Source organism: Somniosus microcephalus, unplaced genomic scaffold, assembly GCF_052327205.1.
Source record: "Somniosus microcephalus isolate GS21.2 unplaced genomic scaffold, FLI_Smic_1.0 unresolved_chr6, whole genome shotgun sequence".
Lineage (NCBI taxonomy): Eukaryota > Metazoa > Chordata > Chondrichthyes > Squaliformes > Somniosidae > Somniosus > Somniosus microcephalus.
The window spans coordinates 3,643,722-3,715,810 of NW_028225184.1; the positions used below are offsets into that span (position 1 = coordinate 3,643,722).

Here is a 72,089-nt window from a genome sequence, read left to right on the forward strand (position 1 = left end):
CTCTCTCTATCACAGCACAGAGTTACACACCTTTCTCTCTCGCTCCTAGTCTCTCTCTATCACAGCACAGAGTTACACACCTTTCTCTCTCGTTCCTAGTCTCTCTCTATCACTGCACAGATTAACACACCTTTCTCTCTGGCTCCTAGTCTCTCTCTATCACAGCACAGAGTTACACAGCTTTCTCTCTTGCTCCTAGTCTCTCTCTATCACAGCACAGTGTTACACACCTTTCTCACTCCTAGTCTCTCTCAATCACAGCACAGAGTTACACACATTTCTCTCTCGCTCCTAGTCTCTCTCTATCACAGCACAGAGTTACACAACTTTCTCTCTCACTCTTGGTCTCTCTCTGTCACAGCACAGATTTAAACACCTTTCTCTCTCGCTCCTAGTCTCTCTCTATCACAGCACAGAGTTACACAACTTTCTCTCTCGCTCCTAGTCTCTCTCTATCACAGCACAGAGTTACACACCTTTCTCTCTCGATCTTAGTCTCTCTCTATCACAGCACAGAGTTACACACCTTTCTCTCTCGTTCCTGGTCTGTCTCTATCACAGAACAGAGTTACACACCTCTCTCTCTCGCTCCTAGTCTCTATCACAGCACAGAGATACAAACCTTTCTCTCTCGCTCCTAGTCTCTCTATTGCAGCACAGAGTTACACACCTTTCTCTCTCGCTCCTAGTCTCTCTATCACAGCACAGAGTTACATACCTTTCTCTCTCGCTCCTAGTCTCTCTCTATCACAGCACAGAGTTACACACCTTTCTCTCTCTCTCCTAGTCTCTCTCTGTCACAGCACAGAGTTACACACCTTTCTCTCTCGCTCCTAGTCTCTCTCTATCACAGCACAGAGTTACACAACTTTGTCTGACGCACTCGCTCCTAGTCTCTTTCTATCACAGCAGAGTTACACACATTTCTCTCTTGCTCCTAGTCTCTATCGATCACAGCACAGAGTTACACACCTTTCTCTCTCGCTCCTTGTCTCTCTCTATCACTGCACAGAGTTACACACCTTTTTCTCTCCCTCCTAGTCTCTATCACTGCTCAGAGTGGTGTGGAGATGCCGGAGTTGGACTGGGGTGGACAAATGTAAGAAGTCACACAACACCAGGTTATAGTCCAACAGCTTTATTTGAAATCACAAGCTTTCGGAGCGCTGCTCCTTCTTCAGATGAAGTGGAGAAATGCATAAAGACACATCTGACATGGTTCTCTGACTATATAAGCTGTGTCTTTAAGCATTTCTCCACTTCACCTGAAGAATGAGCAGCGCTCAAAGAGCTTGTGATTTCAAATAAAGCTGTTGGACTATAACCTGGTGTTGTGTGACTTCTTACAACTGCTCAGAGTTACACACCTTTCTCTCTCGCTCCTTGTCTCTCTCTATCACAGCACAGAGTTACACACCTTTCTCTCCCGCTCCTAGTCTCTCTCTATCAGAGCACAGAGTTATACACCTTTCTCTCTCGCTCCTAGTCTCTATCACTGCACAGAGTTACACACCTTTCTCTCTCGCTCCTAGTCTCTCTCTATCACTGCATAGAGTTAAACACCTTTCTCTCTCGCTCCTAGTCTCTATCACTGCACAGAGCTACACAGCTTTCTCTCTCACTCCTTGTCTCTCTCTATCACAGCACAGAGTTACACACCTTTCTCTCTCCCTCCGAGTCTCTCTCGATCACTGCACAGAGTTACACACCTTTCTCTCTCGCTCCTGGTCTCTCTCTATCACTGCATAGAGTTAAACACCTTTCTCTCTCGCTCGTAGTCTCTATCACTGCACAGAGTTACACAGCTTTCACTCTCGCTCCTTGTCTCTCTCTATCACAGCACAGAGTTACACACCTTTCTCTCTCGCTCCTAGTCTCTCTCTATCACAGCACAGAGTTACACACCTTTCTCTCTCGTTCCTAGTCTCTCTCTATCACTGCACAGATTAACACACCTTTCTCTCTGGCTCCTAGTCTCTCTCTATCACAGCACAGAGTTACACAGCTTTCTCTCTTGCTCCTAGTCTCTCTCTATCACAGCACAGTGTTACACACCTTTCTCACTCCTAGTCTCTCTCAATCACAGCACAGAGTTACACACATTTCTCTCTCGCTCCTAGTCTCTCTCTATCACAGCACAGAGTTACACAACTTTCTCTCTCACTCTTGGTCTCTCTCTGTCACAGCACAGATTTAAACACCTTTCTCTCTCGCTCCTAGTCTCTCTCTATCACAGCACAGAGTTACACAACTTTCTCTCTCGCTCCTAGTCTCTCTCTATCACAGCACAGAGTTACACACCTTTCTCTCTCGCTCCTAGTCCAATTCCAATTCCAATTCCAATTAAAATGCTTTATTGGCATGAAAGTTTACAGAGAACCATATTGCCAAAGCTTACATAGCAAAAAGGTACAGTTTTCCAACATTCTGTAGGTGTCAATCGATTTGACATTTGTTGGGTACATACAATATTACTTTTAAACAATATTAATTTTAAACAGTCTTTGTACTTCATTTGGTACGTTCAATATTAATTTTAAACAGTCTTAATTTTAAACAGTCCTCAGGTTGTGACATGTTGTTACATATTTGGCCCCAAGGTATGGTCTGTCTCCTTCTCCTAGGACTAATCTCAATTTTGACAGATCATCCAATTCCTTGAAATCTGGGGTTGTTTGGCTTAGCTTGTTGAATAATATGTTTCTTGATGTGTTGAATTTTTCGCATTTTAGGAGGAAATGCATTTCTGTTTCAACCTCGCCAGCCAGACATTGATCGCATATTCTATTCTCTCTAGGCTGCCAGGATTTCTTGTATCTGCCTTTTTCAATTTCCAGTTTGTGGTCGCTTAGTCTGTACCTGGTGAGGGTCTGTCTCTGTTTTGTGTCTCTGATGGTCGTGAGGTAGTCTGCCAGTTTATATTCTCTTTTTAGGGCCCGGTAACATTCTAATCTGCTTTGGCTTTCGGTTATTTTGTTCCAATGTTCCAGGTAGGTTTCTTTGCATTTTTTAATGATTTGGTTCACTCGGATTGGTGTTTGGGCGGCTGTGTTGGTCTGGGGCTGGTCAGGGTCCGGCTGAGTACTTAGTTTCCGTAGCAGCTGATTCAGGGGACTCTTTTCTGGGTTTAGCTCTTGGGTCTGAAAGGCTTTGAAATGAAGGGTGTCTGGGGAGCTAGATTTGAGGTGATTTAGGAAGTTTAGTGCTCGTTTTTGGATGTTTATTATCAGTGGGTATCTGCCTAGTTCGGCTCTGCATGCATTTGTTGGCGTTTTCCTTTGGGTGCGAAGGATGCTTCGGCAGAATTCTGCATGTAGGGCTTCTATTGTATGTTTTTCCCATTTAGTGTAGCTTTGGTGATTTAGCGGGCCCCATACTTCACTACCGTACAGTGCAATGGGCAGGATTATGCTGTCAAATATTTTGAGCCAGATTTTGATTGGGATTTGGATGTTGTAGAATTTTCTTTTTATTGCATATAGGGCTCTTCGGGCTTTTTCTTTTAGTGCATTCACTGCTATGCTGAAGCTCCCTGATGCTGTAATAGTTAGACCAAGGTAGGTGTAGCTCATAGTGTGTCCTATAGTGATATCACTGAGGGTAAACTGGTATTTGTTTTCCTGACATCTGGGCCTTTTTTGAAAAATCATGATGTTGGTTTTCTTTAGATTTACTGTTAGAGCCCAATTTTGGCAGTATTTGTCGAGTAGGTCTAGTTGTTGCTGTAATCCCTGTTCTGTGGGAGACAGCAGAACCAGGTCGTCCGCATAGAACAGGGATTTCACTTCTCCATCTAGGAGACGGAGACCTGGTGACTCGCTTTGCTCCAGCATGTCTGCTAATTCATTTATGTATATGTTGAACAGGGTCGGGCTCAAATTGCAGCCCTGCCGGACGCCTCTTCTCTGGGTGAAGAAATCGGTGCGTTTGTCTCTCTCTATCACAGCACAGTGTTACAAACCTTTCTCTCTCGCTCCTAGTCTCTCTCTATCACAGCACAGAGTTACACACCTTTCTCTCGCGCCTAATCTCTCTCTATCACAGCACATAGTTAAACACATTTCTCTCTCGCTACTAGTCAATTCAATTCAATTCAAATGCTTTATTGGCATGAAAGTTTACAGCGAACCATATTGCCAAAGCTTACATAGCAAAAAGGTACAGTTTTCCAACATTCTGTAGGTGTCAATCGATTTGACATTTGTTGGGTACATACAATATTACTTTTAAACAATATTAATTTTAAACAGTCTTTGTACTTCATTTGGTACGTTCAATATTAATTTTAAACAGTCTTAATTTTAAACAGTCCTCAGGTTGTGACATGTTGTTACATATTTGGCCCCAAGGTATGGTCTGTCTCCTTCTCCCAGGACTAATCTCAATTTTGACAGGTCATCCAATTCCTTGAAATCTGGGGTTGTTTGGCTTAGCTTGTTGAATAATATGTTTCTTGATGTGTTGAATTTTTCGCATTTTAGGAGGAAATGCATTTCTGTTTCAACCTCGCCGGCCAGACATTGATCGCATATTCTATTCTCTCTAGGCTGCCAGGATTTCTTGTATCTGCCTTTTTCAATTTCCAGTTGGTGGTCACTTAGCCTGTACCTGGTGAGGGTCTGTCTCTGTTTTGTGTCTCTGATGGTCGTGAGGTAGTCTGCCAGTTTATATTCTCTTTTTAGGGCCCGGTAACATTCTAATCTGCTTTGGCTTTCGGTTATTTTGTTCCAATGTTCCAGGTAGGTTTCTTTGCATTGTTTAATGATTTGGTTCACTCAGATTGGTGTTTGGACGGCTGTGTTGGTCTGGGGCTGGTCAGGGTCCGGCTGAGTACTTAGTTTCAGTAGCAGCTGACTCAGGGGACTCTTTTCTGGGTTTAGCTCTTGGGTCTGAAAGGCTTTGAAATGAAGGGTGTCTGGGGAGCTAGATTTGAGGTGATTTAGGAAGTTTAGTGCTCGTTTCTGGATGTTTATTATCAGTGGGTATCTGCCTAGTTCGGCTCTGCATGCATTTGTTGGCGTTTTTCTTGGGATGCGAAGGATGCTTCGGCAGAATTCTGCATGTAGGGCTTCTATTGTGTGTTTTTCCCATTTAGTGTAGCTTTGGTGATTTAGCGGGCCCCATACTTCACTACCGTACAGTGCAATGGGCAGGATTATGCTGTCAAATATTTTGAGCCAGATTTTGATTGGGATTTGGATGTTGTAGAATTTTCTTTTTATTGCATATAGGGCTCTTCGGGCTTTTTCTTTTAGTGCATTCACTGCTATGCTGAAGCTCCCTGATGCTGTAATAGTTAGGCCAAGGTAGGTGTAGCTCATAGTGTGTCCTATAGTGGTATCACTGAGGGTAAACTGGTATTTGTTTTCCCGACATCTGGGCCTTTTATGAAAAATCATGATGTTGGTTTTCTTTAGATTTACTGTTCGAGCCCAATTTTGGCAGTATTTGTCGAGTAGGTCTAGTTGTTGCTGTAATCCCTGTTCTGTGGGAGACAGCAGAACCAGGCCGTCCGCATAGAACAGGGATTTCACTTCTCCATCCAGGAGACGGAGACCTGGTGACTCGCTTTGCTCCAGCATGTCTGCTAATTCATTTATGTATATGTTGAACAGGGTCGGGCTCAAATTGCAGCCCTGCCGGACGCCTCTTCTCTGGGTGAAGAAATCGGTGCGTTTGTCTCCAATTTTGACCCCGCATTTGTTTTTCAGATACATTGATTTAATAAGGTCATAGACTTTGCCCCCTATTCCACACTGAAGAAGTTTATAATAGAGCCCTTCGTGCCATATAGAGTCAAAGGCTTTCTTGAAGTCGATGAAACAGGCGAATATTTTCCCATTTTTTGTTTGGTGTATATGTTTTTCAATGAGGGTGTGAAGGGTATAGATATGGTCGGCGGTGCGGTGTTTTGGAAGAAAGCCTATTTGGTTTTTTCTGAGGATATTATGTTTGTTAAGAAAATCAAGTAATCTACTATTTAGAATACTGCAGAATAACTTCCCTAGACAACTGTTGACACAGATGCCGCGGTAATTATTTGGGTCTGATTTGTTTCCACTTTTATATATGGGGGAGATTAGTCCTTGGCACCAGATATCGGGAAAACAGCCTGAACGTAATATGATGTTGAATAATTTGAGTACCGCACCCTGCATCTCCATATTGCTGAACTTGAGCATTTCATTTTTGATGTTGTCTGGGCCACAGGCTTTCTTTAGGTGGAGAGATTTTGTTTTTGTGGCCAATTCTTTCCATGTGATTGGGGAGTCTAGAGGGTTTTGGTTGTCTTTAATCTCTCTCTATCACTGCACAGAGTTACACAACTTTCTCCCTCGCTCCTAGTCTCTCTCTATCACTGTACAGAGTTACACACCTTTCTCTCTCGTTGCTAGTCTCTATCACTGCACAGAGTTACACACCTTTCTCTCCCGCTCCTAGTCTCTTTCTATCACTGCACAGAGTTACACACATTTCTCTCTCGCTCCCTCTGCTGGTGTCTCTCTATCACAGCACAGAGTTACACACCTTTCTCTCTCGCTTCTAGTCTCTCTCTATCACAGCACAGAGTTACACACCTTTCTCTCTCGCTCCGTGTCTCTCTCTATCACAGCACAGAGTTACACACCTTTGTCTGACGCACTCGCTCCTAGTCCCTCACTAACACTGCACAGAGTTACACACTTTTCTCTCTCGCTCCTAGTCGCTCTCTATCGCTGCACAGAGTTACACACCTTTCTCTCTCGCTCCAAGTCGCTCTCTATCGCTGCACAGAGTTACACACCTTTCTCTCTCGCTCCAAGTCTCTCTCTATCACAGCACAGAGTTACACACCTTTCTCTCTCGCTCCTGGTCTCTCTCTATCACTGCACAGAGATACAAAACTTTCTCTCTCGCTCCTAGTCTCTCTCTATCACAGCACAGAGTTACACACCTTTCTCTCTCGCTCCTAGTCTCTCTCTGTCACAGCACAGAGCTACACACCTTTCTCTCTCACTCCTAGTCTCTCTCTATCACAGCACAGAGTTACACACCTTTCTCTCTCGCTCCTGGTCTCTCTCAATCACAGCACAGAGTTACACACCTTTCTCTCTCGCTCCTAGTCTCTATCACAGCACAGAGTTACACACCTTTCTCTCTTGTTCCTAGTCTCTCTCTATCACAGCACAGAGTTACACACCTTTATCTCTCTGTCACTGCAAAGAGTTACACACCTTTCTCTCTCGATCCTAGTCTCTATCACTGCACAAAGTTACACAACCTTCTCTCTCGCTCCTAGTCTCTCTCTATCACAGCACAGAGTTACACACCTTTCTCTCTCACTCCTAGTCTCTCTCGATCAGTGCGCAGAGTTACACTCCTTTCTCTCTCGCTCCTTGTCTCTCTCTATCAAAGCACAGAGTTACACACCTTTCTCTCTCGCTCCTAGTCTCTCTCTATCACTGCACAGAGTTACACACCTTTCTCTCTCGCTCCTAGTCTCTATCACAGCAGAGAGATACACACCTTTCTCTCTCGCTCCTAGTCTCTATCACTGCACAGAGTTACACACCTTTCTCTCTCGCTCCTTGTCTCACTCTTTCACCGCAGAGTTACACACCTTTCTCTCTCGCTCCTAGTCTCTCTCTATCACTGCACAGTTACACACCTTTCTCTCTCGCTCCAAGTCTCTCTCTATCACAGCACAGATTTACATACCTTTCTCTCTCACTCCTAGTCTCTCTCTATCACTGCACAGAGTTACACACCTTTCTTTCTCGCTCCTTGTCTCTCTCTATCACAGCACAGATTTAGACACCTTTCTCTCTCACTCCTAGTCTCTCTCTATCACAGCACAGAGTTACACACTGTCTCTCTCGCTCCTAGTCTCTATCACAGCACAGAGTTACACACCTTTCTCTCTCGCTCCTATTCTCTATCACAGCACAGAGTTACACACCTTTCTCTCTCGCTCCTGGTCTCTCTCTATCACTGCACAGAGTTACACACCTTTCTCTCTCACTCCTAGTCTCTCTCTATCACAGCACAGAGTTACAAACCTTTCCCTCCCGCTCCTAGTCTCTCTCTATCACAGCACAGAGTTACAAACCTTTCCCTCTCGCTCCTGGTCTCTCTCTATCACTGCACAGAGTTACACACCTTTCTCTCTCGCTCCTAGTCTCTCTCTATCACAGCACAGAGTTACAAACCTTTCCCTCTCGCTCCTAGTCTCTCTCTATCACAGCACAGAGTTACACACCTTTCTCTCTCGCTCCTAGTCTCTCTCTATCACAGCACAGAGAGATTAGCGTGTAAGATTAAGGCACATGGGATTGGGGGTAATGTATTGAGTTGAATAGAGAACTGGTTGGCAGACAGATAGCAAAGAGTTGGAATAAATGGGTCCATTTCCGAGTGGCAGGCAGTGACTAGTGGGGTACAGCAGGGGTTCATCCTTGGACCCCGGCTATTCACAATACATATTGATGATCTAGACAAGGGAACTAGATGTAATATCTCCAAATTTGCAGATGACACAAAGCTGGGTGGGCTTGTGTGCTTTGAGAAGGCTGTTGAGAAACTCCAGGATGATTTGGACATGTTGGGTGATTGGGCAGAAACATGGCAAATGCAATATAACGTGGATAAATGTGAGGTGGTCCACTTTGGTGGTAAAAACAGGAAGGCAGATTATTATCTAAATGGCAATAGATTGGGAGAAGGTGAAGTGCAACGAGACCTGGGTGTCCTTGTGCACCAGTCACTGAAGGTAAGCATGCAGGTGCAGCAGGCGGTTAAGAAGGCAAATGGTATGTTGGCCTTCGTAGCGAGAGGAACAAAGATGTCTTGCTGCAGTTGTACAGGGACTTGGTGAGACCACATCTTGAGTATTGTGTGCAGTTTTGTTCACCTTATCTGAGGAAGGATGTTCTTGCCATGGAAGGAGTTCAGCGAAGATTCACCAGGTTGACACCTGGGATGGCAGGAATGACGTATGAGGAGAGATTGGGTCGATTGGACATGTTTAGAAGAATGAGAGGTGATCTCATTGAAACTTATAAAATTCTGACAGGAATGGACAGACTAGATGCAGGAAGGATGTTCCGATAGTCGGGGAGTCCAGAACCAGGGGACACAGTCTAAGGATAAAGGGTAGGCCATTTAGGACAGAAATGAGGAGGAATTTCTTCACCCAGAGAGTGGTGAACCTCTACCACAGAAGGGGGTGGAGGCCAGTTCATTAAATATATTCAAGAAGGTGTAGGATATATTTCTTAAGTCTAAAGGGATCAAAGAGTAAGGGGAGAAAGCAGGGACCGGGTACTGAATTTGGATGATCAGCCTTCATCGCATTGAATGGTGGAGCAGACTCGATGGACCGAATGGCCTACTCCTGCTCCTATTTTCTATGTTTCAAGTCCCCGATCACCAACCCCACGGGAGGGCAGCATGGGTGAGAGCGGCTCACTACAATATCAACCCCAGTGAGCCCAGTGTAGACAGTGTGTGAGTGAGTTTGTGAATGACCCCGATCACGAGCCGCGTGGAGGCCTGAGGGCGTGTGGCTAACCAGAATATCAGGCCCAGGGAGCCCAGTGTAGACAGTGCGTGAGTGAGTGTATGAATGTCCCAGATCACTGGCCCCGAGGCCTGGGGGAGATCGGCTCACAACAAGATCAGACCCAGGGAGCCCAATGTGGACAGTGTCTGAGTGAGTGTGTGAATGTCCCCGATCACTGGTCCCACAGCCTGGGGGAGAGCCGATCGCCACAATATCAGACCCAGGGAGCCCAGTGTAGGCAGTGTGAGTGAGTGTGTGTGAATGTCCCCGACCGCTGGCCCCGCAGCCTGGGGGAGAGCGGCTCACCACAATATCAGACCTAGGGAGCCCAGTGTAGACAGTGTGTGAGTGAGTGTGTGAATGTCTCCGATCACTGGCCCCGCGGCCTGGGGGAGAGCGGCTCACCACAATAACAGGCCCAGGGAGCCCACTGTATACAGTGTGTGAGTGAGTGAGTGTGTGAATGTCCCCGATCACTGGCCCCACGGCCCGGGGGAGAGCGGGTCACCACAATATCAGGCCCATGGAGCCTAGTGTAGACAGTATGTGAGTGAGTGCGTGAATGTCCCCAATCACCAGCCCCACAGCCCGGGGGAGAGCGGCTCACCACAATATCAGACCTAGGGAGCCCAGTGTAGACAGTGTGTGAGTGAGTGTGTGAATGTTCCCGATCACTGGCCCCGCGGCCTGTGGAAGAGCTGCTCACTACAATATCAGGCCCATGGAGCTCCGTGTAGACAGTGTGTGAGTGAGTGTGTGAATGTCCCCGATCACTCTCCCCACGGCCTGGGGGAGAGCGGCTCACCACAATATCAGACCCAGGGAGCCCAGTGTAGACAGTGTGTGAGTGAGTGTGTGAATGTTCCCGATCACTGGCCCCACGGCCTGTGGAAGAGCTGCTCACCACAATATCAGACCCAGGGAGCCCAGTGTAGACAGTGTGTGAGTGAGTGTGTGAATGTCCCCGATCACTGGCCCCGCGGCCCAGGGGAGAGCGGCTCACCACAATATCAGACCCAGGGAACCCAGTGTAGACAGTGTGTGAGTGAGTGTGTGAATGTCTCCGATCACCGGCCCCACGGTCTGGGGGAGAGCGGCTCACCACAATATCAGGCCCATGGAGCTCCGTGTAGACAGTGTGTGAGTGAGTGTGTGAATGTCTCCGATCACCGGCCCCATGGGACGGTGGCATGCGTGAGCGTGGCTCACCACAATATCATCCCCAGGGAGCCCAGTGTAGGCAGGTTGTGAGTGAGCATGTGAATATCCCCAATTACCGGTCCCGTGGCGGCCCGGGAGCGAGTGGCTCACCAGAATATCAGACCCAGGGAGCTCTCAGGCTGCAAAGTCCCCGATTCTTCTCATCCTTTAATGAATTTTACAAACCGAGTAAAGGGATATTTCCCCACATTTTTCAACTGCTCTCTGAATTTAGTCTGGGTCACGGCATAAATCCCAGTGTTTGTGCAGCAACTCAGCAGCTGCAGCCCGAATCCCACTTCCCTTACATAATATGGTAGATATACGGAGCCATACCCCAAATACCTCATCCGGTACCATATAAAATAAACCATAAACACTGCCCATAAAAGGATGAAATTGCCCGAGATAACAAATAGTAAAATGATCGATTTCCTGCGGCTCTCCATCTCTGGGTCTCTGGGACTCTCCCCACTGCTGGGACCTCGGAGTCTCCTGCGGGCTCTGCTGGCCACTAAAATGTGTCTGACCGTGACAGCATTGAGCAGCAGAATTAGAACAAATGGGACCCCCGGGGTGAGAACATAATGAAGGAACTCGATTACTGCCCAGATCCGAGATTGCAAAACACCCAGTGTTACAGCACAAAACCAGGGGAGATTCGCAAGGTAATATTGATCTGTGAACATAAAATACCAGAAAATGTTCTTTAAACCGCTCAGCACAGTCACTGTTCCCAGAACCACAGCCGTCGTTTTCTCGGTGCAATATTTAGTTTTCAGCTTCTGCCAACAAATGGCCACAAATCGATCGAAGGTGAAAGTGACGGTGAACCAGACAGAACAGTCTGTGGCTGCATAAAGCAGAACGGCGTGGATATTACACACGGGGATGGACCGCACAAAATCAAAGTGTACCCAATAAACAATCGGAATGTGCCTCAATATCAGGTCCAATATAATGACCAGTAGATCCACTGCTGCCATGGCCACCAAGTAGCGAGTGACACATTTGGAGAGACCGCACTTTCCCCGAGACAGGATCACAATCGTCACTAGGTTCACTGTGAGCAAGGGAAATAACAGGGAAATTATACATCAGGCTGGGGAAAAAATTGCAATTTGATGGAATTCGGGGTGAAATATGCAATTCATTGGCGAAATTCAATGATATATTCTAATTCTTTTACATGTAGAGCTGAGTACAGGGTTCATTGTAAGAATAATCGGAATACATTGTGGAATCAATAAATGAAATGGGAATAAATATATCATTAAATTAAAAGATGTTTGATCAATGAGTGATTAAATGATCGATCTATATTTAGACAAGCAGACAAAAGCACCGTCCGAGGTATCGGACACAACGGAACAGAACCTCTCAGGATGCCTTCGTGCCCCGGGATCAGTCAGCATTTGGACCGGGGAAATTAACTTCTGTGCCCCTGTGTTAGGGAGGGGGGAAATCCCGCTTGTACTCCTGCTCCTGGTTAGAATATCCATTATATCTAGAACTGAAAATGAATGCAACAGCAAAACCCAGAAACTGCAACGATGGCAATAATTACAGTCAATTGTATTTAAAATGTACGGGTGTAATAGGACAATGCTAAAATATTAAATACAAGTGCACTGCAGTTATAAAGATAACTGGGCTTTCAGAAGTGTTTTGAAAATTGAGTTTTCTTCTTTTTTGTTGAAACACATAAATTGTACCTCATTGAAATGAATATTGGCCAAGTAACATTGCAAATAATGGACGCTGAATTAAAGTAAATAGCTATCCATCACCAGGTAATGTCCCACTAAATGCATTTATCAGCATCAGAATTAGATGACTGATCCCACAGGCAAAGTGCCGCCAAAAGCTTTTGTAAATTACCTGAACACAAATGGAAGAGATTTATCCTTGTACTTTTTCAACTGTTGGTTTCCAACTTGTGCAGAAAATATTAGACAAAAAGATATCAAAGGATTTTGTATCCTCAGTACTTCAGTCACAATCAGCTGGGATTAATTATCCTGAAGTACAGCAGGGGGCTGGGTCTCACTGAGAGATCCACTGAACTGTGACAGACGGGTATGGGATACAATTGTAAAGTCAGAACCAAGATTGGAAATAAATGTATTGAATCTGTCTGAATGAGCATTTTGTGAGAATGTAAATTAGCCTTGTATTCCTACTTCAACCACCAGCAGCAGCGCCACTAATGCAGAACTGCAGATGGTGGGAAACTGGCTGGAACTGAATGATTAGCGGATATTTCAGGCATTTAATGATGTGTTTATGATCTGCCAGGATTTGTTCCTGTGATTCTGTAAGTAACCATAACGAGCATTAGGTGAAAACAAAAGCAAAATACTGTGGATACTGGAAATCTGAAATGAGAACAGTAAATGTCGGAAATATTCAGCGGGTCAGGTATCGTCTGTGGAGAGAAAAAGAGAGTTAACGTTTCAGGTCGATGAACATTCGCCATTCGGTGAAGTGTCTCCTAAACCAAGACAACATTCTTCTGATCTGTTACAAATATTCAGGGTAGATACTAGACTGAATATCGTTAAATAAAGAGTCACGGACAATAAATTTGCTTGAGTTGAATATAAAAGATTAGAATCTTGGTAACACGATATCACCTTCAGAATCAATAGCTGACCGAAGCGGGGATGGGATGGGATGGCGAATGACAAAGAGAGAAATACAGTTAAACATGATCTACAGAATTAATAGCTGGATAATGAGCAAATGCGCAATATCTCACCCGCCCATAAACAAAAACCATAAGAATTAAGAGCATAGAAGGCCACACGGCCCTTCGAGCTTGCTCGGCCAATCAATAAGATCATGGCTAATCTTCGGCATGAAATCTAAATGTCACCCCACCCGCTCCACATCACCATATCCCATGATTCCTGTAGAGTCCAAAAATACGGATGATAGAACAGGGAGAACGGAGTTTCTCTCCCTGGATTGATCTAAATCTATGAATAAAAGGCGAGAAAGTGACCGAAAAAGGAAAATATAAAACATGGAATCATAGAATGGTTACAGCACAGAAAGAAGCCATCATCCCATAGATCCCGTGCTGTTGAATGCCTTTTGGAAGTCCATGTACACAACATCACTCGCATTACCCTCATCAACCCTCTCTGTTACCTCCTCCAAAAAATCCATCAATCTGGTTGTCAGGGTCCCAGCTACACTTTCCTCTGCTGGCCACCAGAGGGCGGTTTAGGATGCCTCAGTACACTGCTGCCATGTCTCTGGAGCTCTCTCGTCACCTGTGTCTCATTAGAGTAATTGTCTCATTAAAGTAATCAGGCCTGTTTTTTAAGCTGACTATTTCAAGCCGCTGTCACTCAGTCTTGAGTTCTCATGCCTGCAAGTCACAGGTTAGTTTATCATCCTTGCCCTGTGTTTGGTATACTCGCTTTTGTTCCTTTGAATTGTTACTTTGATCTTTTGTTTGAAGAATCCTCTGTACGTCCTATATTTGAAGAGCCTTCTAGTAAAGCATCTTTTGAGTTTTACTCCATCTCAAGTCTCTGGCTGTCTGTCTGCATTTGGGTCCACTACCGCACCCGTAACAGCAAGACTGAGTCATCAACATGGACCCAGCAGAAACCAGCAAACCAAGGGAGGACATTAATCAACTGCACTCTGCCCTGATGAGCCAGGGAGCCATGGTCAGGAGGCATGACCAACTGCTGCAGGAGATTCGTGACAGCCTGCATTCCCTAACCGAGGCTGTCAGGCACGGCCAGCAGTCGGGTTCCGCACAACCATCAGCATCTAATCCTCACAAGACAAGGATCCAGACCTTCCAGCTCCCGAACGATACAACAGTCACCCGGGCAAGTGCCGCGTCTTCCTCATACAGTGTTCACTGCCATTCGAGCTCCAGCCTTCCAGATTCCCCTTCGATCATTCTAGGGTCACGTACATCATCTCCCTGCTCACTGGGAGAGCCCTCGCTTGGGCCACGGTCATGTGGGAGCGACAAACCCCTGCCTGCTCCAACTGTCGGATGTTCACCAAGGAGATGAGGCGAGTCTTCAACCATCCAGTTAGCGGGCGAGAGGCGGCCAATAGACTGCTCCATCTCCATCAGGAGAATCATTGTTTATCGGACTACGCCATAGAATTCCGTACTCTCGCCACTTAAAGTCTTTCGAATATGGAGGCATTCATCGCCACTTTTTTTCACGGACTTTCGGAGGAGGTCAAAGATGAACTGGCCTCTCACAGATCTATCAATGATTTCGAGGCTCTTATCGATGTGGCCATTCGGATTGACAATCGACTCCGCGGGCAGCGAAGAGAACGCCGCCGTCCGTTTCTCTCACCCCCAGACCCAAATGCAGCACCCCCGAGCCCAACGCCACCTACCGCCGTGGAGGAGCCCATGCAGCTGGGCAGAACTCGACTCTCCCAATCTGAACGGGAGCGATGAATGTGCGAGAGTCACTGCCTTTACTGTGGGGAATTCGGGCACTTCCGCGATTCCTGTCCCAAGTTGGCGGGAAAAGCCAGGACTTGTCCAGCAGTGGGAGAACTGTGATGAGTCAAAACACTACTCCCGAATCTGCTTCTTCTGGTCTCCATCTCTACTCTTTCCTCTCCTGGGGTAATCAGCAACACACCCTCCGTGCTTTCTTGGGTTCCAGAGCGGTAGGGAATTTCATGGAACTCAACTTCGCTAGACAGCTCAAGATCCCGACGGTCGACCTCGACCATCCTCTTACAATTACTGCCCTTGATGGTAGACCCCTTGGCTCGGGTAACGTCCACCGAATTACCGACCCGCTGTGGCTATTTGTGGAGAAGCACCACCAAGAGACAATCCAGCTCCACCTCATTCATTCTCCCGAGTTTCCTCTGGTCCTGGGCTTTCCCAGGTTGTCTCTCCATAATCCACATATCAACTGGTTTACCGGGGTGCTCATGGAATGGGGTCCTACCTGCCATGCCACCTGCCTGTTCTCAATGCCACTTCTTGATTCTCCCGAGCTTTCAGTTTCCCCGATCCTTCTCGAGTCCCAGCTGCCTTTACCGACCTTGTAGAGGTCTTCAGTACGAGACAGGCCATCTCCCTTCCTCCTCACCGCCCGTATGACTGTGCCATCGACTTGCTACCCGGCACTTGTCCTCCTCCGGGTCGCCTCTTTTCTCTCTCCGCTCCTGAGACCGCTGCCATGGAGGAGTATATCCGTGACGCCCTCACCACTGGTGCTATCCATCCTTCCACCTCTCCTGCCGGGGCACAGAATCACAGAATCACAGAAACCACACAGTGCAGATAGAGGCCATTTCGGCCCATCGAGCCTGCACCGACACATATCCCACCCGATCCCCGTAACCCCTACACCAACACATATCCCACCCTATCCCCGTAACCCCACGTATTTAATCCCCCTAACACTAAGGGTCAATTTATCATAGCCAATCAACCTAACCCGCACATCTTTGGACTGTGGGAGGAAACCGGAGCACCCGGAGTAAACCCACGCAAACACGGGGAGAATGTGCAAACTCCACACAGACAGTCGCCCGAGGCTGGATTCGAACCCGGGTCCCTGGCGCTGTGAGGCAACAGTGCTAACCACTATGCCACCGTGCTGCCTTCTTTTTTGCAGTAAAAAAGGATGGGGGTCTCCACTCATACATTGATTACCGCGGCCTCAACTGGGTCACTGTGAAGAACCGCTATCCCCTTCCTCTTACGTCCACGGTGTTCGAGCTCATGCAGTGGGCCAAACCTTTACCAAGCTGGATCTTCGCAATGCCTACAATCTGGTCCGCATAAGGGAGGGAGACGAGTGGAAACAGCTTTCAACACCCCTACTGGCCATTATGAGTACTTAGTAATGCCATTCGGTCTGGCCAATGCACCCGCGGTCATTCAAGCCCTGATTAACGACGTTCTCCGTGATCTGCTTAACCGGTTCATCTTTGTCTACCTCAACGACATTCTCATCTTTTCGAGCTCCCCCCAAGAACATGTTCAGCATGTCCGAGAGGTACTGCACCGGCTTCTTAAAAACCACCTTTATGTCAAGCTCGAAAAATGTGAGTTCCATGTCCCCACTGTCTCCTTCCTGGGCTTCGCCATCACCAACGGCAGCATCCAGATGGACCCAGACAAGACCCAGGCCGTCCGTGAGTGGCCAACACCCACTTCAGTCAAACAGGTCCAACGCTTCCTCGGCTTCGCCAACTTCTACAGAAGGTTCATCAGAAACTTCAGCTCCATAGCGGCACCCCTCTCGGCTTTAACCAAGACAACATCCACCCTTTTTCACTGGTCACCCGTGGAGGAGAAAGCATTCAAAGAACTCCACCGGCGCTTCACGACGGCTCCCGTTCTGGCCCTCCCCGATGCATCTATTCCCTTCAGGGTCGAGGTGGATGCCTCTGTAATTGGAGTGGGGGCCGTCCTGTCCCTACGTTCTGTCACAGACCAGAAACTCCACCCGTGTGCCTTCTTCTCCAGGCGGCTCTTGCCTGCTGAGCACAACTATGACATCGGGACCAGAGAACTGCTTGCTGTCAAGTTGGCGTTGGAGGAATGGAGGCACTGGCTAGAGCGGGCCAAACACCCATTCGTGGTCTGGACCGACCACAAGAACCTCGCCTACTTCCAGGACGCCAAACGCCTCAATTCTCGCCAGGCCCGGTGGGTGCTCTTCTTCACTCGGATCAACTTCATCCTCTCTTACCGCCCCGGGTCCAAAAACCTGAAAGCTGACACGGTCTCCCGGCAATTCGACCCCCCGGATATAAGCGAAACACTGACACCCATCCTTCCGAGCTCCAGGATTTTGGCTCCGGTTCGCTGGGGCATCGACACAACCATTCGAGAGGCACAACGGCGGGAGGCCGATCCAGGCGGCGGACCCCTGAATCGACTGTTTGTTCCCACAACAGTCCAATCCCATGTCCTGCAGTGGGGACATTCGTCCCGGCTGACTGGGCATCCAGGGGTCGCCCGGACGCTCCAGTTTATCCACAGTAGATTCTGGTGGCCGTCAATCGAGAGGGATGTCCGGTCATTTGTCTTAGCTTGCAGCACCTGTGCCCAGCAGAAGAACCCCAGGACACGACCACATGGCCTCCTTCACCCACTCCCCATTCCAAACCATCCTTGGTCCCACCTTTCCCTGGACTTTGTCACCAATCTGCCACCGTCCCAGGGTAACATTGCCATCCTAGTTGTTGTCGACCGGTTCTCCAAAGCCTGCCAGTTCATCCCCCTGCCCAGGCTCCCTTCCGCCCGAGAAACTGCAGAACTCATGGTGCAGCATGTCTTCCACCTACATGGCCACCCCCTAGACATAGCGTCAGACCATTGTCCCCAGTTCACCTCCCGGTTCTGGAAGGCTTCCTGTCGTCTCCTGGGTGCGGCGGTCAGCCTCTCCTTGGGTTATCATCCCCAGTCCAATGGGCAGACCGAGAGGATGAATCAGGACCTGGAGATGACTCTGCGCTGCCTTGCCTCCTCCAACCCCTCTACTTGGAGCAAACACCTCATTTGGGTGGAATATGCTCACAACACATTACAGAACTCCTCCATTGGGATGTCACCATTCGAGTGTCAGTTCAGTTACCGACCTCTGTTGTTCCCCGAGCAGGAACCTGAGGTGGGGGTACCGTCGGCAGAGTCGTTCGTCCGGTGCTGCCGGTGGACCTGGAGAAAGGCCCATCCTGCGCTGCAACTGGCATCAAGTCGACAGAGGATCCAGGCCAACCGATGATGCAATCCTGCCCCTTTGCTCCGGCCCGGGCCGATGGTTTGGCTCTCCACCCGGGACCTTACCCTGCGGGTCGAGTCCTGCAAACTGGCTCCTCGCTTCGTCAGTCCATTCAAGATACTCCGGAAGATAAACCCAGTTACCTACCCTCTCCTGTTGCCTCGATCCATGAGGATCCATCCATCCTTCCATGTCTCCTGTCTCAAACCTGTGCAGACCAGTCCCCTATCCCCAGCCACCAGACCACCTCCAGCCCCTCGACTAGTAAGGGACCAGCCCGCCTACACTGTCAGCCATCACCTTCGCTCCCGCCTGGTCTGCGGAGTCTCCAGTATTTGGTGGACTAGGAGGGTTACAGTCCAGAGGAGCGCTCCTGGGTTCCGGCTCGTGACATCCTGGATCCTGGGCTTATCTGGGAGTTCCACCGGCGCCAGCCAGAGGCTACTGCGGGTACATCAGGTGCCGTCCCTAGGGCGGGGGGGGGGGTTCTGTCAGGGTCCCAGCTACACGTTCCTCTGCTGGACGCCAGAGGGCTGTTAGGATGCCTCAGTACACTACTGCCATGTCTCTGTACCTCTCTCCTCACCTGTGTCTCATTAGAGTAATTTACTCATCAGAGTAATCAGGCCTGTTATTTAAGCTGACTATTTCCAGCCCCAGTCACACAGTCTTGAGTTCTCATGCCTGCAAGTCACAGGTTAGTTCATAGTCCTTGCTCTGCGTTTGGTATACTCGCTTTTGTTTCTTTGAATTGTTACTTTGATCTTTTGTTTGAAGAATTCTTTGTATGTCCTGCATTTGAAGAGCCGTCTAGTAAAGCATCTTTTGAGTTTTACTCCATCTCAAATCTCTGGCTGTCTGTCTGCATTTGGGTCCACTACCGCACCCAAAACAGTAGTTAAGCACGATTTGCCTTTGACAGATCCATGCAAGCTTTCCTTAATTAATCTAAACTTAACCAAGTGACTGCTAATTTTATCCTTGATCATCGTTTCTAAAAGCAACCCCGCCACCAAAGTTGCTGGATTTATCCTTGCGCCCGTTTTTGAACTAGGGTGTAACATTTGCAGCTCTCCAGTTCTCTAGCACCACACCGTATCTAAGGAGAGCTGGAAGATTATGGCCAGTACCTGCGCAATTTATACCCTTACCTCCCTCAGCATCCTAGGATGCATCCCATCCGCTCCTAGTGACTGATCTACTTTCAGTACAGCAGGACTTTATGTTCCTCGCGTTTATCAATTTTTAGCCCATCCAATATCTAAACTACCTCCTCTTTCACTATGGCTTTGGCAGCAGCTTCTTCCTTGTTGAAGACAGATGCAAAGTATTAATGTAATATCTCAGCCAGGCCCTCTGCTTCCACTCCTAGTTCTCCTGTTTGGTCCCTTTTCGGCCCCACCCCTCCTTTTCCTACCCATTTACTATTTATATGCATATAGAAGACTTTTAGATTCCATTTTCTGTTAGCTGCCAATCCATCCTCAAACTCTCGCTTTGCCGCTCTTATTTCCTTTTTGACTTCATCTCTGAACTTTCTATGTTCAGCCTGTTTCTCACTTGTATTCTCAACCAGACATCTGTCATACTCCCCCTTTGTCTGTGTCATCTTACTCACTATCTTTTTCGTCATCCGGGGTGCTCCGGCTTTGTTTGCCCTACCTTTCCCCCTCGTGGGAATGTACCTCGATTGTACCCGAATCATCGCTTCTATAAAGGCAGCCCATTGTTCAATTACAGTTTTTCCTGTTAATCTTTGTTTCCAATTTACCAGCTCCGTTCTCAACCCACTGAAACTGGCACTCCTCCATTTAAGTATTTTTTACTATAGATTGTTCCCTGTCCTTTTCCATAGCTAATCTAAAGCTAATGATGCTCTGATCGCTGTTCCCTAAATGTTCCCTTACTGAAACTTACTCGACCTGACACACCTCATTCCCCAGAACCAGATCCAGCAATGCGTCCTTCCTCTTTGGACCAGAAATGCACCAATCTCGAAAATCCTCTTGAACTCACTTCAGAAAGTCTTCCCCTTGTCTGCCCTTTATACTTTTACTAACCCAGTCTATATTAGGTTAATTGAAGTCCAGCATTATTACTACTCTATATTTCTTCCACCTCCCTGTAATTTCCCTGCACATTTTCTCCTTTGTATTCTTCCCACTAGTTGGTGGCCTACAGAATAAACTAGTCGTGTAATGGCACCTCTATTGTTTCTTAACTCTAACCAAATAGATTCTGTCCTTGACCCTTCTAGACATCCTTACTCTCTAGCTCTGTAATTTGCTCCTTAATCAGTACTGCTACCCAATCTTCTTTCTTTCCTGCACTATCTTTCTCGAACATCGTATATCCAGGAATATTTAGTACCCAATCCTGCCCTTTTTAGAGCCAGGTCTCTGTTATCGCCATGACATAATTTTCCTAGGGGAACGAGTGACCAACAGGCAGAGTAATAGGTGCAGGCAGTTAGTGCAGTGGACCCTGTGGCCATCCCCCTCTCCAACAGGTACACCACTTTGAGTACTGTAGGGGGGGATTGCTTATCAGAGGAAGGCAAGAGCAGCCAACTTCCTAGCACCAGGGGTGGCTCTGCTGCACAGCACGGGAGGAAAAAGGGGTAGAGCTATAGTAATAGGGGATTCTATTGCAAGGGGAATAGATAGGCATTTCTGCGGCTGCAAACGAGACTCCAGGATGGTGTGTTGCCTCCCTGGTGCAAGGGTCAAGGATGTTTCCGAACGGCTGCAGAACATCTTGGAAGGGGAGGGTGAACAGCCAGTTGTCGTGGTGCATATAGGCACCAACGATATAGGTAAAAAGCGGGATGAGGCCCTAAAAGTGGAATATAGGGAGTTAGGAGATAAATTATAAAACAGGACCTCAAAGGTAGTAATCTCAGGATTGCTACCAGTGCCACATGCTAGTCAGTGTAGAAATAGAAGGATACTTCAGATGAATACATGGCTCGAGGAATGGTGCCAGGGGAAGGGATTCAAGTTCCTGGGACATTGGAACCGGTTCTGTGGGAGGTGGGACCAGTTCAAACCGGATGGTTTGCACCTGGGCAGGGCTGGATGATGTCCTAGGCGGAGTGTTTGCTAGTGCTGTGGGGGAGGGTTTAAACTAAAATGGCAGGGGGTTGGGAACCTGAGCAGGGAGGCAGAGGAAAGGGAAACAAGGATAAAAGCAAAAGATAGGAAGGAGAAAAACAAAAGTGGCAGTCAGAGAAATCAACGGTTTAAATCAAACGTGGCCACAGTAAATAATAATTCTAATAGGTCTAAGAGCGTAAAAAAAACAAGCCTGAATTGTTTGTGTCTTAATGCGAGGAGCACTTGTAATAAGGTGGATGAATTGGCTGTGCAAAAAGAGGTCAACGAATATGATTTGGTTGGGATTACAGAAACGTGCCTCAAGGATGGCCAAGACTGGGAACTCAACTTCCAGGGGTATTCGATATTCAGGAAAGATAGGCAAAAAGGTAAGGGAGGTGGTGTAGCATTACTGGTTAAAGAAGGGATTAACACAATTGTAATGAAGGATATTAGCTCTGATGATGTGGAATCTGTATGGGTAGAATTGAGAAATACTAAGGGGAAAAAACGTTAGTGGGGGTGGTATATAGACCTCCAAACAGTAAGGCGGAGGTTGGGGATGGCATTAAAAGGGAAATTAAAGAAGCGTGCAATAAGGGCTCAGGAGTCATCATGGGTGACTTTAATCTGCATATAGATTGGGCCAACCAAATTAGTTACAATAATGTGGAGGAGGAATTCCTGGAGTGTTTACGGGATGGTTTCCTAGACCAATATGTCGAGGAACCAACCAGAAATCAGGCCATCTTAGATTGGGTATTATGTAACGAGAAAGGATTATTTAGCAATCTTGTTGTACGAGGCCCCTTGGGTCAGAGCGATCATAATATGACCGAATTCTTCATTAAGATGGAGAATGAAGTAGTTGACTCAGAGACTAGGGTCCTGAAGTTAAATAAAGGAAACTACGATGGTCTGAGGACAGAGTTGGGTAGGATTGATTGTGGAATGGCACTCAAAGGGTTGACGGAGGATAGGCAATGGCAAACATTCAAAGATCGAATGGATGAGCTACAGAATTTGTTCATCCCAGTTTGGCATTAAAATAAAACAAAAAAGGTGACTCAACCGTGGCTAACAAGGGAAATTAGGGCTAGCACAAGATCCAAGGAGAGGACATATAAATTGGCCAGAAAAAGCAATAATCCTGAGGATTGGGAGCAGTTTAGAATTCAACAAAGGAGGACAAAGGTATTAATTAAGAAAGGGAAAATAGAATATGAGAGTAAGCTTGCAGGGAACTTAAAAACTGACTGTAAAAGCTTTTACAGATATGTGAAGAGAAAAAGATTGGTGATGTCAAGCGTAGGTCACTTGCAGTCAGAATCAGGGGAATTTATAATGTGGAACAAAGAAATGGCAGACCAACTAAATATATATTTTGGTTCTGTCTTCACAAAGGAGGACACAAATAACCTCCCAGAGATGCCGGGGAACATCGGGTCTGATGAAAGAGTGGAACTGAAAGAAATCAGTATTTGTAGGGAAATGGTGTTAGGAATATTGATGGGACTGAATGCCGATAAATCCCCAGGGCCTGATAATCTATATCCCAGGGTACTTAAGGAAGTGATCCTAGAAATAGTAGATGCACTGCTGGTCATCTTCCAGAACTCGATAGACTCTGGAACAGTATCCATGGAGTGAAGGGTAGCTAATGTTACCCTACTATTCAAAAAAGGTGGTAGAGAAAAAGTGGCGAATTATAGACCAGTAAGCCTGACATCAGTAGTGGGGAAAATGCTGGAGTCCATTATAAAAGATGTAATAGCAGAGCACATGGAAAGCAGTGACAGGATCGGACAAAGTTAACATGGATTTACAAAAGGTAAATCATGCTTGACTAATCTACTGGAATTTTTTGAGGATGTAACTGGTAAAGTAGATCAGGGAGAACCAGTGGATGTCGTGTATTTGGACTTTCAGAAGGCTTTCGATAAGGTCCCGCATAAGAGATTAGCGTGCAAAATTAAGGCACATGGGATTGGGGGCAAGGTATTGACTTGGATAAAGAACTGGTTGGCGGACAGAAAGCAAAGAGTTGGAATAAACGGGTCATTTTCTGAGTGGCAGGCAGTGACTAGTTGGGTACCTCAAGGATCGGTCCTAGGACCCCAGCTGTTCACAATATATATTAATGATCTGGACGAGGGAATTGGATGTAATATCTCCAAATTTGCAGACGACACAAAGCTGGGTGGGAGGGTATGCTGTAACGAGGATGTCGTGAAACTGCAGGACGATTTGGACAGGTTGGGTGATTGGGCAGAAACATGGCAAATGCACTATAATGTGGATAAATGTGAGGTTAGCCACTGTGGAGGCAAAAACAGGATGGCAGATTATTTTTTGAATGGCAATAGATTGGGAGAAGGGGAAGTGCTAAGAGACCTGGGTGTCCTTGTGCACCAATCGCTGAAGATAAGCATGCAGGTACAGCAGGTGGTTAAGAAGGCAAATGGTATGTTGGCCTTCGTAGCAAGAGGGTTCGAGTGCAGGAACAAGGATGTCTTGCTACAGTTGTACAGGGCCTTGGTGAGACCACACCTTGAGTATTGTGTGCAGTTTTGGTCGCCTTACCTGAGGAAGCACGTTCTTGCCATGGAAGGAGTGCAGCGAATATTTACCAGGCTGATACCTGGGATGGCAGGAATGATGTATGGTGAGAGATTGGGTCGATTGGGCTTATACTCACTGGAGTTTATAAGGTTGAGAGGGGATCTCATCGAAACCTATAAAATTCTGTCAGGCCTGGAGAGACTAGATGCAGGAAGGATGAGTCTGCTGGCCGGGGAGTCCAGAACCAGGGGCCATATTCTAAGGATAAGGGGTAAGCCATTTAGGGCTGAAATGAGGAGGAATTTCTTCACCCAGAGAGTGGTGAACCTGTGGAATTCTCTGCCACACAGGGCGGTGGAGGTCAGTTCATTAAATATATTCAAGAAGGAGTTGGATATATTTCTTAAGGCTAAAGGGATCAAGGGATATGTGGAGAAGGCAGGGACAGGGTACTGAATTTGGATGATCAGCCATGATCTCATTGAATGGCGGAGCAGGCTCGAAGGGCCGAATGGCCTACTCCTGCTCCTATCTTCTATGTTTCTATGTTTCTATGTGTCTATGTTTCATTAAGTGTATATTGCCTCTCCCTGTTGGTTCTGACAAAATCCATCACCTCACACTTCTCTGTATTAAATTCCATCTGTCACTTGTCTTTCCACACTACTAGCCTTTCTATGTCCTGTTGCAGCCGATTGATATCATCCTCACTGTTTGCCACACCCCCAAGTTTGGTGTCACTGGCAAATTTAGAAATTCAACACTATATTCCAATATCCAGGTCATTTATGTATATCAAAAAGAGCAGTGCAGTGACCCCAGCACTGGCCCTTGCGGAACACCACTGGCTACCATCCTCCAATCTTAAAAACAGCCATTTACCACAACACGCTGTTTTCTGTCATTAAGCCAATTCCTTATCCAAGCTGCCACTGACCATTCTATTACAAGAGCCTCAATTTTGTTAACCAGCCTTCTATGTGGTACGTTGTTAAACGCCTTCCTAAAATCCATGTAGACAACATCTATTGCATTCCTTTCATTAATCCTCCCTGTTACTTCGTCAAAAAATTAATTTAGATTAGTCAAACACGATCTGGCTTTTACAAATCTGGGTTGGCTTTCCTTAATTAGCTTAAACCTCTCCAAATGCCCGTTAATTTTTTTCTTGATTATTGTTTCTAAACCTTTACCCAACACTGCTGTTAAACTGACCGACCTGTAGTTACTAGGACTGTCCTTACACCCTTTCTTGAACAGTGGTGTCATTTTTGCCACTTTCCAATCCTCGGGCACCTCCCCCGCATCTAGGGAAAATTGGAAAATTATGGCAAGCCCTTCCGTTATCTCATCCCCCAATTCCCTTAGCAACCTGGGATGCAAGCCATCTGGACCAGTCGACTTATCTACACTAAACAAACCCAGCCTTTCTAATACATCCTGTGTATCTATTTTTACCCCGTCCGTTGCTGCTACCTTTTCCACAACTACCGATTTTTTGACGGCATCCACCTCCTTTGTAAACACCGATACAAAGTATTCAATGGGGCAGTAAATCCTCCCCAAACGCGTGAGTACGGAAGGGGTACTCACGCGTCTGGCCGGAGGAAATGCCGGTTTTCAGCGTGCACAGCGCATGCGCTGAAAACCGGCATTTCCTCTCCTCTAACCCAAGAGGTGAAGAGGCTAGTGCGTGCGCTGTAGGGGGCAGCGCATGTGTCTTGGATTTCCTCTGTTTTGGGGAATTTGCGCATGTGTAAATGCCTCCGGTCTTTATGCTTGTAAAAAGCACACGTAAGTATTTATTTTTACAGGTAAGTTGTGTTTTAGTGCAATTTAGAATTTTTTTTTCCACAGGTTTATTATTTTAAAGAATCTACAATAACGTAAGTTTAGTTTTAGACCCTTATTATTAAAAATTTATTTTTTTCAAAAAAAAAATTATTGTTTAAATTATTTTTAAAAACTTATTTATACTTAATTTAATGATTGGGGTGTTTAAAAAAAATGTATTTAAAGTTTAAGTAGTGCTTGGGGTGCAGTACTTCTCATGAGTTTGACAGTTCTTACTCTCAAACTTATGAATGAAGTTTCCCCTCCCCTGATTGGCTGAACAGTGCTCACCTGATCCCAGCCGGCACATCGCACTAACTACGCCGCTGGGTCAGGTTAGCACAGCGCGCCGACATCAGAACCGGGCCACTGACAGGAAATCCACTGCAGGCCAGGTTTCAGATGTCGGCGCACCGGGTAAGTGCACATCGGGGGCTTGCACGCGCGGCAAGCCCCCGACACCAAGTTCTGGGCCATTGAGTAGTCTAGACTTGCCCTGCGTGTCTAAGCATATATCAGCTTCTTTGTCCTTAATTGGCCCCACCCCGCCTCTTACTACCCGCTTGCTATTTTCATTCCAGCAGAAGATTTTTGGGTTCCCTTTTATGTTTACTGCCATTCTACTCTCATATTCCCTCTTTGCCAATTTTATTTTCATCTTCACTTCCCCTCTCAACTTAACGTATTTGGTGTGGTTCTCCCTTGAAGATTTAAACTGACATGAATCACACACCCTCCTCTTTTGTTTCATCATCGTCTCTATCTCCCTCGCCATCCAAGGAGCCCTTGCATTGGTTCCCTTACCCTTACCTCTTATTGGAATGTACCTAACTTGTACTTGGAACATCTCCTCCTTAAAGATCACCCATTGTTCTGTTACAGTTTTTCCTGTCAGTCTTTGGTTCCATTTTACCCTGGCTAGATCCTTTCGCATCCCATTGAAGTTAGCCCTATTCCAGTTTAGAAGGTCCACTCTAGATTGTTCCTTTCTCCTCTCCATTGCTAATCTAATTCTTATGATACGATGATCACACGTGCCAAAGTGTTCTCCCATAGTCACTTGGTCGACCTGGACCACCTCATTCCCCAGCACCAGATCCAGCAATGCCTCCTTTCTAGTTGGGCCAAGAATATACTGGTCAAGGAATTTATCCTGAACACATTTCAGAAAATCCTCCCTCTCATTTCACTTTACCCTAGCATTATCCCAATCGATGTTTGGGTAATTAAAGCTCCCCAATATCAGCATGCACTAGCTCTTGCATATCTCTGCGCTTTCCCTGCAGATTCACTCCTCTACCTCCCTCTCACTATTTGGAGGCCTATAGAATACCCCCCCTAGCGTGATCATACACTTTTTGCTCCTCAGCTCTAACCAAATGGATTCTGTCCTTGTCCCCTCAAGAACATCCTCCCTTTGCAACACTACAATGTCTTCCTTAATCGGCACTGCCACCCCACCTCCCTTTTTTTATTTCTCTATCTTTTCTGAACACCTTGTACCCTTGAATATGAAGTGCCCAGTCCTCATCGTTTTTAAGCCACATTTGCGTTATTGCCACAACATCATATTGCCACACTACTAATTGGGCTTGTAGCTCACCAAACTTATTCACCACACCTTATGCGTTTATGTACATGCATTCTAAACCCATTTTTCGATTTATTGTAAATTTTCTTAGTCTGTTCCTATCTAATATAATACTACTTCTGCCTCTAACACTATTTTCTTTTCTTGTACTAACAAACACACTCACTGCTTTATGCACCTTATTCCTCTTTTCTACTCCTATATGCTGGTGCCCACCCCCCTGCCAAGCTAGGTTAAACCCTCCCCAACAGCACTAGCAAACCTCCCCGCGAGAATATTGGTCCCGTCCAGCTTGTACAGTTCCCACCTTCCCCAGAAAGGATCCCAATGCCTCGGGAATCTAAAGCCCTTCCTCCTGCATCACCTCTCCAGCCACGGATTCATCTGTTCTATCCTTCTATTCCTGTAGGCGCTAGCACTTGGCACTGCGAGTAATCCAGAGATTGCTACCTTTGATGCCCTGCCTATTAATCTCTTTCCTAGCTCCCTTTCGTCTGCCTGCAGGACCTCATCTCTCTTTCTGCCTATTTCGTTAGTGCCAATATGGACAATGACGTCTGGCTGTTTACCGTCCCCACTCAGAATGTTCTTCAGCCGCTCAATGACATCCTGGCTCTCTCTCCACTTCACCTGACGAAGGAGCAGCGCTCCAAAAGCTTGTGACTTCAATTAAAGCTGTTGGACTATAACCTGGTGTTGTGTGACTTCTTACATTTGTCCACCCCAGTCCAACTCCGGCATCTCCACACCATGTAGGTGAGTCACATCGTTCCATCAGTGGTATCAGCTCTAAGATCCTGTCGTTTAGGGCAATTCATTGATTGTTATTTTTTTGATCCTGAAATCCTGGTATGGAGTAAATCATAGAACAAGTTTTGTGGAAATCCATTTTTTTCAGTGGCCTGCACAGAGTGATCCTAAAAGGAGTGCTTCTAAACAGAGTGCTATGGTTGTGAATTTGGAGAGAGTAGGAATTAGGGGCAGAGGGGGGAGGAGGAGAGAATGAGAGGGGCAGCTGCAGATAAAGGTAGGCCAGAGAACCCGGAGCCGGGAGCGAGCATAAGGGAGCGAGGTAAGTTACGTCAGCACAAGGAAAGATGCTGAAACAAGAAATGGTGAGTGGATGACTTTTTTAAGTCTTGAGTTTAATTCTGTTAAGTTAATTAATAATCAATTAAGTAGAGGCATGAGCCGGCACCTCAGTAACGTGGAGTGCACATCCTGTGCCATTTGGGAATCCCAGGACACTTCCCACAAATTTTGGAGCTTGAGAAGCAGCTGATGACAGTGCGGTCCATCTGTAGGCTGAGAGCTACGTGGATAGCACGTTTCAGGTGGTGGTCACCCGGCAGCTTAAGACTGTGTAGACAGCAGCGGCAGGCAGCGAGAGGCGGGACCTGCGGGAGACTCGGCGGCGGCGAGCTACAAAAGGCGGCAGCGAGGCCAGGAGAGGCCTCAGAGCAGCGGCGGCAGGCAGCGAGAGGAAGGACCTGCGGGAGACTCGGCGCCGGTGAGCTACAAAAGGCGGCAGCGAGGCCAGGAGAGGCCTCAGAGCAGCGGCGGCAGGCAGCGAGAGGCGGGACCTGCGGGAGACTCGGCGGCGGTGAGCTACAAAAGGCGGCAGCGAGGCCAGGAGAGGCCTCAGAGCAGCGGCGGCAGGCAGCGAGAGGCGGGACCTGCGGGAGACTCGGCGGCGGCGAGCTACAAAAGGTGGCAGCGAGGCCAGGAGAGGCCTCAGAGCAGCGGCGGCAGGCAGCGAGAGGCGGGACCTGCGGGAGACTCGGCGGCGGCGAACTACAAAAGGCGGCAGCGAGGCCAGGAGAGGCCTCAGAGCAGCAGCGGCAGGCAGCGAGAGGCGGGAACTGCAGGAGACTCGGCGGCGGCGAGCTACAAAAGGCGGCAGCGAGGCCAGGAGAGGCCTCAGAGCAGCGGCGGCAGGCAGCGAGAGGCGGGACCTGCGGGAGACTCGGCGGCGGCGAGCTACAAAAGGCGGCAGCGAGGCCAGGAGAGGCCTACCAAACTCTAGTCTGCGAGCTCGGTAGTTGCAGAGAGGTAAAAACTAATCAGGGTGTGACGTCACCAGGGAGCAGGTAAGTGATTGGTTGGTGAGTATTTCTCTCTTTTCATTACAAGCTTGAATTCTGTGGTGTTAAATTTCTAGGGGCTCTGTTGTGGTGAGGACAGTTGGTAAATAAAGTGCCCTAGAGTATACCTGTAACTGGGGTATTGAATAAATTTTTAGATTAATTAAAGGAGTAAGTCATGGCAGGAGAGCTCAGACCCATGTTCTGCTCCTCCTGCACTATGTGGGAAATCAGGGACGCTGCCAGTGTCCCTGGCGACCATGTGTGCAGGAAATGCATCCAGCTGCAGCCACTTGTAGACCGCATTGTGGCGCTCGAGCTGCGGGTGGATGAATTTTGGAGCATACGCGATGCTGAGAGGCTCGTGGATAGCACATTTAGCGAGTTGTTCACGCCTCAGGGTAGGGCAGCACAGGGGGTGAACATCAGGCGGAGCAACAAAGGCAGGCAGGTAGTGCAGGGAACCCCTGCGGACATCCCCCTTTCAAACAAGTATACCGCTTTGGATACTGTTGAGGGGGATGACTCACCAGGGGAAGGCAGCAGCAGCCAACTTCCTGGCACTGGCAGTGCTCCTGCTGCCCAGGAAGGGGGGAAAAAGAGTGGGAGAGCAATAGTGGTAGGGGATTATATAGTAAGGGGAACAGATAGGCGTTTCTGTGGCCGTAGACGTGAATCCAGGATGGTTTGTTGCCTCCCTGGTGCCAGGGTCAAGGATGTCACTGAGCGGCTGCAGGGCATTCTGGAGGGGGAGGGTGAACAGCCAGTGGTCGTGGTCCACATTGGTACCAACGACATAGGTAAAAAGAGGGATGAGGTCCTGCAGCAAGAATTTAGGGAGCTAGGTGAAGGATTAAAGAGCAGGACCTCAAGGGTTGTAATCTCTGGATTACTCCCGGTGCCACGTGCTAGTAAGTATAGGAATAGGAAGATAGAACAGATGAATGCGTGGCTAAAGGGATGGTGCAGGGGGGAGGGCTTTAGTTTCCTGGATCACTGGGTCTGCTTCTGGGAAAGGTGGGACTTGTACAAGTCGGACGGTTTACACCTGAACCAGAGGGGAACCAATATCCTTGCGGGGAGGTTTGCTAGCACTGCTGGGGGGGGTTTAAACTAACTTGGCAGGGGGATGGGGTACAGAGTGGAGCTATAGTAGGGGGTGATTTACAGCCAAATACAGAGGGAAAAACAAGTCAGCTGGGAAGGCAAAGCAAATATGTGAAGGCAAAAGAGAATATGGCAGGGCTGGAAGGCATTTATTTTAATGCAAGGAGTCTTGCAAATAAGGTGGATGAACTGAAGTTGTTGTTGAACACATGGGAGTACGATATTGTTGCTATCACGGAGACATGGTTGAGGGAGGGTCAGGACTGGCAGCTCAATATTCCGGGGTATAGAATCTTCAGGCGAGACAGAGGGGGGTGTAAAAGGGGAGGGGGTGTTGCAATATTAATTAAGGAGTCAATTACTGCTGTAAGGAGGGATGATATATTAGCGGGTTCCTCGAATGAGGCCATGTGGGTAGAACTTAAAAACAAAAAGGGGGCAAGCACTTTGCTGGGAGTGTACTGTAGGCCCCCAAACAGTCAGGGGGAGATAGAGGAACAGATATGTAGGCAAATCTCAGAAAAGTGCGAAAATAATAGGGTAATAATAGTGGGGGATTTCAACTTCCCCAATATAAATTGGGATAGTCAGAGTGTGAAAGGCTTAGAGGGTGCAGAATTCTTAAAGTGCATCCAGGAGAGCTTTTTGAGCCAACATGTCAAAAGTCCTACAAGAGAGTGGGCGGTACTGGACCTAATTCTGGGGAATGTAGCCGGGCAAGTGGTGGAAGTGTCAGTAGGAGAGCATTTTGGCGACAGTGACCACAATTCGGTGAGATTTAAGGTGGTCATGGAAAAAGACAAAGACGGCCCGGAAATAAGGGTTCTAAATTGGGGGAAGGCCGATTTTAATATGATAAGGCAGGATCTGGCCAAATTGGACTGGGAGCAGCTACTTATAGGAAAATCCGCATCAAAACAGTGGGAGACTTTCAGAAGGGAAATAGAGAGAGTACAACGCCAACATGTTCCTGTAAAGGTCAAGGGTGGGACCAACAAGCAAAGGGAACCTTGGATGACAAGGGATATACAAAAATGCATTAGAAATAAAAGGGGGGCTTTTGGCAGTTACAAAAGACTAAAGACGGAAGAAGCCCTAGAGGAGTATAAAAAATGCAGGGGCATACTTAAAAAAGAAATTAGGAGGGCGAGGAGGGGCCATGAAATAACACTGGCGAGCAAAATAAAGGAAAATCCTAAGATGTTTTATAAGTATATTAAGGGCAAGAGGATAACCAGGGAAAGGGTAGGGCCCATTAGGGACCAAAGTGGCAATCTGTGTGTAGAGCCAGATGATGTAGGCGGGGTTTTAAATGAATTTTTTGCATCTGTGTTCACTATGGAGAAAGACGATGCAGACATAGATATTGGGCAAGGGGGCTGTGACATACTTGAACATATTAGCATCGAGAGGGAGGAGGTGCTAGCGGTTTTAGCAGGCCAAAAAGTGGATAAATCCCCAGGCCCAGACGAGATGTATCCCAGGCTGCTGTGGGAGGCAAAGGAAGAGATTGCAGGGGCTCTGACACAAATTTTCAGAACCTCTCTGGCCACAGGGGATGTACCAGAGGACTGGAGAACAGCTAACGTAGTACCATTATTCAAGAAGGGTAGCAGGGATAAACCAGGGAATTACAGGCCAGTGAGCCTAACATCTGTGGTAGGGAAATTATTGGAAAAAATTCTGAGGGACAAAATTAGTCTCCACTTGGAGAGGCAAGGATTAATCGGGGATAGTCAGCATGGCTTTGTCAAGGGTAAATCATGTCTGACAAATCTGATTGAATTTTTCGAGGGGGTGACTAGGGGGGTGGATGAGGGAAATGCTGTGGATGTGGTTTACATGGACTTCAGTAAAGCTTTTGACAAAGTCCCGCATAGGAGACTGGTCAAGAAGGTAAGAGCCCATGGGATCCAGGGTGCCTTGGCGCGTTAGATCCTAAACTGGCTGAGTGGCAGGAGGCAGAGGGTGATGGTCGAAGGTTGCTTTTGTGACTGGAAGCCTGTGTCCAGTGGGGTACCTCAGGGATCGGTGCTGGGTCCCTTGTTGTTTGTGATCTACATAAATGATTTGGATGAGAATGTAAAAGGTATGATCAGTAAGTTCTCAGATGACACGAAAATTGGTGGGGTGGTAAATTGTGAGGAGGAAAGCCTCAGGCTACAGGACGATATAAACAGGTTGGTCAGATGGGCGGAAAAGTGGCAAATGGAATTTAACCCTGAAAAGTGCGAGGTGATGCATTTTGGACGGACAAATAAGGCAAGGGAATACACAATGAGTGGTAGGACCCTAGGAAGTACAGAGGGTCAGAGGGACCTTGGTGTACATGTACATAGATCCCTGAAGACAGCGGAACAGATAGATAAGGTGGTTAAAAAGGCATATGGGATACTTGCCTTCATTAGCCGAGGCATAGAATATAAGAGCAGGGGGGTTATGATGGAGCTGTACAAAACGCTGATGAGGCCACAGCTGGAGTACTGTGTGCAGTTCTGGTCGCCTCACTATAGGAAGGATGTGATTGCTTTGGAGAGGGTGCAGAGAAGATTCACCAGGATGTTACCTGGGATGGAGCGCCTCAGCTATGAAGAGAGGCTGGACAGGCTGGGGTTGTTTTCCTTGGAGCAAAGAAGGCTGAGGGGGGACCTGATTGAGGTGTACAAAATGATGAGGGGCATAGATAGGGTAGATAAAGAGGAACTTATCCCCTTAGTGGGGGGGTCAATAACAAGGGGGCATAGATTCAGGGTAAGGGGCAGGAGATTTAGAGGGGATTTGAGGAGGAACCTTTTCACCCAGAGGGTGGTTGGAATGTGGAACTCAATGCCTGAAAGGGTGGTAGAGGCAGGAACCCTCACAACATTCAAGAAGCATTTGGATGAGCACTTGAAATGCCATTGCATACAAGGCTATGGACCAAATGCTGGAAAATGGGATTAGACTGGACAGGGATGGATGGGCGGCGCAGACACGATGGGCCGAAGGGCCTCTTTCTGTGCTGAAAAACTCTATGACTCTATGACAGAGAGGGAGTGGGTGACCATCAGACAGACGTAGTTCATAGCCCATTTAAAAGACGGAGGTGCTGATTGGTGAGAAGCTTTTGAGAGTTTCTTGTAAAGTTTTAAGTTTATTTCTGCGAAATTATCCCAATAGACTGGTAAATAGAGGCATGGCAGGGTAGCTCAGTACTGTAATTTGCACATCGTGTGCCATGTGGGATATCCTGGATGCTTCTTATGGCCTAGACAACCACATGTGCAGGAAGTGTCGCCAACTGCATCAACCTGAGCTCCGTGTTTGGAGCTTGAGCGGCAGCTGGAGTCACTACAGTGCATCATGGAGGCAGAGAAATACTTGGAAAGCATGCTCCTAGAAGTGGTCACCCCACAGCCTCAGAGTGTGCAGGCAGAGAGGGAATTGGTGACCAGCAGACAGAGTATGAGGACCAGGCAGGTAGGGCAGGAAACCCCAGAGTGCATCTCGCTCACTAACTGGTTCACAGTTCTGGAAACTTGTGGTGGTGATGGCTCCACTGGGAAGAGCAGCCAGAGAAAAGGCCATGGCACCACTGGGGGATCAGCTGCACGGGGGGTGGGAGAGAAGAATGACCACTTCTAGGAGCATTACCCAGCTTTCTGGAGAACAGCGACCACGACACCACACAACCCTGCCACAGCAACCTCTGCAAGACATGCCAGATCATCAACACAGATACCATCATCACACGTGAGGACACCACCCACCAGGTACATGGTACATACTCATGTGACACGGCCAACGTTGTCTACCTCATACGTTGCAGGAAAGGATGCCCCGGAGCATGGTACATCGGCGAGACCATGCAGACACTGTGACAACGGATGAACAGACACCGCGCAACAATCGCCAGGCAGGAGTGTTCCCTCCCAGTCGGGGAACACTTCAGCAGTCAAGGACATTCAGCCTCCGATCTTCGGGTAAGCATTCTCCAAGGTGGCCTTTGAGACACACGACAATGCAAAATCGTCGAGCAAAAACTGATAGCCAAGTTCCGCACCCATGAGGACGGCCTGAACCGGGATCTTGGGTTCATGTCACGCTACATGTAACCCCACCTGACATAGGGTCATCCAGACTCGAGTCTTTGTTGGCTTGTTCTCTCTACACAGATGCGGCCTGACCTGCTGTGATTTCCAGCAAAAAAAAAATGTTTTTTGTCTGTTTTATTGTTTTTCACACAGACCCCAGCATCTGCAACATTTGACCCTTAGTGACACCACCTCATTTTTCGTTGATGTAATGTTTTCCTGACTGACCTGTTTGGACACCATTCACACCTTTAATTGCTGTGATTATCTCTCTGCCGAGGTTTGATAAATGGCAGTTAGAAAGATTACCTGTAAACATCTGACATTATTCTCTGACTATATAAGCTGTATCTATATGCATCTCTTCACTTCACCTGATGAAGGAGCAGCGCTCCGAAAGCTTGTGACTTCAAATAAAACTGTTGGACTATAACCAGGTGTTGTGTGACTTCTTACATTTACTCACCTACATGACATTGCTCCCGCCTCAACCCAGGAATTTCCTTCCAAGGGCCACCTAGTTTACATTGCTCCCACCTCAATCCAGGAATTTCATTGCCAGGGCCACCTAGTTTACACTGCTCCCGCCTCAATCCAGGAATTTCATTGCCAGGGCCACCTAGTTTACATTGCTCCCTCCTCAATCTAGGAATTTCATTGCCAGGGCCACCTAGTTTACATTGCTCCCGCCTCAATCCAGGAATTTCATTGCCAGGGCCACCTAGTTTACTCTGCTCCTTCCTCAATCTAGGAATTTCATTGCCAGGGCCACCTAGTTTACATTGCTCCCACCTCAATCCAGGAATGTAATTGCCAGGGCCACCTAGTTTACATTGCTCCCGCCTCAATCTAGGAATTTCATTGCCAGGGCCACCTAGTTTACATTGCTCCCGCCTCAATCCAGGAATTTCATTGCCAGGGCCACCTAGTTTACATTGCTCCCGCCTCAATCCAGGAATTTCATTGCCAGGTCCACCTAGTTTACTCTGCTCCTTCCTCAATCTAGGAATTTCATTGCCAGGGCCACCTAGTTTACATTGCTCCCGCCTCAATCCAGGAATTTCATTGCCAGGGCCAGCTAGTTTACATTGCTCCCGACTCAATCCAGGAATTTCATTGCCAGGGCCACCTAGTTTACATTGCTCCCGCCTCAATCTAGGAATGTAATTGCCAGGTCCACCTAGTTTACATTGCTCCCGCCTCAATCCAGGAATGTAATTGCCAGGTCCACCTAGTTTACATTGCTCCCTCCTCAATCCAGGAATTTAATTGCCAGGGCCACCTAGTTTACATTGCTCCCGCCTCAATCCAGGAATGTAATTGTCAGAGCCACCTAGATTCCACTGCTCCCTCCTCAATCTAGGAATTTCATTGCCAGGTCCACCTAGATTACACTGCTCCCGCTTCAATCTAGGAATTTCATTGACAGGGCCACCTAGTTTACACTGCTCCCACATCAACCTAGGAATTTCATTAGCAGAGCCATCTAGTTTAAAATGCTCCCTCCTCAATCCAGGAATGTAATTGTTAGAGCCACCTAGTTTACACTGCTCCTTCCTCAATCCAGGAATTACATTCCCAGGACAGTAAAGATTACACTGCTCCAGCCTCAGTTCAGGAATGTTGTTCTTCAGGCTGACTATATTTCCCTGCTCCCGCCTCAGTCGAGGAATTTCATTCCCAGGGCCACCTAGATAGCTCTGCTCCAGCCTCATTCCTGGAATTTCATTCCCTGGGCTGCCTAGTTTACACTGCAGCCACCTAAATCCTGAGATTTAATTTCGAGGTTGCATAGATTTTACTGCCCCCGCCTCAGTTCAGGAATTTGATTCCCATTTCATTTCTCTCTTGTCTGAAACTAGGACAAGAACAAGAACAGCAAGTTTATAAAGAGTGACCTCAACCACACAAACATGTGGTGGTGTTTGACTGAGGGGAAGAAAGATTAACAGGAGCAAAGGACTGATACGAAGGAATCAAAAGAAAACGCTTAAAACATTAACCAATGAGATAAATACCCTGTATGCATCTCAATAGTCCATTAAACCCTCTGGAAATATTGAATTCTCGCATAGTCTTACTCACAGAATAATTCCTATCAGTCAATATTTCCGACTCCCTCATCACCGTCCCAGGGTCTGCACAGACCGAATAGAGGTGGAGGCACAGGGATCTACAGTTGGGAGGGAGAAACCCTCCGGGTCCTCAACATTGACTAAGTACATAATTCAGTCGTATTTCTTCCAGTCAGACATGGTAAGGTCACTTGCTGCTGATTACCCCCTACCGCCCTCCCTCAGCTGATGACTCAGCGCATGTTCATGCTGGAAACCGAGTGCAGAAAGGATACAAATACACTCTGGGTCGGGAGAGGGTAAAGCTCAATGTCCATCATCAAGAGTGGCTCGGAAATATCATCATTAACCAATCCCTGAAAAACGCAGCTGTTAGACTGGGATTGTGGCAGGTGGTGGGAGAACCAAGATGAGAGCACAGCCTGACTGATCTCGTCCTCACCAACCTACCTATCGCATATGCATCTGTCCATGACGATATTAGTAGGACTGACCACTGCATAATATTTGTGGAGAATAGTCTCGCCTTCACCCCGAGGACACCCTCCATCATATCATATGCCACTACCATCGTGCTCAGTGGATGAAATGGGACAGAGCCAAGTGATCCCACAACCAACAGATCAGATTATTTTAAAGCTGTCATATCATGTCGTGAATGGTAATGAAAAATTGAGCCGTTTCCACATAGCCCTGATGTTGTCTCATTTTCAAGTATATATTCAATTACCTTTTGTAACTTACAGTTAAGAAAGAGAGAATTGCATTTATGTAGCGTTTTTCAAGATCTTAAGATGTCCCAAAACGCTTTACAGCTAATGAAGTGCTTTTGAAGTGCAGCCACTGCTGCAGGAAACGTAGCAGCCAAATTGTGCACAGCAAGCTCCCACGAACAACAATGTGATAATGACCAGATAATCTCCTTTGGTGATGTTGATTGAGATAAATATTTGTCAGAACACTGGGTTAACTCTGCTGCTCTGCTTCGATGCATTTCCATGGGAACTTTTACGTTCACCTTAGAGAACAGACGGGGCCTCGGTTTAACGTCACATCCAAAAAACGTCCCTTCCGACAATGCAATGCTCCCTCAATACTGCCTCTTCAACACTGCAGCGATCCCTCAGTACTGCATTGCAGTGTTAGCCTCGATTTTTGTGTTCAAATGGCTGGAGTGGGACTTCAACCCACAACCTTCTGACTTAGAGTGGAGAGTGCTATTACCTGAGCCCACTGAATCTGCTTCCACCAGACTTTCAGAGTTCATTCCAGATCATAACAACTCACTGTGTGACCAAAGTTCTCTCTTCTGCTCTCTGTTTCTTTCACCGATTATTTTTTTCTGTGTCCTTTTGGTAATGACAAGGCAAGTAGTGGAGACAGTTTCTCCATGCTTACTGTATCAAAACCCCTCATCATTTTGAACACTATTCAAATCTCCCACTAAACCTCTCTGCTATAAGGAGAACAATCCCAGCATTTCTTGTCTCCCCACTCCCCACTCCCTACATAACTGAAATCCCTCATCCCTGGTGTCATTATGGTAAATTCTCCCCACACAAGTGGCGGACAATGACCACCTCCAACAAGAGGGAATCTAACCTCTTCCACTTGACAGTCAATGGCATCTCTACCACCGAGACCTGGGGAGGCTGAGTCATTGAATATATTTTGGGTGGAGATAGACAGATTTTTGAAAGATAATGGAGTCAAGAGTTATTTGGAGTGGAAAATGAAGTGATGTTGAGACCAAGATCAGTTCAGCCAGGATTTTATTGAATGGCGGAGCAGGCTCGGGGTGCCAAATGATCCACTCCTACTCCTACTTATTATGTTCTTATGAAACCTCCAACATCAAAATCCTAGGAGTCGCCATTGATCAGAGAATCACTGGACCAGCCACATAAATGTCGTGGCTACTACAGCAGGTCAGAGGCTGGGAATTCTGTGGTGAATAACTCCCCTGCTGACTCCCCAAATTATCTCCAATACCTATAAGGCACACGTCAAAAGTGTTATACATTACTATCTGTAGACAGAGGGATGACATGTGGGCAAGAACCTACTAATTCTAATAACTTTATTAAACATTTCTCTATATTAAGGACAAGTACACATATTACGAATTAATGTAAGCAAAATAAGCAGGTTCTAAGGGGCCATATTCAGTTCAATATTAGAACCTGTGAATAAACATTAATGGACTGAGAATCTGTAAGGACAGATCTGATGGCCGATAAATTCCAATCAGAATTTCGGGTCTGATACCGCCTGTTTTAAACCACCGCCCGAGACCAATTTCTAGGCCCTTTCATTTGCAGCGTTTGTTTCTTTAAAAAGCCTGTGTGACTGGTCCTGTCTCTTTATAAAGCCTGTGTTTCTGGTCCTGTCTCTTTATAAAGTCTATGTGACTGGTCCTGTCTCTTTATAAAGCCTGTGTGACTGGTCCTGTCTCTTTATAAAGCCTGTGTGTCTGGTCCTGTCTCTTTATAAAGCCTGTGTGACTGGTCCTGTCTCTTTATAACGTCTATGTGACTGGTCCTGTCTCTTTATAAAGTCTATGTGACTGGTCCTGTCTCTTTATAAAGTCTATGTGACTGGTCCTGTCTCTTTATAAAGTCTATGTGACTGGTTCTGTCTCTTTATAAAGCCTGTGTGACTGGTCCTGTCTCTTTATAAAGTCTATGTGACTGGTCCTGTCTCTTTATAAAGCCTGTGTGTCTGGTCCTGTCTCTATATAAAGCCTGTGTGACTGGTCCTGTCTCTTTATAAAGCCTGTGTGACTGGTCCTGTCTCTTTATAAACCTGTGTTTCTGGTCCTTTCTCTTTATAAAGCCTGTGTTTCTGGTCCTGTCTCTTTATAAAGCCTGTCTGTCTGGTCCTGTCTCTTTTTAAAGCCTGTGTGTCTGGTCCTGTCTCTATATAAAGCCTGTGTGACTGGTCCTATCTCTTTATAAAGCCTGTGTGTCTGGTCCTGTCTCTATATAAAGCCTGTGTGACTGGTCCTGTCTCTTTATAAAGCCTGTGTGACTGGTCCTGTCTCTTTATAAAGCGTCTGTGTCTGGTCCTGTCTCTTTATAAAGCCTGTGTTTCTGGTCCTGTCTATTTATAAAGCCTGTGTGACTGGTCCTGTCTATTTATAAAGACTGTGGCCTAGAAATTCAGTGGGCTTTGCGCCCAGTTACCGCCCAAAGAGGGCTTCTGCGCCAGTCTGCAAACTTCGGGCGAACTTCATTGACGCGCTAATTGCGGCGGTATCCGTTAGCGCTGCGCCACCACCAATGATGTCATCGGTGCGCACAGCGCCCCGGTACCGCCCGGACACCAGCCCGACCCCCATCTTCAGTAGCGGCCGCCTCGTCCGTGGCGGCCGCTAATAACATTCGGAGACCAGGACCGTACAGCAGCCTTAGTGGGGTGCTTTAAGGTGGAGGTGCGGCCGGCTGCTTTTTCGGCGGCCGCCTGACCGCACCTCCTTCCCCGGCCTCCTCCAGCCCCCCCCCGTGGCATTGCCGGCTGGTTTCTGGGAGCCCGGCACTTCTCCGTTGTGCCGGGCTCTTTTGCCGGCACTCACGATCGGGGCTCCGGCTGCTGCAGGCGCCTCCCCCTTAAGAGAGGGAGGAAGGCCTGCAGTACCGCAGTCTGCCGCTCCGCTGCGGGTGGCGCTGCGGCCACTAGTACGCTGATATTCAGTTTCAGCGCCCCAAGCGGGGGCGGCCATACCCTTGAACAGTGGCCGTCCTCGACTTTGGGCGCTGAAACTGAATATCGGCTGGGCGCGAGTGGCTCCACGCCCAGCAGTAAATTCTGGCCGCCAGCGAGCTGGCGGGGCTTTAGCTAATTTCTAGGCCTGTGTGACTGGTCCTGTCTATTTATAAAGACTGTGGCCTAGAGATTCACTTTGGGCCCGCCAGCTGGCATGTGCCCAAAAGTTAGCGCTGACCGTGGAGCCAGTTGCGCCCGTCAGATATTCAGTTTTTGCGCCCCAATTCGGAACCGGGCGCTATTCCAGGGTGTGCCCACCCCCGCTTGGGGTGCTGAAACTGAATTTCAGCGCTCTAGGCGCCGCTGCGCCACCCGCTGCGGAGCGGCAGGCTGCGGTACTGCAGGCCTCCTCCTTCTCTTAAGGGGGAGGTGCCTGCAATGGGGAGATCACCGCTGGATAGTGCCGGCAAATGAGCCCGGCACCACGGAGAAGTGCCGGGTTCGCGGAAAGCAGCTGGCAATGCCGCGGTGGGGGGTGTGGAGGAGGCCGTGGAAGGAGGTGCGGGCAGGCGGCCGCCGAAAAAGCGGCCGGCCGCACCTCCACCTTAAAGCGCCCCACTAAGGCTACAGGACGGTCCCGTTTTCTGATCGCTGTTTGCGGCCGCTACGGAAGAGGCGGCCGCAACTAAATATGGCGGTCGGGCCGGTAGCGGGGTGGTAGCGGGGCACTGCGCACACCGATGACATCATCGGTGGTGGCGCAGCGCTACTGGCTAACGCCGCCATTACCGCAGCGCTGAATATCGGCGAAAGCTCAGCAAGTGGCGCAAAAGCCCTCTTTGGGCGAAAACTGGGTGCAAAGCCTACTGAATTTCTAGCCCTGTGTGTCTGGTCCTGTCTCTTTATAGTTTTTATAGTTATATGTAAAGAAAAAGGGTGGCTAAAGTAAATGTTGGTCCCTTAGAGGATGAGACCGGGAAATTAATGGTGGGAAATATGGAGATGGCAAAAACACTGAATGAATATTTTACATCAGTCTTTACAGTAGAAGACACTAAGAATATCCCAACACTGGACAAACAGGGGGCTAAAGGGGGGGAGGAGCTAAACACGATCAAAATCATTAAGGAAGCGGTACTCGGTAAAATAATGGGACTCAAGGCGGATAAATCACCTGGACCTGATGGCTTACATCCTAGGGTCTTGAGGGAAGTGGCGGTAGGGATTGTGCATGCATTGGTAATAATTTTCCTAAACTCCCTGGACTTGGCAAAGGTCCCGGCAGACTGGAAAACTGCTAATGTAACACCCTTATTTAAAAAGGGCAGTAGACAGAAGGCTGGAAACTATAGACCGGTTGGCCTAACATCTGTGGTAGGTAAAATTTTGGAGTCCATTATTAAGGAGACAGTAACAGGACATTTGGATAATCATAATTTAATAGGACAATGTCAGCATGGTTTTATGAAGGGGAAGTCATGTTTGACAAATTTGCTGGAGTTCTTTGAGGAAGTAACGTATAGGGTGGAAAAAGGGGAACCAGTGGACGTAGTGTATTTAGACTTCCAAAAGGCATTTGACAAGGTGCCACACAAAAGATTATTGCTTAAGTTAAAAAATCACGGGATTGGGGGTAATATTCTGGCATGGATAGAGGATTGGCTATCTAACAGAAGGCAGAGAGTTGGGATAAATGGTTCATTCTCAGACTGGCAATCAGTAACTAGTAGTGTTCCGCAGGGGTCAGTGCTGGTTCCCCAACTCTTTACAATCTATATTAACGACTTGGAGGAGGGGACCGAGTGTAACATATCAAATTTGCAGATGATACTAAGATGGGAGGGAAAGTAGTGAGTGAGGAGGACATAAAAAACCTGCAAGGGGACATCGACAGGCTAAGTAAGTGGGCAGAGGTTTGGCAGATGGAATACAATACTGGAAAGTGTGAGGTTATGCACTTTGGCAGGAAAAATCGTAGAGCAAGTTATTATCTTAATGGCAAGAAACTTGAAAGTACTGAAGTACAAAGGGATCTGGGGGTCCTGGTGCACGAAACTCAAAAGGTTAGTATGCAGGTGCAGCAAGTGATTAAGAAGGCCAATGGAATGTTGGCTTTCATTGCTAGGGGGATAGAATATAAAAATGGGGAGGTATTGCTACAGTTGTACAAGGTATTGGTGAGGCCGCACCTGGAATACTGCGTACAGTTTTGGTGTCCATACTTAAGAAAGGACATACTTGCTCTCGAGTCAGTACAAAGAAGGTTCACTCGGTTAATCCCGGGGATGAGGGGATGGACATATGAGGAGAGGTTGAGAAGATTGGGACTCTACTCGTTGGAGTTCAGAAGAATGAGAGGCGATCTTATTGAAACTATTAAGATTGTGAAGGGGTTGGATTGGGTGGATGCGGGGAAGATGTTCCCGATGATGGGTGAAACTAGAACTAGGGGGCATAGTCTTAGAATAATGGGCTGCTCTTTCAAAACTGAGATGAGGAGGAACTGCTTCACTCAGATGGTGGTAATTCCATGGAATATGCTGCCTCAAAAAGCTGTAGAAGCTACATCATTACATAAATTTAAAACAGAAACAGACAGTTTCCTAGAAGTAAAGGGAATTAAGGGTTACGGGGAGCGGGCAGGAAATTGGACATGAGTCTAGGTTCGGATCGGTCATGGCCCTGTGGGTAGCGGAGCGGGCCCAGGGGCCATGTAGCCTGATCCTGCTCCTATTTCGTGTGTCTAATTCTGTTAGACTCAGGAGATGGTTCTGTGATAGTGGATTGGTGGTTAGGATCAGATCAGCCAATATCTTATTGAATGGCGGAGCAAGCTCGAGGGGCCAATTGGCCTACTCCTGCTCCTATTTCTTATGTTCTTATGTTCTTATGTTCTTTATAAAGCCTGTGTTTCTGGTACTGTCTCTTTACAAAGCCTGTGTGACTGATCCTGTCTCTTTATAAAGCCTGTGTGACTGATCCTGTCTCTTTATAAAACCTGTGTTTCTGGTCCTGTCTCTTTAAAAAGACTGTGTGACTGGTCCTGTCTCTATAAAAAGACTGTATGACTGGTCCTGTCTCTATAAAAAGACTGTGTGACTGGTCCTGTCTCTTTAGGAAGACTGTGTGTCTGGTCCTGTCTCTATAAAAAGACTGTGTGACTGGTCCTGTCTCTTTATAAAGCCTGTGTGACTGGTCCTGTCTCTTTATAAAGCCTGTGTGACTGGTCCTGCCTCTTTATAAAGCCTGTGTTTCTGGTCCTGTCTCTTTAAAAATCCTGTGTGACTGGTCCTGTCTCTTTATAAAGCCTGTGTGACTGGTCCTGTCTCTTTATAAAGCCTGTGTTTCTGGTCCTGTCTCTTTATAAAGCCTGTGTTTCTGATCCTGTCTCTTTAACAATCCTGTGTGACTGGTCCTGTCTCTTTATAAAGCCTGTGTGACTGGTCCTGTCTCTTTAAAAAGCCAGTGTGACTGGTCCTGTCTCTTTATAAAGCCTGTGTAACTGGTGCTGTGTCTTTAAAAAGCCTGTGTGACTGGTCATGTCTCTATATAAAGCCTGTGTGACTGGTCCTGTCTCTATATAAAGCCTGTGTGACTGGTCCTGTCTCTTTAAAAAGCCTGTGTGACTGGTCCTGTCTCTTTAAAAAGACTGTGTGACTGGTCCTGTCTCTTTATAAAGCCTGTGTGGCTGGTCCTGTCTCTTTAAAAAGCCTGTGTGACTGGTCCTGTCTCTTTATAAAGCCTGTGTGACTGGTCCTGTCTCTATATAAAGCCTGTGTGACTGGTCCTGCCTCTTTAAAGAGACTGTGTGACTGGTCCTGTCTCTTTAAAAAGACTGTGTGACTGGTCCTGTCTCTTTATAAAGCCTGTGTTTCTGGTCCTGTCTCTATATAAAGCCTGTGTGACTGGTCCTGTCTCTTTATAAAGCCTGTGTGACTGGTCCTGTCTCTATATAAAGCCTGCGTGACTGGTCCTGTCTCTTTAAAAAGACTGTGTGACTGGTCCTGTCTCTTTAAAAAGACTGTGTGACTGGTCCTGTCTCTTTATAAAGCCTGTGTGACTGGTCCTGTCTCTTTAAAAAGCTTGTGTGACTGGTCCTGTCTCTTTATAAAGCCTGTGTGACTGGTCCTGTCTCTATATAAAGCCTGTGTGACTGGTCCTGTCTCTTTAACAAGACTGTGTGACTGGTCCTGTCTCTTTAAAAAGACTGTGTGACTGGTCCTATCTCTTTAAAAAGACAGTGTGACTGGTCCTGTCTCTTTAAAAAGACTGTGTGACTCGTCTGGCCTCTTTAAAAAGCTTGTGTGAGTATTTCAGTGTCAGTGGCTGTGGCTCTGCCCTCTTGTTTGTGTGTTAATTGAATTTTATCTAATTAAGAATAACCAGATTCACCCCTGTGCTCGCTGACCTACATTGGCCCCCGGTCCGGGAATGCCTCATTATTAATATTCTCCTCCACGTGTTCAGCCCCAACTCATTGCCAAGTGTTCAGTAAAATTTTTGCCTCTAGTTTGTTTATGCTTCTGATTTAACTGTAAGTACGTTTCACCCCCAGGGCCACAGATGTTGTCTGCAATTGGCATCAAGGGGACAAGAGGCACAGAGGAAGGGTTAATATTCGACTCGGACTGTAGCACAAAACACCATCACCCCCAAGGCACACAGTATCCAGTCTTAGATTTGTTTTATGCATTCACGGGATGTTGGCACCGCTGGCAAGGCCATCATTTATTGTCCATCCCTAGTTACTTTGAGAAGGTGGTGGTGAGCCGCCTCATACAACTGAATGGTTTTCTAGGCCCTTTGAGAGGGCAGATACGAGTCAAACACATTGCAGTGAGTCTGGAGTCACATTTCGGTCAGACCGGGTAAGGACGGCAGATTTCCTTCCCTAAAGGCCATTAGTGAACCAGATGGATGTTTGCAATAGTCCAGTAGTTTCATGGTCACCATTACTGACACTAGCTTTTTATTCCAGATTTGTCTAAATAATTGAATTAAAATTCCCCAGCTGATGGGATTTGAGTTCTTGTTCTTTCGTCCTGGCATCTGGTTTACTAGCCAACAACATAACCACTATGCTACCAAACCCTTCAAATATATCACTGTTCCTTCATCATCACTGGGTCGAAAGCCTGAAATTCCTTCAGTAACAATATTGTGGGAGGATCTTCACTGCACGGACTGCAGCGGCTCAAGCTGGAGGCCCACCATTTTCTCATGGGTAACTAGGGATGGGCAAGTAATACTGGCCTTGACAGCATCACCCATTGGCTGAGAACAAATAGATAGAAATAATAAAATAGGATTAAATTCAATGATTTTGTTATTCACTGATTGAACCCAGGTGAGGCCTGTGATCAGAGCGGGGCGGCAACACAAATTGGCCCACCAATTCTATGATTTTATGATGCTATGATTGCTACTGCCTATACTTTCTCAATTTGCCTATCCATCAAAAGGCGTCCAATAAAGTACCACATAATACCAACATTGAAGCCTATGGGATTAAAAAGTCAGTGGCAACATGTCTCGGAAATTGGATAAGCGACAGAAATCAGAGAGTAGTGTTAAATGAAATAACAACAGAAAATGCTGGAAACACTAAGCAGGTCAGGCAGCATGGAGTGAGAGAGAAACAGAGTCAACGTTGCGGGTCGAACCCCTCGTCAGAACTGGAAAATGTTAGGGAAGAGAGATTTTCAAGCAGGGGCAGGGAGGAGGGTCAGAAAGAACAAAGTGAAGGTCTGTGATAGGATGGAAGGCAGGAGGGATTGACTGACAAAAGGCATGATGGTGCTAGGAAAAAGGAAAGGTAATGGGACAAGATAAGATACAAAATATAGCTCCAGACGATGCGTGAATGATGATGGCAGCAACATTAAAAGCTACCATGTGAGCAAACAAGAGAAATAAATATAAAGAAATACAGGGTCCGCTTTATAGTGTGAAATTGTTGAACTCGATGTTAAGTCCAGAAAGTTGTAAAGAGCCTAATAGAAAGATGAGGTGCTGTTCCTCAAGCTTAAGTTGAACACCATTGGAACAGTGTAAGAGTCCGAGAATGGAGAGATCAGAGTGGGCGTGGAGCGGTGAATTAAAGTGGCAGGCAACAGGAAGCTCGGGGTCACCCTTACGGAGTGAATGGAGGTGTTCGGCAAAGCAGTCACCCAATCTGCGTTTGGTCTCCCCAATGTAGAGGAGACCGCATCGTGAGCAGCGAATACAGTAAACTAAATTGTAAGAAGTACAATTAAATTGCTGCTTACACTGGAAGGAATGTATAGGGCCCTGGACAGTTCGAACGGAGGAGATAAAAGGGCAGGTGTTGCATCTCCTGTGCTTTCATGGGAAGGTGCCGGGCAAAGGGGAAGGGGTGTTGTGGGTGATAGAGGAGTGGACCAGGGTGTCGCAGAGGGTGTGGTCCGTTCGGAATGCCGAAAGGGGAGGTGAGGGGAAGATGTGTTTGGTGGTGGAATCACGCTGGAGGTGGCGGAAATGGAGGAGGATGATCCGCTGAATGTGCAGCCTGGTGGGGTGAAAGCTGAGGGGAAGGGTCGCTCTATCATGCTTGTGGGAGTGAGGGGAAGGGGTGAGAGCAGAAGTGTGGGAAATGGACCGCTCACGGTCAAGGGCCGTGTCAGCCACAGTAAGCTCGAGTAACAGCACCTCATCATTCTATTAGGCACTTTGCAGCCTTCTGGACTTAACAGCGACTTCAACAATTTCAGACTATAAATCAGCCCCTGTATTTCTTTACATAGATATTTTTCTTTTGTTTCCTCACAAGGAAGCTGTTAATGTTGCTGCCATCATCATTCACACATCATCTAGAGCCATCTTTTGTTTCTTACCTTGTCCCATTACCTCTCCTTTTGCCTTACACAATCATCCCTTTTGTCAGTCAATCTCTCCTGTCTTCCATCCTATCGCAGACCTCCCCTTTGTTCCTTCTGCCCCTCCTCCCTGCCCCTGCTTAAAATATATCTTCCTTAACTTTTTCCAGTTCCTGCCAAAATGTATCACTTCACCCTTCTCTGTGTTAAATTTTATCTGTCATTATTCTGCCCGTTTCACCAGACTGTCTGTGCCCTCCTGATGTATTTTACTGTCCTTCTCACCGTTTATTAACATTTATGCGTTTCCTGACATCTGTAAACTTTGAAATTATGTGGTGTGTACCCAAGTCTTTGTCATTGATGTACATAACAGACCAGTGGTCTGAACAGGAACCCCTGGTGGACACCACTGTATGCTTCCCAGCTACTGAAAAACAACCATTTGCCACTATTACAGTAGCAAAATACTGCAGATGTTGGAAATCTGAAATAATAATAGAAAATGCTGGAAACACTCAGCAGGTCAGCCTGCATCGAGGAGAGAGATAAAGGATCAACGTTTCGCGTCGAACCTTTCAACAGAACTGGAAAAAGTTAAGGAAGAGATATTTTAAGCAGGGGCAGGGAGGAGGGGCAGAAAGAACAAAGGGGAGGTCTGTGATAGATGGAAGACAGGAGAGATTGACTGACAAAAGCGATGATTGTGTAAGGCAAAAGGAGAGGTAATGGGACAAGGTAAGAAACAAAAGATGGCTCTAGATGATGTAATATAAGCTAAACTGTACAATTTTAAAGGGAGTGCACGATCAGAGAGACCTGGGGTGTACTTATTCCAATCTTTGAGGGTGGCAGGACAATTTGCGACATCTGTTAATAAATGCAGGCCTTGGCTTTACAAACTGAGGCAAAGATAACAAAATTCTGGAAGAAAGGCTATCGTTTTCCAAATCACTGGTTAGGCCCCTGCTTTAATATTGTGTCGAATTCTAAGAAACACACTTTTGCCAGCAGTTCAAGGATTAGAGAAGGTGTAGAGGAGATTTACCAGAATTGTACCAAGGATATGGGATTTCAGTTACCAGGAGAGACTGGAGAAGCTGGGATTGTTCTTTTTTAGAGCAGCGAATGTTAAGAATCATAGACCTTTACAGCACAGAAGGAGGCCAATCAACCCATCATGTTCACGATGGCTGCAAAAGAGCTCTCCAGCCTAATGCCACTTTCTAGCTCTTGGTCCACAGCCTTGCAGGTTACAGCCCTTCAAGTGCATAACCAGGTACTATACAATCTTCCTCTTAACTAAAATTCCCCAGTCCTGGCAACAAAGTCGTAAATCTCCTCTGTACCCTCTCCAGTGGAATCACATCGTTCCTGTAATGTGATGACCAGAACTGTAAAGAATACTCTAGCTCTGACCTAACTGGTGTTTTATACAATTCTTGCATAACCTACCTTCTGTTATATTCTATGCATCGATTAATAAAGCAAAGTATCCAGTATACCTTCTTACCCACCCTGTTTAAATGGTCTGCTACTTTCAGAGATCTGTGGAGATGTGCTTCAAGGTCCCCCTGTTCCTCTACACTTCTCAGTATCCTGCCATTTATTGTGTATTGTCTTGTCCTATAAGCCCTCCCCAAATGTATTACCTCACACATATCCACATTGAATTCCATTTGCCAAGTTTCTGCCCACCTGACCAGACCACTGATAACTTCCTGCAGGCTACAACTTTTTTCCACACTATCAACAACACAGCCAATTTTTGTATCATCTGCAAACTTCTTAATCATGCGCCCTACATTGAAGTCTAAATCATTGATATATACCACAAAAAGTATGGGAGCCAGTACTGAGCCTTGTGGAACTCCACTGGAAACAGCCTTCGAGTCACAAAATCCCCGTCGACCATTACCCTTTGCTTCCTGCCAATGAGCCAATTTTTGTACCCAACTTGCCACTTTCCCTTGGATGCCATGAGCTTTTACTTTTTTGACCAACCTGTCATTCGGGCTCTTATCAAAGGCCTTGCTAATATCTATACAGACTACAGCAAATAGACTGCCCTCATCGACCCTCCTCGATACTTCCTCGAAAAATTTAATCAAGTTACTCAGACAAGACCTTCCCTTAACAAATCCATACTGACAGTCCTTGATTGTACCATGCCTTTCTAAATGCCGATTTATACTGACTGTCAGATTTTTCCAATAATTTTTCCTGCACCGAATTCAGGCTGACTGGGCTGTAATTGGTCTATCCCTTTCTCCCGTTTTAAACAACTGTAGAGAATAAGAATTACTCCATTCCTCTGGCGGCATGCCAGTAGCCACAGAGGATTAGAAAATGATGGTCTGATCCTATGCTGTTTCCTCTGTTGCCAGTCTTAACAGTCTGTGATACATTTCATCCGGGCCTGGAAATTATCTACTTTCAAAGATGCTAAGCTCTTTTACATTTCTTCTCTCACTATATTTATATCATCTAATATTTCAGACTCCTCCTCAACTACAATGTCAGCTTCATCACTTCTGCTGTGAAGTCAGACGCAATGTATTTATTAAGGACGAATCCCACGACTCCTGCCTCCACCATTTTGGTCTCTAATAGGCCGTGTTCTGTCTTCAGTTATCTTCATGCTCTTTATTCATTCATAAAACATCTCTGGGTTTTCCTTGATTTTACTTGTCAATATCTTTGATGCCCTCTCTGTGCTTTCCTAATTTCATTTTTTAATTGAACCCCTGCGATCTCTATACTCCTCTGGGATTTCTGTCTTATTTTGCTCCTGGATACTGACAAACTCTTCCCTTTTCCCCTTAACCTGCCCTGTATGCCTCGTGACATCCAGGGGACTCTGGATTTGGGAGGCCCACCCTGTTGATTTGTGGGAACATATTTGCCATAAACCCTCACTATCTCTTCGTTGAATGCCTCCCACTGCTCAGACACTGATTTCCCGTCAAGTAGCTGTTTCCAGTTCACTTTTGCTAATCACATCTCAGCTTAGTAAAATTATCCTTTCCCCAACTGAGAACCTTTTTCCTCGTCTATCCTTGTCCTTTTTCATAAGGGGAGATTTAATACAGATGTTCAATATCATGAAGGGTTTTGATAGAGTAAGTAAGTCTGTTTCCAGTGGAAGAATGGTGGGTAAACAGAGGACACAGAATAAAGGTATTTGGAAAAGAACCAGAGGAGAGATGTGAAGAACTTTCTTTATGCAGTGAGTTGTTCTGATCTGAAATGCACTGTCTGAGAATGTGATGGAAGCAAATTCAGCAGCAACTTTTGAAAGGGAATTTGATATTTAGTTGAAGGGAAAATGAACTACAGGGCTCTGGCTAAAGAATAGGTCTAATTAGATAGCACTTTCAAATTGACAGCATGGACACGATGGGTCGAATGGCCTCCTTCTGTGCTGTACTATTCTAGGATACTATGAGCAAGAGACAGATAGAGACAAGAAGGAGAGAGATAGAGTGAAGGATAGAAATAAAAAATAGAGACAGAAAGACTGGGAGAGGTAGAGAGGGGAAGATATTAAATTTAAAAGGGGAATTGGATAATACTTGAAGGGGAGCACTTTGCAGGACTATGGGAAAAGAGCAGGGAATGGGACTAATTGGAGGGGTGAGGCCATTGTTGGCTTTGAACACATGGATTAGAATATTAAAATTGAGGTATTGCCGGATCGGGAACCAATGTAGGTCAGTGATCACAGGGGTGATGGGTGAACGGGACTTATGCTAGTTAGGATATGGGCAGCAGAGTTTTGGATGAGCCCTAGTTTATGGATGCTTGTAACTGGGAGGCCGGCCAGTGGAGTATTGGAATAGTCGAGTCAGGATTAACACAGGCACAGGTGAGGGTTTATGCAGTGGAAGCACGGAGACAGATGATATTATGGAGGTGGTAGTAGGCTGGTCTGGTGATTCATAGGATATCAAGTCGGAGCTCATCTCAGGTTCAAAGAGAACGGCGAGGTTGCGAACTGTCTGGTTCAGCCTCAGACATTGGCCAGGGAAGAGGTAGATAGAGGAAGGAGTTTATGACGAGGACCGAAGAAAATGGCTTTCTTCTTCCAAAGATTTAAATGACAAAAACAGTAATTCAGTAAAACGTGGTTTACAGATCAAATTGCTGGATATAGAGAATTACCAGGGACACCAACAGCAGCAAAGATGAGAGAGTAGCTCACAAGAACAGTAATACAGTTGGCAAAGGTTTGTAGAGTTAATAGCTGAATTCAGAGACTTACCTGGAATAACAGTCGCAGCAAGGAGGGAGAGTAAATGGCATGAACATTAATACAGTAAAATATGGTTAATAGAATAGCTGGATAGAGAGACTTACCAGGAACAACAACAGCAGCAAGGAGTGGATAGTAAATATATTGAATAATCTGAAGTGCCAACTGTATCCGATAGTCTAATGGTAGTCCATCATAGTATGCAGCAAGAACGTCAAACTCCCAAATGAAATTCCTGCCGATTGTTGTAACATTCCAATTTACTGCTCTCAGATTCTGACCCATTGTTGCAACATTCCAATATACTATTCTCAGATTCCGAGTCCCTCTCTGTGGAGCAGCATGCTTATCCCTGTTAATGTTGGAGGTGATGCTCTCACTGGCACTATGGGATAACACATTGAAAGGAGACCCTTATTAATAGAAGAGGGAAACCCTGCACTGATACAATTTGAGTCCACAGAGACTGACATTCATTGCAGTCACTGAACAAACACCTTGAGTTAGCCCTTGGAGACTAACATTAATTACAATCACTGAACAAACAGCTTCAATTAACCCCTGTCCATCCCGCAATTCTTATACCACAGCAAAGTAGAACCTTTCCCTGGTCCTGATGGGATGTATGAGAGTTGCTGAGGGAAGGAACGGTGGAAATAGCGCAGGATCCGGCCAGAATCTTTGAAGCCTCCTTGGATATGGGATTTGTGCCAGAGGAATGGAGTGTTGCAAATGTTACACCTTGTTAAAAAAGGAGGGTGATAAACGCTTTTACTACAGGCCAGTCCTTCTTACATCGGTGGTGGGGAGACTTCTGGAGGCCATACTCCTGGAGAAAATTATATGACACTTGGAAAAATCATAGGTTAATAAATGACAATCAGCATGGATATCTTAACAGAGAGATGTGTCTGGCAAACCTGATTGAGTTATTTGATGAAGTAACGGAAATGTTTGAAGGGCATAGTGTGGTTGCTGTTGTGTATATGGAATTTAAAAATGGGGTTGATAATGTGCCATTGAATAGAGTGGTTAGGACCAAAGGGGAAATGGTAGCGCTGATCTGACATTGGCTAATGGACTGAAAACAAGAGTAGTGGTGAAAAGCTCTTGTTCAGACTGGGAGGAAGTACACTGTTGTGTCCTCCTGGCGTCGCTATTCGGACAACTGCTCTTTTTGATATATATTAATGATATAGACATAAATATATAAAGAGCATAATTTGAACATTTGCAGATGAAACTGAGGGGATCAAATTAGGCTTCAGGAGGACATAGATAGACTGGTGAAATTAGAAAAGTGATTAAAGGTGTCGTTAACAGTGCTATTAAATGGCACTGACTCATCAGTAACCTGCTCACCGCTGCTGACTTTGCATTCCGTCAGAACCACTGGGCTCCATGTCATTACAAACATGGACAAAGAGCTGAATTTCAGAGGTGAATTTAGAGTGTCTGCCCTCGACATTAAGGCATAATTTGAACGAATGTCACATTAAGGAGCCCTCCTAAAACAGGAGTCAATGGGAATGACGGGGAAATCTCTCCACTGGCTGGAGTCATACATATCAAAAAGGAAGATGGTTGTGGTTGTTTGTGGTCAATAATCTCAGCCCGTGGACATCGCTGCAGGAGTTCCTCAGGGCATTGTTCCCGGTCCAACCATCTTCAGCTGCTTCATTAATGATCTTCCTTCCATCATCAGGTCAGAAGTGGGGATGTTTGCTGATGACTGCACAGTGTTCAGTTCCATTCGGAAATCCTTAGATGATGAAGCATTCAATGCCCGCATGCAACAACACCTGGCCGAATTTCAGGCTTGTGCTGAAAGGTGGCAAGTATCACAAACATCGCACAAGTGCCAGGCAATGACTATCTCTAACAAGCGAGAGTCTAGCCACTGCCCCTTGACAATCAATGGCATCACCATCGCCAATTCCACCACCATCAACATACTGGTGGTCACCATTCACCAGAAAATTAACTGGACCAGCTGCATTATTATTGTGGCTACAAGAGCAGGACAGATGTTGGTATTCTGCAGCGAGTGTCTCAGCTCCTGCCTCCCCAAATCCTTTCCACCATCTACAAGGCACAAGTAAGGAGTGTGGTGGAATACTCTCCACTTGCCTGAATGAGTTCAGCTCCAACAACATTCAAGAAGCTCGATGCCATTCAGGACAAAGCAGCCCACTTGTTCGGCACCCCATCCACCACCTTAAACATCCACTCCCTCCACCACCAGCGTACTGTGGCTGCAGTGTGTGCCATCTACAAGATGCACTGCAGCAACTCACCCAGGTTTCTTCCCAGCACTTCACAAACCCGCGGACTCTTCCACCTAGAAGGACAAGGGCAGTAGTCGCATATGAACCCCAGCAACTATAAGCTCCCCTCCAATGCAAATGCCATCCTGACTTGGAAAGATATTGCCGTTTCTTCATCATCGATCGGTCAGAATTCTGCAAATCCCTCTGTAAGAGCATTGTGGGAGTACCTTCATGGACTGGAGTGGTTCAAGAATGCTGCTCACCACAAGCTTCTAAAGGGCAAAGAGGGATAGGCAATCAATGCTGGCAATGCCAGCGGTGGCCACATCCCATGAAGGATTTAAAATAATTACAAAATGTCAGAAGGCTGATTAAAACTAATGTAGAGAAGTGAGAAAGATTAACCTTGGAGGAAAATTAGTAGCGGCAATATAAACTAAACTGAACAATTTTAAAGGGGGTGCAGGAAAAGCGAGACATGGACATTTACATACACAAGCCTTAGAAGATGGCAGGACAAGGTGATACGTTTGTTAATAAAGCGCATGGGCTCCTTAGCATTGTAAACCGAGGCAGACAATAATAGCAACAAAGTTATGCTGAACCTTTATAAATCACTGGTTAGGCCCTGGCTGGATTATTGTGTTCAATTCTGGTCACGATGGAGACTTGCCATGGCGCCTCCCACGGTTCAATAGCAACACACAGCACTGACCCGTGAAGGAACTGCCTGAGGATCCCAGACACCAGTGAGAGACACAACATTCTGGTGTGAACAGACGGAGTTTATTAATAACAGGATTGACAAAACCAAACAGTGTGTCTGGGTTTAAACCTTAAGACTGTGAAGCGTGGGGAATGGCAACCATTTAAGTTTAAACTGCTGCCCCAGCAGTCACAGCACGATTAGATACAGAATAAGTTCCATCTACACTGTCCCAACAAAATCTCACAGGGCAGGTACAGCACGCGATAGATTCAGTGTAAAGCTGCCACTACAATGTCCCATCAAACACTCCCAGGGCAGGTACAGCGCAGGTTAGATACTGAGTAAAGCTCGCTCTAAACTGTCCCAACAAACACTCCCATGGCAGGGACAGCACTGGTTAGATACAGAGCAAAGTTCCCTCTACACTGTCCCATCAAACACCCCCAGCACAGGTACAGCACAGATTAGATACACAGTAAAGCTCCCTCTACACTCTCCCATCAAACACTCCCAGGGCAGGTACAGCACAGGGTTAGATACAGAGTAAAGCTCCCACTAAACTGTCCCATCAAACAATCCCAGGGCAGGTACAGCACAGGTTAGATACAGATTAAAGCTCCCACTACACTGTCCGATCAAACACTCCCGGGGAGTGGTAAGCGCAGCACGTGTTAGATACAGAGTAAAGCTCCCTCTACACTGTCCCATCAAACACTCCCAGGGCAGGTCCAGCACGGGTTAGATACAGAGTAAAGCTCCCTCTACACTGTCGCATCCTCTGAGTATGTGGGGCTCAGTACCACAGTGGATATGATGTCGGGTAACTCAGCAGGCCGGGGATGGGGCATGGGCTTTTCCTACTTTGCGTGTGGGGCTCAGTACCACACTGGGTGTGTGATCAGGTTAACTCAGCACAGAACGGGGATGGAGCCTGAGCCTTTCCCAATGGTCACTGCATCCCCTCTCTCAGTGATGTCCCTCCCTGGGACGCTCTGCTCCAATCTCTCAGTGAAGCCGCTCCCTGGGACACTCTGCTCCAGTCTCTCAGTGAAGCCGCTCCCTGAGATGCTCTGATCCAGTCTCTCAGTGATGTCCCACCCTGGGACGCTCTGCTCCAGTCTCTCAGCGATGTCCCTCCCTGGGACGCTCTGCTCCAGTCTCTCAGTGATGTCCCTCCCTGGGGCGCTCTGCTCCAGTCTCTCAGTGATGTCCCTCCCTGGGACACACTGCTCCAGTATGTCAGTGATGTCTCTCCCTGGGACGCTCTGCTCCAGTGTCTCAGTGATGTCCCTCCCTGGGACGCTCTGCTCCAGTACCTCAGTGATGTCCCTCCCTGGGACGCTCTGCTCCAGTCTCTCAGTGATGTCCCTCCCTGGGGCACTCTGCTCCAGTCTCTCAGTGATGTCCCTGCCTGGGACACACTGCTCCAGTATCTCAGTGATGTCCCTCCCTGGGACACTCTGCTCCAGTCTCTCAGTGAAGCCGCTCCCTGGGACGCTCTGCTCCAGTCCCTGAGATGGTGTCCTTCCCTGGGGCGCTCTGCTCCAGTATCTCAGTGATGTCCCTCCCTGGGGCGCTGTGCTCCAGTATCTCAGTGATGTCCCTCCCTGGGACACTCTGCTCCAGTCTCTCAGTGAAGCCGCTCCCTGGGACGCACTGCTCCAGTCTCTGAGACGGTGTCCTTCCCTGGGGCGCTCTGCTCCAGTATCTCAGTGATGTCCCTCCCTGGGGTGCTCTGCTCCAGTCTCTCAGTGAAGCCGCTCCCTGGGATGCTCTGCTCCAGTCTCTCAGTGATGTCCCTCCCTGGGGCGCTCTGCTCCAGTATCTCAGTGATGTCCCTCCCTGGGGCGCTCTGCTCCAGTATCTCAGTTAAGCCGCTCCCTGGCACGCTCTGCTCCAGTCTCTGAGACGGTGTCCTTCCCTGGGGCGCTCTGCTGCAGTCTCTCAGTGATGTCCCACCCTGGGACGCTCTGCTTCAGTCTCTCAGTGATGTCCCTCCCTGGGACACTCTGCTCCAGTCTCTGAGATGGTGTCCTTCCATGGGGCGCCCTGCTCCAGTCTCTCAGAGATGTCCCTCCCTGGGACGCTCTGCTCCAGTCTCTCAGTGATGTCCCTCACTGGGACCCTCTGCTCCAGTAACTCAGTGAAGTCCCTCGCTGGGACGCTCTGCTCCAGTCTCTCAGTGATGTCCCTCCCTGGGACGCTCTGCTCCAGTCTCTCAGTGATGTCCCTCCCTGGGACGCTCTGCTCCAGTATCTCAGTCATGTACCTCCCTGGGACGCTCTGCTCCAGTCTCTGAGACAGTGTCCCTCCCTGGGACGCTCTTACCCAGTCTCTGAGACGGGGTCCCTCCCTGGGGCGCTCTGCTCCAGTCTCTCAGTGATGTCCCTCCCTGGGACGCTCTGCTCCAGTCTCTCAGTGATGTCCCTCCCTGGGACACTCTGCTCCACCATCTCAGTGATGTACCTCCCTGGGACGCTCTGCTCCAGTCTCTCAGTGATGTCCCTCCCTGGGACGCTTGGCTCCAGTCTCTCAGTGATGTCCCTCCCTGGGACGATCTGCTCCAGTCTCTCAGTGAAGCCGCTCCCTGGGACGCTCTGCTGCAGTCTCTGAGACGGTGTCCCTCCCTGGGACGCTCTGCTCCAGTCTCTCAGTGATGTCCCTCCCTGGGACGCTCTGCACCAGTCTCTCAGTGATGTCCCTCCCTGGGACGTTCTGCTCCAGTCTCTCAGTGAAGCCGCTCCCTGGGACGCTCTGCTCCAGTCTCTCAGTGATGTCCCTCCCAGGGACGCTCTGATCCAGTCACTCAGTGCAGCAGCTCCCTGGGATGCTCTGCTCCAGTCTCTCAGTGAAGCCGCTCCCTGGGATGCTCTGCTCCAGTCTCTCAGTGATGACCCTCCCTGGGACGCTCTGCTCCAGTATGTCAGTGATGTCCCTCCCTTGGACACTCTGCTCCAGTATCTCAGTGATGTCCCTCCCTGGGGTGCTCTGCTCCAGTCACTCAGTGATGTCCTTCCCTGGAACGCTCTGCTCCTGTATCTCAGTGATGTCCCCCCCTGGGACGCTCTGCTCCAGTGTCTCAGTGATGTCCCTCCCTGGGGCGCTCTGCCCCAGTATCTCAGTGATGTCCCTCCCTGGGACGCTCTGCTCCAGTCTCTCAGTGATGTCCCTCCCTGGGACGCTCTGCTCCAGTCTCTCAGTGATGTCCCTTCCTGGGACGCACTGCTCCAGTATCTCAGTCATGTCCCTCCCTGGGACGCTCTGCTCCAGTCTCTGAGAAAGTGTCCCTCCCTGGGACGCTCTGCTCCAGTATCTCAGTCATGTCCCTCCCTGGGACACTCTGCTCCAGTCTCTCAGTGATGTCCCTGCATGGGACGCTCTGCTCCAGTCTCTCAGTGATGTCCCTCCCTGGGGCGCTCTGCTCCAGTCTCTCAGTGATGTCCCTCCCTGGGGCGCTCTGCTCCAGTATCTCAGTGATGTCCCACCCTGGGACGCTCTGCTCCAGTATCTCAGTGATGTCCCTCCCTGGGACGCTCTGCTCCAGTCTCTCAGTGATGTCCCTCCCTGGGACGCTCTGCTCCAGTCTCTCAGTGATGTCCCTCCCTGGGACGCTCTGCTCCAGTCTCTCAGTGATGTCCCTCCCTGGGACGCTCTGCTCCAGTATCTCAGTGATGTCCCTCCCTGGGACACTCTGCTCCAGTATCTCAGTGATGTCCCTCCCAGGGGTGCTCTGCTCCAGTCTCTCAATGATATCCCTCCCTGGGACGCTCTGCTCCAGTGTCTCAGTGATGTCCCTCCCTGGGGCGCTCTGCTCCAGTATCTCAGTGATGTCCCTCCCTGGGGCGCTCTGCTCCAGTATCTCAGTGATGTCCCTCTCTGGGATGCTCTGCTCCATTCTCTCAGTGATGTCACTCCCTGGGACGCTCTGCTCCAGTCTCTCAGTGATGTCCCTCCCTGGGACGCTCTGCTCCAGTCTCTCAGTGATGTCCCTCCCTGGGACGCTCTGCTCCAGTACCTCAGTGATGTCACTCCCTGAGATGCACTGCTGCAGTATCTCAGTAATGTCCCTCCCTGCGGTGCTCTGCTCCAGTATCTCAGTGATGTCCCTCCCTGGGATGCTCTGCTCCAGTCTCTCAGTGATGTCCCTCCCTGGGGTGCTCTCCTCCAGTATCTCAGTGATGTCCCTCCCTGGGATGCTCTGCTCCAGTCTCTCAGTGAAGCCGCTCCCTGGGACACTCTGCTCCAGTCTCTCAGTGATGTCCCTCCCTGGGACACTCTGCTCCAATCTGTCAGTGATGTCCCTCCCTGGGACGCTCTGCTCCAGTATCTCAGTGATGTCCCTCCCTGGGACGCTCTGCTCCAGTATCTCAGTGATGTCCCTCCCTGGGGTGCTCTGCTCCAGTATCTCAGTGATGTCCCTCCCTGGGACGCTCTGCTCCAGTGTTTCAATGATGTCCCTCCCTGGGGCGCTCTGCTCCAGTATCTCAGTGAAGCCGCTCCCTGGGACGCTCTGCTCCAGTCTCTCAGTGATGTCCCTCCCTGGGACACTCTGCTCCAATCTCTCAGAGATGTCCCTCCCTGGGACGCTCTGCTCCAGTATCTCAGTGATGTCCCTCCCTGGGACGCTCTGCTCCAGTATCTCAGTGATGTCCCTCCCTGGGGTGCTCTGCTCCAGTATCTCAGTGATGTCCCTCCCTGGGACGCTCTGCTCCAGTGTCTCAGTGATGTCCCTCCCTGGGGCACTCTGCTCCAATATCTCAGTGATGTCCCTCCCTGGGCCGCTCTGCTCCAGTCTCTCAGTGATGTCCCTCCCTGGGACGCTCGGCTCCAGTCTCTCAGTGAAACCGCTCCCTGGGATGCTCTGCTCCAGTCTCTCAGTGATGTCCCTCCCTGGGATGCGCTGCTCCAGTCTCTCAGTGATATCCCTCCCTGGGACGCTCTTCTCCAGTCTCTCAGTGATGTCCCTCCCTGGGACGCTCTGCTCCAGTCTCTCAGTGAAGCCGCTCCCTGGGACGCTCTGCTCCAGTCTCTGAGACGTTGTCCCCCCCTGGGACGCTCTGCTCCTGTCTCTCAGTGATGTCCCTTCCTGGGACGCTCTGCTCCAGTCTCTCAGTGATGTCCCTCCCTGGGATGCTCTGCACCAGTATCTCAGTGATGTCCCTCCCTGGGACGCTCTGCTCCAGTCTCTCAGTGATGTCCCTCCCTGGGGCTCTCTGCTCCAGTCTCTCAGTGATGTCCCTCCCTAGGACGCTCTGCTCCAGTCTCTCAGTGATTTCCCTCCCTGGGGCGCCCTGCTCCAGCCTCTCAGTGATGTCTCTCCCTGGGGCGCTCTGCTCCAGTATCTCAGTGATGTCCCTCCCTGGGATGCTCTGCTCCAGTCTCTCAGTGATGTCTCTCCCTGGGGCGCTCTGCTCCAGTATCTCAGTGATGTCCTTCCCTGGAACGCTCTGCTCCAGTCTGTCAGTGATGTCCCTCCCTGGGACGCTCTGCTCCAGTCTCTCAATGATGTCCCTCCCTGGGATGCTCTGCTCCAGTCTCTCAGTGAAGCCGCTCCCTGGGACGCTCTGCTCCAGTCTCTGAGACGGATCAGTGTCGAGAGATCAATTCCTGTTTCTGTCATCCCAGTGTATTTAAAATAATCAATTTTCTTACTGGAACAACTCATTTGATTTTCCAGCAAGCGGCTTCTGTTTTGCTGTCAACAGCTCAGCACTGTGCTATTACTGGAGATAAAAAAAAGTGTAATCACACCCAGTATTTAAGCACATTCTGTCAAAGGATAATTAACTGCTCAAATGACCACAGCATATCAGAATTTAGAGAACAAAGAGAGTGTCACATCTCCCTCTGTCTATAATCTGCTACGCACTCTTGTTTGTCTGCTATCATCTCTTTCTTCACTATCTCTGTCACCCCCTCTCTCTCCCTATCTATATCTAATAAACGTGCCTATCTATCTATTTCCATCTATCTCTCTTCTATCCCTATCACCCTCTCTCTCGCCCTATCTGTATTTAATAATCTCTCCTCTCTCGATCACCATCCGTCTTTCCTCTATATCTTTCATCCCTCTCTCTCCCTATCTATATCTAATAATATTTCCTCTCTGTAGACCTATCTGTATCTCCTCTATCCCTATCACACTTCTACTTATCTATATCTAATAATCTCTCCTCTCTCGATCACCATCCATCTCTCCTCTATATCTGTCACCCGATCTCTCTCTCTATCTAGTAAGATTATAAGCACATAAGGACATACAAAATAAGAGCAGGAGTAGGCCATACGGCCCCTCGAGCCTTCTTCACCATTCAATAAGATCATGGCTGATCATCGAGCCCAACTCCACTCTACCGCCCGATCTTCATATCTCTTGATTCCCCTAGTATTTAAAAATCAATCTATCGCAGCCTTGAATATACTCAGAGACCCAGCATCAGCCCACTGGGGCAGAAAATGTCTAAGATTCACAACCCTCTGAGCGAGAAATTCCTCCTCATCTCGGTCTTAAATGACCTGCCCCTTAACCTGAGACTATGCCCCCTAGTTCTAGACACTCCAGCCAGGGGAAACAACCTCTCAGCAACTAACACTTTCATTCCTTTCAGAATCCTGTATATTTCAATGAGATCACGTCTCATTCTTCTACACTCCAGAGAGTAGAGTCCCATTCTACACAATCTCTCATTATAGGACAACCCTCTCATCCCAGGATCTCTCCTCACTCTATCACCATCTATCTCTCCTCTATCTCTGTCAACCTCTTTCTCCCTTTCTATATCTAATAATCTCTCCTCTCTGTCTCTCCTCTCTGTTTCTACCAATCTGTCCCTCTTCTTCTCTCTCTCTGTCACGCCATCTCTCTCTGCCTATCTGTCTCTCTCTCTCAGTCTCGCTTACTCTCCCTCAGTCTCTTTGACTCTCCCTCTCTGTCTGTCTCTAACTCTCTGTCTCTCTCTGTCTCTCTCACTGTCTCTTCCTCTCTCTGTATCTGCCTCTTTCTCTACTTCTCCCCCTCTCTCTCTGTCTCTCTCTCTATTTCTCTCTCTGTCTCTCTTTCTTTCACTCTCTCTCTCTGTACATCTGATTATCTGTCTCTCTGACTATCTCTCTCTCTCTCTCTCAATTCAATTCAATTCAATTCAAATTGATTTATTGGCATGACAAGATACATCTTATGTTGCCAAAGCACAGAAAAACATGTATGATTGAACACATAAATGCAGATCTAGACATACATTGTATAGGCAAGTATACCCATGTATACATAAATATACACACATACAATATACATATAATCTTTTCTTAGATTTAATGGTCACTGGTTGTCCCTTTGCTTATGGCAAGCTGTAACATAGTTTGCTGCTAAAGTTATGCATTTTCTCTGTTCCCCTAATAGATATGGGAGTTTTTGGTGGTTATTCAAATTATTGAATTCAGGGCATATTTTTATGAATTTTGGGTAGAAATTCCCCCTTATGCCCTGATAGTTTCCACAAGTCGTGAGTAAGTGCATTTCTGTCTCCACCACTCCCTGACTGCAGTGAGAGCATATCCTGTCCGCTCTCGGCAGCCAGGTCTGCCTGTGTCTGCCTTTTTCGATGGCCAGGCTATGCTCACTAAGTCTGTACATTGTCAAGTTTTTCTCAGTTTGCTATCTTTTACCATGGTCAGGTAATCAGCCGTGGTGTATTGTCTGTTTAGGGCCAGATAGCAATCGAGTTTTTTGGGGTTTTTTTGTCGTTTCTGTCCAGTAGGTCAAATATTTTAATTTTTGTTTACTAATGATTGTGGTGGGTCGAATTCTCTGTGCTAGCATGTCACTGTCCTGGGGCTGATTATTATTAGTAGTGTTAATAGTTACTCCACTGAGTCCCAGGACCAGTTGACTGAGGGAACTCTTCTCTATGATCATCTCTTGGCAGTTCAAGGCTTTGTAATGATAGCACTGGGGGTTGCTCCTTTTTAGGTGTTTCCAAAATTTGATGGCTCTTTTTTGGATATCAATTAGTAGTGGATATTGGCCTAATTCTGCCCTGCATGCATTGTTTGCAGTTTTCCTCTGGGTCCGGTAGATACTTTTACAGAATTCTGCATGTAGGACCTCAATTGGATGTTTGCCCCATTTTGCAAATTCTTGTTGTGTAAGCGAACCCCACACCTCACTGCCATGAAGTGCAATTGGTTCAATTACTGATTTAAAAATTTTGAGCCAAATGCCAATTGGAAATTAGAACATAAGAACATAAGAAATAGGAGCAGGAGTAGGCCAATCGGCCCCTCGAGCCTGCTCCACCATTCAATAAGATCATGGCTGATCTGATCCTAACCTCAAATCTACTATCAGTCTCCATCCCACCCGAACCCATGTGATCTCCCGGGAGAGGCGAAAAACCAGATAAAAAAACAAATGGCCAATTTGGGAGAAAAAATCTGGGAAATTCCTCTCCGACCCATCTAGGCAATCGAAACTCGTCCAGGAGATCACTCTGTCCCTATATTTCCTACAGTACTTACCTTCTGTAAAAGGCGATCTCCACCCCAGACAGGAACAGGAATAGAACCATCTCCTGAAATCTAACACCGAATTAGAACACAAGAAGTAGGAGCAAAACCAGGCTACACGGCCCCTGGGCTGCTCCGCTACCCACAGGGCCTTGACCATTCTGAACCGAGACTCATGTCCAATTACCTGCCCGCTCCCCATAACCCTTAATTCCCTTTACTTATAGGAAACTGTCTATTTCTGTTTTAAATTTATTTAATGATGTAGCTTCCACAGCTTTCTGGGGCAGCAAATTCCACAAACCTACTACCCTCTGAGTGAAGAAATTTCTCCTCATCTCAGTTTTGAAATAGCAGCCCCTTATTCTAAGCTTATGCCCCCTAGTTCTAGTTTCACCCATCATTGGGAACATCCTCACCACATCCACCCAATCAAGCCCCTTCACAATCTTATATGTTTCAATAAGATCGCCTCTCATTCTTCTGAACTCCAATGATTAGTGTCCCAATCTACTCAACCTCTCCTCATATGTCCACCCCCTCATCCCCGGGATTAACCGAGTGAACCTTCTTTGTACTGACTCGAGAGTAAGTATGTCTTTTCTTAAGTATGGACAACAAAACTGTATGCAGTATTCCAGGTGCGGTCTCACCAATACCTTGTACAACTGCAGCAGTACCTCACTGTTTTCATATTCTATCCCCCTAGCAATAAAAGCCAACATTCCATTGGCCTTCTTGATCACTTGCTGCACCTGCATACTAACTTTTTGAGTTTCGTGCACCAGGACCCCCAGATCCCTTTGTACTAGAGTACTTTCCAGTTTCTTGCCATTAAGATAATAACTTGCTCTATGAATTTTCCTGCCAAAGTGCATAACCTCACACTGTCCAGTATTGTATTCCATCTGCCAAATCTCTGCCCACTTACTTAGCCTGTCTATGTCCCTTTGCAGGTTTTTTATGTCCTCCTCACTCCCTACTGCCCCTCCCATCTTTGTACCATCTGCAAACTTTGATATTTGGATTGACTTTTTAATGGCATAGAAAGCCCTTTTTGCTTTCTTTCAGTTCATTCACAGGCAAATGAAAATTTCCCGTAGAACGAATTTTTAAGCCTAAGTATGTGTAATTTGTAGTTTGTTCAATTTTAGTTGCTCCTAATGTGAAGTTTATTCTGGGTCCCTGATGTCTGGATCTTTGCTGGAATCTCTCTCTCTCTCTCACTCTCTCTCTCCCTCTGTCACTCTCTGTCTTTGGTAGTCTATTCCTCAGCCCATAATCTCTGTTTATATGTCTGTCTCTGTCTCGTTTTATCTCTCCATCTCACTCTTTCCTTCTTGTCTCGATCTCTGGCTCTCTCACCATCTGTGTCGTTTGCTCTTGTCTGTCCATTCCTCTTTAGCTCTGCCTACCTCTAACACTATTTCTATTCCTCTCTCTTACAGTCTGTCTATGTCCCTCTCTAGTGCTCGCTCTCATTATGCATCTCTCTTTCCCTCTGTCTCTTTCTGCCTGTATCTTTGTCTGTATCGCCCCATCTCTCTCTGTCTTCCCCTCTGTCTCTCCTTCTCTGTATCTTTATCTCGATGTTTCGCTCCCCCAGGCTGTCTTTGTCTCATCCTCCCCTATATCTCCCCATATCACCCTGTCCCTGTCTCTTTCTCTCTGCCTCCCTCTCACTCTCTTTAACTATCTCTGACTCTCTGGCTTTGTTCACCTCTCTTCCTCTCTCTCCCTATCTCTCTCACTCTCTCTGTCCCACTCTTTATTCCTCTATTGCTCTGTATCTATTACTTTATCTATGTATCGCACACGGTGTATTTACACTTTTCTTGCTCCGGCTGCATCTCTCTCCCATTCTCTTTCTCTCTCGTCCTATTGTCATAGTGAAGGAGGAGGTAATTGAGATATTGGATGGGATAACAATGGCTAAACAGGAGGTACTAGGAAGGCTGGCTGTACTTAATGTAGATAAGTCACAAGGACCGGACAGGACGCATCCTATGAAGCTGAGGAAAATAAAGGTGGAGATTGCGGAGGTGCTGTGGCCATAATCTCCCAATCCTCCTTGGATACTTGGATGATGCCAGATGACAGGAGATTTGCAAATGTTACTCCCGTGTTCAAAAAGGGGTGTAAGGTTAAACCCAGCAACTACAGGCCAGTCAGTTTAGTCTCGGTAGTGGGGAAGATTTTGGAAACAATTAACAGGGATAAAATGAACAGTGACTTTCACAAGTCTTGATTAATTAAGGGAAGCCAGCACGGATTTGTTAAAGACAATTCGTTTTTAACCAACTTGATTGAATTTTCTGATGAAGTAACAGTCAGAGTTGATGAGGGCAATGCTGTTGACGTGGTGTACGTAGACTTGCTAATGGCTTTGATAAAGGGTGCAAATATAAACCCAGCAGCTACAGGCCTGTCAGTTTAATCTCGGTAGTGGGGAAGCTTTTAGAAATAATAAACAGGAATAAAATGAAACGTCATTTGGACAACTGTGGATTAATTAAGGGAAGCCAGCACGGATTTGTTAAAGACAAATCGTGTTTAACCAACGTGCTTGAATTTTCTGATGAAGTAACAGACAGGGTTGATGAGGGCAATGCGGTTGATGTGGTGCACATGGATTTCCCAAAGGCTGTTGAAAAGGTGCCACATAATAGGCTTGCCAGCAAAGTTGAAGCCCATGGGATAAAAGGAACAGTGGCAGCATGGATACAATATTGGCAAAGTGAGAGGAAGCAGCGAAGAGTGGTGAATGGCTGTTCCTCGGACTGGAGGTGCTTCCCAGGGGTCAGTACTAGGACCACTGCTTGTCTTTGTTGTATCCGTGTGTTAATGGAGACACGGAATGCAGGAGTTGGTTTCACAGGTGTTTACTGCACAAAGTCTGGAGGTGAACTAACAGATACAAGGCACTATACAGGCTTATATAGCCCGAGTGGCCATTACCGGCATTACAGTACACAGGGGCTCTTAAAGGCACATACACCACAATTCCTCCCCTTTTAGACAACCAGTACATAACATTTTAAGTAATCATTAATTAACATGTTACAACAATAATCTACACATTTGCTGCAGTTAATCAATTATAAGTCAGTCTCTCTGGAGGCTTCCTGACTCGGTCCGGATAATGCCTCGGTGGTGCAGTAGGTTTTGGTGGTGCAGTAGGTTCTTTTGGCAAGATCGATTCGACTTGAATGCCAGTGTCGGGTTCATCTGGTTCCAGTATCACCGGATCGGAGGTAGATACTATGGGTATCTCTGCTTCATCATTAGGCGTATAGAGTTGTGGTGTAGGTTGTCCCTTTTCGGATGACTCTATGATCTGGTCAGCATGGCGCCTTATTATGCTTTCTCCAATGTCCACGGTATACATCAGCGGTCCTAGTCATGTGCAAATAGTTCCAGGCTGCCATTTCTCGGTACGGTAGTCCCGGGCCAAAACTTGTTGACCTATCTGGAAGGTTCTAGTTGGCCTTTCATTCATGCCTTGAAATTACCGGTTCTCCACGTCCCTTCTGATGTTTGGCTTGATCAAATCCAGCCGGCATCTTAGGCTTCTATTGAAGAACATCATGGCGGGAGTTTGGTTTGTAACCACATGTGTTGCATTCCTGTATGCAAACAAGAAGTTATCTACCTTATGCTGTAGATTTATGTCTTCATTACCCATGGCCTTTATGGCCTTCTTGAAGGTCTGGACAAACCGTTCAGCCAATCCATTGGTGGCAGGATGGTATGGGGCGGACGTGTAGTGCTGAACCCCATTGTTTTTAAGAACTTCCGTAATTCTTCGGATACAAATTGTGGTCCATTATCAGAACAGATCTGTTCAGGCAGCCCATTCCTGGCAAATATGGTCCTTAATACTGTGATGGTTTTTTCCGTGGTGGTGGAGGACATCTTTATTACCTCCAGCCACTTGGAGTGTGCATCAACCGCGATTAAGAACATTGAGTCCATAAATGCATCAGCAAAGTAGATGTGTACCCTTTGCCATGGAGATGAGGGCCACTCCCATGGATGTAGAGGGGCTTGTGGTGGGGCGTTTTGGACCTTCTGGCATCCTAGGCAGCTCTTGGTCATTTCTTCGATGCCTCCATCGATACCTGGCCACCACACAAACGCTCTGGCTAGGTTCTTCATTTTCACTCCACCCAGATGCCCCTCGTGAAGCTCCTTTAGCACTTTATCCTGGAGTTTGGGTGGAATCACCACTCTGGATCCACACATCAAGGTTCCTCGGCACACTGACAGCTGTTCTCTTCTTTGCGAGAATGCTGGCAACAGTGGTTCACCATGTGCTGGCCATCCCTTCACCGTTAAATTGTAGACTCGTGAGAGAGTCGGGTCATTTCTCATTTCCTTTTCAATGGCAGAATTTGTTACTGGTAGACATTCCACTATGGTTGAGTGGAACATCTCCACTGGGTCCACTGTAGGTGCCTCTTCTACCATTGGCAATGGTAGGCGCGATAAACCGTCAGCATTCCCATGCTGTTTTGATCCTTTGTATTCTATGTCATATTGGTGTGCCCCTAGGAAAAGGGACCACCTCTGTAGCCTTTGCACTGTCATAATGGGCGCACCCTTTTTAGGGTTGAATATGGAGACGAGGGGTTGATGGTCAGTCAACAAGGTAAATTTTTGTCCATGTAGGTAATGGTTGAATTACTTCACTCCCCATACCAGGCTGAGTGCTTCCCTGTCGATCTGGGCATAGTTACGCTCAGCTGAGTTCAATGAGCGTGACGCAAAAGCTATCAGCCGCTCCGAGCCATCAGGGAATCTATGCGATAATACCACTTCTACGCTATAAGGGGATACATCACACGCCAGTCTGATTGGCAGTGATGGGTTGTAATGAGCCAAAACTTGCTTGGACGTGATCAAGCCTTTGCATTTATGGAAGGCACGTTTACAGTCTTCGCTCCATTTCCAAATTACTCCCGTTTGTAGCAGTTCATTAAGAGGGTGCAGAAGAGTTGACAAGTTCGGTAAAAATTTATGATAGTAATTTATCAATCCCAGGAATGACCTTAATTGTGAGACATTTTCAGGTGCTGGGGCTTTTATGACCGCTTCAATTTTTTCAGGTGACTTATGCAACCCTTCCTCGTTAATTATGTGGCCACAATATGGTATTTGTTTCTGGAAAAATTCGCACTTGGGGCGATTTGCTCATAGGCCCCGTTCTTTCAGCCCAGTGAGCACCTGCTCCAAATTGGCAAGGTGCTCGTTGTCGTTTTCTCCTGTTACAATGATGTCGTCTAGGTAGCATTGAGTCCCCGGAATCCCTTGGAGGACTTGCTCCATAGCTCTTTGCCAGATAGCTGGAGCGGATGCTACTCCGAAAAGCAGTCGATTGTACTGGTACAGGCCTTTGTGTGTATTTATCGTGAGATACTTTTTAGAGGCCTCTTCATCCTCCATCTGTAGATATGCTTGTGCCAAGTCAAATTTGGTGAAACGTTTCCCTCCGGAGAGTGAGGTGAAAATATCTTCTATCCTCGGATGAGGATACTGTACCATGTGAAGGATCGGGTTTACAGTCACCTTGAAGTCCCCACAGATGCGAATTTTTCTCTGTTCTTCAGATTTATCATTATTCAACGTTTTCTTCATGACCGGGACGATGGGTGTTGCCCACTCACTCCAATCTATCCTGGATAATACGCCTGCCTTTTCCAAATTCTCCAGCTCTGCCTCGACTGCTGGACGAATTGCGTATGGCACCGGCCTTGCATTAAAAAACTTGGGAATTGCTGCATCTTCCACTTTTATTGAGGCGGTGACGCCTTTCAAGGTTTCTAGTTCCTGTTGAAACTGTGACGGGGTGGGAGCCACGGGGCCGTGTAGACATGGGGCCATGCTGTCCGGGCGAGGTAGGTTCTGGACCCAAGTGCAGAAACGAGGCGAGAGGCAAATATACAGTACTTTGTTTGAACTTTACTAGATTCACACATAACTAGATTCACACAAGGAACACAGCAACAAACATAAGAACTTAAGACAAGCTACCAAACGGCTAGTCAAGATAGGAACTCAGGACAGCTTCCATGAGGCAACCCACTTGTCCATACTGAGCCTGAGACAAGCTACCACAAGGGCAACCAGCTTGCCGAGACGAGACTCGAGACAAGCTACCACAGGGGTAATTAGCTTATCAATACAGAGCTCAAGACAAGCTCCCACATAGCAACACGCTTGTCCAAACAGCACCTTATCAAGACAAGCAACTTGACAGCACCTAGTCAAGACCGAGAACAAAAGACAGAACAACAGACTTAGATACAAGCAACAACCATGGCAACCAGCTTGTCAAGGCAAGCTGCCACAGAGCAAAGGCTAGTCAAGACAGAGAACTTTGTCAAGACAGAGAACATTGTCAAGACTAACTTCCTTGTGAGGACTGAGCACAGAGGGAAGAAACCACAGAACATATATACCACAAATGACAGGTGAAACTCATGAACAGATAACAGGCAGTTAACTAATTAACACAGGAGACCAGAAACAATTAACCAAGAGAAACAAACAAGTGAAGGTGCCATCTAGAGGTTACTGAAAGAACTGACTGGCACCCTCACAGAAACACTTCCTTGGCATTGGCCAAGATGTCTTTTAATCATTCAGGTATGACATCATCATCATTATTTATCTTACTGGTCACCGTCAGTGCCTGAATGGAGTGCCAGTCTAAACGTATCTTCCTGATCCATTCACGTCCCAACAGCGGTGGACCACCATCTTGCAGAATGTATAAATACAACTTCTGTATTTCCTTGCCGTTGTATACAACAGGCACCCTTATTTTCCCTTTGGGGTATACTTTCTGCCCCGTATATGTTTTAAAGATAATGGTTGTGTCTTTCAAAGGTATATGCGGAAATAGCCGCTCGTAACCCCATCAACTTATGATGGTCAGAGCCGATCCTGTATCTAGCTCCATTTTAACTGGGGACCCCGCTATCGTGAGGGTAACCCAAATGGTCTGGTAATCTTCTTTGGCAATTACATTATGTAATTTGAGACAGCTTAGTCTCTTGTTTCCAGAGTCGCTATCGCTCTTCTGGTCATCGGAGCTACTGTCCGTCATCATTTGTACCTTTCTGTACTTTTCCTTATTGATTTTTTTCCTGTCCGTGGATTTTTTGTATCCAGATCAGCATACACGTGCAATGTGTCCAATCTTTCCGCATTGCCTGCATGCTTTGTCCTTGAACCAGCAGTCTCTCTGGTCATGGGTGGATTTGCCGCAGCAATAACATCTCTCAAAACCCTGTGTCATTTCATGGGTGCCGAAGTCCTGTGGCTTTTGCTGTATCTCTGCAGCTCCTCTTGCGGCTGCTTCGTATGGTACAGCCACACTGAAAGCCTTGTCTAGTGTCAAATCTTTCTCAGAAAGTAACCTTTTCTGTGTTCCTTCACTTAAGAGACCACAGACGAATTTGTCTCGAAGAGAATCTGCCAGTCCTGCCCCGAATTGGCAGTGCTTTGACAGCTTCCTTAATTCGGTGAGGTAATCAGCGTTACTTTCATTCTTGTGCTGATTCCTCCTGAAGAATTTGAATCGTTCCGCTATCAGCAGCGGTGTTGGGTTTAAGTGCTCCTGTAGGGTATCAACAATGTCCTTTAAATTCTTGTCCTTTGGTTTGGCTGGAGTGATTAAGTTTCATAACAGCCCGTATGTCCTTGCGCCCATTAGATTTAGAAGTACTGATGCCTTTTTATCATCCTGTATTTCATTTGCTGTGCAATATACCTCCACTCTTTCCACATATGTGGTCCAATCCTCTATATCGCTATCGAAATCAGTAATATTGCCAGTCTTAGGCATCCTGAAAAAAAATGGCGCCTCCCACGCTTTCCTTTCTTCCCCGCAGAAAAAAATGGCGCCTCCCGCGCTTTCCCTCCGCTGCCGCTTCTGACAACGCTGTTCTCCACGGTTTTTATTTACATAGGTATTTTTAATAGGTGGAGACTTGTTCCCGCCGGACTCTCTGGGACTTTTCCCTCCCTCTGCTTGGTCCGAACGCCGACCTACTTTGCAGCGCCGGCTGTCTCCTGAGTGCTGCACCCTCTGTGTCCGTTTGCCTCCACCTTCGCTGCTCGGCCCCGCTGCAGAGCCAGCCGATGGAGCCCCAGCCCGCCACCCAGGAAGGATTATTGCAGTACCTGCCACCAGCTCGGCTAGCTGGTGAAACCACAGTTTTTTTTATTTTTTTCTTTCTTGTTTTTCTTCAACTTTCGTCTGAGGAATCAATCTCCTTGAGGTGCTGCCAAATTGCAGGTAAGTCCGTTTCCAATTCGTCACCACTGTTGTATCCGTGTGTTAATGGAGACACGGAATGCAGGAGTTGGTTTCACAGGTGTTTACTGCACAAAGTCTGGAGGTGAACTAACAGATACAAGACACTATACAGGCTTATATAGCCCAAGTGGCCATTACCGGCATTACAGTACACAGGGGCTCTTAAAGGCACATACACCACAGTCTTGGTATATTTTAATGAATTGCACCTAGGTGTACAGGGCACTATTTCAAAATTTGGGGATGACACAAAGATTGGAAATATAGTGAACATCGAGGAGAATAAGGATAGATTTCAAGAGGACGTAAACAGGCTGGTGGAAAGTGTGGACAAGTGGCAGATAATTCCAAAAGATTCACGACCCGCTGAGAGAAGAAATTCCTCCTCATTTCCATTTGAAATGGGTGCCCCCTTATTCTGAAATTATGCCCTCTAGTTCTATATTCCCCCATGAGGGGAAACATCCTCTCAGCATCTTCTCTGTCAAGCCCCTTCAGAATCGTATAAATTTCAATAAGATCCCCTCTCATTCCTCTAAACTCCAATGAGTATTGGCTCAGCCTGCTCAAC

The 72,089-nt window shown here is 47.2% G+C and overlaps 1 protein-coding gene across 1 annotated transcript; it reads right to left on the reverse strand.

Moving 5' to 3' along the window:
* Positions 1-10,902: 10,902 nt before the first annotated feature.
* On the reverse strand, positions 10,903-52,079 carry LOC147086920 (putative G protein-coupled receptor 139). Its single transcript, XM_085978011.1, has 2 exons — positions 51,813-52,079; positions 10,903-11,804 (listed from the first exon to the last, which is right to left on the reverse strand). Exons 1-2 carry the CDS (start codon positions 51,991-51,993, stop codon positions 10,903-10,905), a joined length of 1,083 nt encoding a protein of 360 aa, XP_085834137.1. The 5' UTR covers positions 51,994-52,079.
* Between the last annotated feature and the right edge of the window lie 20,010 nt (positions 52,080-72,089).

Excerpts from the sequence above, each read along its gene's own strand:
- LOC147086920 (XM_085978011.1), bottom strand. The coding sequence starts at position 51,993 with ATGGGTCAGAATCTGAGAGCAGTAAATTGGAATGTTACAACAATCGGC. Across the intron at positions 11,805-51,812 it reads TGCTGCTGTTGTTGTTCCTG|TGAACCTAGTGACGATTGTG; the intron begins GTAAGTCTCTCT and ends CCTTGCTCACAG.